Here is a 69,325-nt window from a genome sequence, read left to right as displayed (position 1 = left end):
ATCCTTGGCCCCAGGCTTTCCCCTTGAAGAGGGCTGCTCCAGTGCTCATGCCAAGGCTTATAGAATCATAGAATCATAGAATCATAGAATCATGGAATCATTACAGTTGGAAAAGGTGTCTAAGATCACTTAGTCCACCGGCCAGCCTGTCCCCACCATGCCCACTGACCACATCCCTCAGTGCCGCATCCACACCCACATGGTTCTGGAACACCTCCGGGGATGTCCAGGAGGTGACTGCACCACCTCCCTGGGCAGCCTGTGCCGCTGCAGCACCGCTCTTTCTGAGAATAGAATTCTCTGAATTAGAATTCTTCCTCATATCCAACCTGAACCTCCCCTGAAGCAACCTGAGGCCATTCCCTCTCAACCTATTGCTGTTACCAGGGAACAGAGTGACCTTCACCTCACCACAGCCTGCTTTCAGGTCATTATAAAGAGTGATGAGGTCTCCCCTGAACCTCCTCATCTCCAGACTGAACAACCCCAGTTCCCTCAGCTACTCCCCATCAGACTTGTGCTCCAGACCCCTCACAGCTCCATGGTAAAGGGCCCTCAACGTCCTCCTGCTTCTCCTGAGTGGATCTGGCACAGCAGAAATGGGCTCAAAAAAAGCAGATAGAGGCAGAAAAAAACTCCAGTGCAACAACAATAACACACACACACACATACAAAAAAAAAAGGCCGAGAGGGTGTTATCCAGCAATGCACTCCCAATGTTTAAACAAGGGACTCCCTTGGGCCCATGCCTGATAAGCTGGGTGTCAGGGAAATCTATTCATCTGTTTTCCTTTTTAAACAAAAAGGCCTTCCCATAAGCGCAGTGAGGAGGGAGCCAACAGCTCTTGATGAACAGCCTTGTCTGAAGTGCTCACGCAGGAAGCCTCTCTGTCCTGCTCTTGGGGAGGAAGGAGCCCAGGATGTGAGTGCGGACGGCCCTGCGCACTGCCAGCGGAGGGACAGGAGCAGTGCGCTGGTGCATCAGTAGGGTGTCTGGAGGTGCAGAGCTCTGTTCCCACAGTGGGACATGTGCAGGTGGGCAGGGGGGTGCCTGGGCAGACCATCCCTCCAGCTGGGTGCTGGAGCAGTGAGCAGGTGGATAGAGCAGGGCTTAGAAGGCAGCCAGGCTCTCCCACGCTCTGCTCCCTTTCCCTGGCTGCGTAATCTGGCAGGGGGAGTTACAAGCCTTTTTTTTTCTTTTTTTTTTAATTCTTATTTCTCTTTTGCCAAGAATATAGGGGCAGCTCTTTGAAGTGATGCTCGCCTCTGCCAAGGACAGCAATCCAGGCGTGGGACAGGAGGGGAAAGGAGCAGAGCTGGATGTTCACGAGGATGGGGACGGCCACTGCAGCCCCAGCCAACACCATGTGAGCAGGCAGAAAAACAGAGTGGGGCTGCACCCACCGGGGCAGGGGCAATGGAAAAGTTCAGGTCTCCCATCCCACGTGTAGCCAGTGCCAGAAAGCATCAGGCTAATGGATGCAGCAGGGCGGGGAGGGAAAAATCAGCACTGAAGGCTGCTGGAGATGAGGCCGCCTGCCATGAGCTGGCCTGCAACCAGTAGCAAATGTGGGGCTACTGCACAAGAGAGGAACAAGCCAAGAGCTGGGAGATCCCAGCCCAAGAGGTGACACCAGCCCAGGCTGTGACCCTGCTGATCTGGGTGCAGTCCCACAGCATCTGAGCAGAGACAGAGACAGAGACAGGACCAGAGATGAAGCCCCATCCCTGGAGGTTCAAGGCCAGGTTGGATAGGGCCCTGGGCAGCCTGAGCTGCTGGATTGCGGCTGTGCCCATGGCACAGGGTTGGGGCTGAAGTGGCTTTGAGGTCCCCTTCAACCCAACCATTCTGTGATTCTATGATGCCACATTTCGAAGTGATTCTAAGAGCCCATGTGGGAAAACCAGTCAGTAAGCCTGGTTTTGGGTGCACCTACAGCACAGCTTGGGTTAAATGAGGCTATGAGAGCTAGTCCCAGGTGGGTCTTGTTGAGGCTCACATGGAACAGTAGTACACCAAGGGTCCTGATGACCAGCAGGTTGGGTTCTCACACATTATGGAGACCTGGGCTCAAAGGGTAATTCCTCGGCTGATGGTTGTTGATGAGTCAGGCCCAGGCCCCAACAGGAGATGCGCGGGAGGTCCAAGGTGCATCCTGAGGACAAAGCTACCAGCAGCTTAGAGGATGGAGTCCATCCAGGACAACCCATGAGGGTACCAGGACAGCAGGGGACAAGGTAACACATTGGAACAGGCTGCCCAGGGATGTGGTGGAATCACTGTCCCTGGAGGTTGTCAAGAGCCACGTGGGTGTGACACTGAGGGGCAAGGTTAGTGGGCATGGTGGTTGGACTAGATGGTCTTAGTTGTCTTTTCCAACCTTAATGATTTTATGATTCTGTGGTTGATTCTAAGACCAGTCACAGCATGGCCCAGGCCAGCAGCAGCACCTGAGCTCACCTAGACCTCCTTGTCCATGGGCAGAGCAGTAGGAAGCACGGAGAGTCTGGCTGGGGCCACAGAGTCACACTGCTGCCCTTGGGGTGCCAACAACCATTCACCATCCCCTGGTAGGATATTCCCAGCTCTTCAGGGCGTGGGGCCTGTAAATCTGTCCCTGGTGAGGCACACCATCTGGACAGGATGTGGATTACCTAAGCCAGCCAGAGGGAAAAGAGGCTTCAGAGCCAAGACACACCTGAGCAACACGTAGCCGGGCTGAGCTATCCTCGCCTGGCCTCGTCCCTCCTTCACTTGCTCTCCCTTTCTGGAATGACAGCACAAGATGCTGCCTCCACCTCAGCAACCTATGCCAAGAAGCTTTTATTTTTAAATTCACAAACAATGACCTAGCAGCTGCTCTGAGGGCTTTTTGTGTGTGTGTGTGTTTTTTTTTTTCTTCTTCTTGGTAGCAGAGTGGAAATTATATATATATTTAATTAGCTCATCGAAGCTAAATTTCCCTTCCCACCATTCTTCCTCAAAGGCAGATGTAAAATGACCCCCGACTCTGAGCTCCATTGAGGGGCTGTGACCCCACGCCATCAAACTGAAGTTTCCAGAGAGGCAATTTCTCCCATCCTGCCTCTTTGCTTTGTTTGATTGTGGATGGTTGGAGCCAAGAGTTTAAAATGCCACTTCTGTTGCCTCTCCATTATCTTGGGCAGAGAATAGAAAAATGGAAGAACCTGGACAAAGGAGAAGAGTGTGGCACAGCTGTAACACTCATGTTGCACAACCCCTTGCACCCAGCCTGCACCCCAGGGTCTTTTTTTGCTGGACTCATGCTCCAAGGTGCAACCACACTTCCTTCCCACCGAAAGCCCCACTCAACACCTGGGTTTTGGATATATGCTACTTTGGAGCTGGGAACCATGGGCAGCCCTGCACTGCCCATGGTTGTGGATCCTGAAGTTTGGAAGCCACTCGATCGCTGTCTGAGCCACAATAGAAGGTCAAGTCAGACGTAAAGTCTGGCAAATAGGTCAGACTTATCTCAAGAAAACACAGCTCCAAGAACAACGCAACACCTCTGGCCAACCTGCCTCGTTCTCCTTCCCCTGCCAGGACAGCCCTGCAGCCACAGAAGTTTCAGGAACACCGGTCCCATGAAGCCCACACAGTGACAATAGCTCCTTCCTTCCTCCCCACATCCATCCTTCTACCTCTGCAGCTCTCGTGCACTCTTAGATCCACGTCCAAGGTCTTCCAGCAAGCCCTGGGCAGAAATCCTCTCCTGTCCTCCAGCCATACAGAGCAGCCAAACAGGGGCTTTTGGGGAGGAGGGGTGCACTGGCGCTGCAGGAACAGACACATTTACATCTCTGTCTGTGACCGAGGGTGTGGTTTCGGAATTGGCGTGAGCCGCTTGGAAAAAGCTTCTGGAGAAAGCGGCTCTCCTCCTGCACCCCTCTCCCTCTGGCAAAGCATTCCCTCTGGATGTTTGGGGGGTTTATTCTTTCTTACAGAGGTCGTTTTCAGGTGGATCGGTGTCACCTTGCTGCCCTGTTGGCAAGGAAGCTGGACAGCATGGCCGCGACTGAGGCACCAGCTTCACTGCTAGCTGCTGGTGGCAGAATCTGACAGCAGCCCTGAAACCATCCACACCGAGTCCCCCTCTCTCCCTGCCAGGAAGCTCTATGGGGTGTGTGCATCTCCAGGTCTTCTGCCTCATCTCCAGCCTGTTCCCTGACACAGTTCCTAACTAGGACAAGTCGCTGTTGCAAAGAGCTTTCAGGTTAATGAAACCCTGAGCCAGCTCTCCCTTTCCTCCTCCCTCTACAGGGAAACCATCCCAATGGCAAAACAAATACTAGGGATGTGTTATTGGTTCCAAAGGAAGCCTATTCCCAAGGACACCCATGGGAACCTAGCGGGGAGGGCTGGGGGCAGTGGGTGGTTGGCACGGAGCAGGGACATTGACCCCATGCAGCGCCCTAGGGGATGCACTGGGGGTGATGGGATGTGCATCAGAGTCAGAGCTGCTGGTTCTGGGCTAGCAGGGCATTTTGCAATGCCTTTGTTTCCAGAGACATCTTTTATTTGCCTTTAACACTGATGGAAAATAACCAGTCTGAAGGTTAATGTGTGACTGTGGTGCTGCAGTGGCACAGGCTGCCCAGGGAGGTGGTGGAATCACTGCCCCTGAAGGTGATCCAGATCTGTGAGGATGTGGCACTGAGGGACGTGGTTAGTGGGCATGGTGGGGATGGGCTGATAGTTGTGCTAGGTGATCTGTGCCCTCATTCTGCAGAGATTCTGGCTTTATCAGGAGCCAGTGGCATCACAGTGTTCCCCAGTTCTCCTCCAGCTCTGGGCAGGGAAATAATGATGGGCTCTATGATTCTGCCTGGAGATGGTGCTGGGTAGGAATGCCAGACTGGGGCTGGTGTTTCAGCAAAAATGCAGGCAGGAGAGGGAGCTGGAGGGGGGGGGGGAGGGAGCACGAGTTGCACAGAACAGATCCTTTAGCCCTGTCTGGAACTAGGAAAAATCGCAACAATAGTAATATTCATCATCATCACAGCCCTCAGATATCAATTTCCATCTTGCAGCTTCTGCGTGCGCACTGACTCATTTCTTTTCCCGGGTGAGACAGGGAGGAATTGTTAGCCCATGGCAGACGTGGGGAAGCAGATATCCCCTCCAGAGAGGGGTTCGGTCGATAAATCGGTTCCTGTCCTCTCGTTTCATGTTCAGAAGGCTCGGTGTGATCAGTGTCTGCTGCAAAACCAACCTTGCCACGGTAAGTTGCTTCTAAGCCATCCCAGCACAGCCCAACTCAGCACATCAAAGTACATCTCTCCAAAACTATTTGAGATGATTTCTTCCCTGCGTGGGCACACAGGAAGGCATTCACTATTGCCACGAGCTCCCGAGGTCACGTTCTGGGCTCAGTGCTGCACTCTGGCACACTGCAGTGGGACTAACTCGGCTAAGCTGCGCGTCTAAACGCCGAGCCATCTGCGTGACGCACAAAGCCATCGTGCATGGGGAGATGCCAGGGCCTGAAGCCCTTTTCCCAGGCCAGCCTCCCCCATGGCCAGCTGTGCTGGGGCTGGGCAGGGTCCTCCCTGCAGCCAGGGGACCGCAGCTCCGTGTCATCGCCGGCTTCAATAGCATGCATTGTCCTGGAAAGGTCAGCTGAGCGGGCGGCAGAGAGTGTGAGGCTTCTGCTGGAGCAGCTGGGCATGGGGAAGGGACGAGGGCAGGGGGTGGCCGTGGGGACAACAGGGGACAGGGGTTGGAGGAGGTCTGGGTGGATCCGTGCAGAGTGTGGCTGGTTTCCGCAGAATGGAGCTTTGTGTCAGTGTGGGCAGCACCCAGACCCATGGTGTGGAATCACAGAATCATAGAATCACAGAATGGTTGGGTTGGAAGGGACCTCAAAGCCCACCCAGCCCCCATCCCACAACACAGGCAGAGCTGTCACCTACTGGCTCAGGCTGCCCGGGGCCCCATCCAACCTGGCCTTGAACTTCCAGGGAGGGGGCACCCACAGCTCCCAGAGTAAATGACAAATGCACAGCCTCTCTGGGAATGTCTAACTGAGGGCTCCCTGTGGAGATCTGCTTTTCCTATAACTGGCCACACTCTGTTCTCAAGGTTTTAATGGCTTTAGCACCACCACTACAGGAGCATCACCCAGTCCATCTCTCCTTACACCCCTCAGCCTGGCGAGTCATGTCATGCTTTGCACTGTAGCACCAGGGCCGTCCTGGCAGTCGTCTCCTTTTCCCTCATCCCCTCTCTCTGGAAAATTCACTGGAATTTCAGTAACAAATATTTCTCCATTTTTCACCACTGAATGTCTGTATCACAGCCCCTAGCAGCCCAAGGGTGGGTGTGCAGCTCCACTGCCTTGTGCCTCCCTATAGCCATGGAACCACTTGCAGAGCAGAGCCATTGCCAGCATATTTTCCTAATCTATTCATAGTTCTGTAGGGCTTCAGTCAATGCTCTGGAAGAACTGGGTGATCATCTTGCACGTGAACAGCTGCTAGTCTCTGCAAATTTGCATCCACCCAGTTTTACAGCCTCTGTTAATGTCAAGGTATTTGGTTTTGGGGTTTCTGTAACAAGTATTTTGTTAATTTTCACAAGCTGTTCTCATTATCAGAGAGATCGCCCTGGGACAATCATTCTCCAGGGAGAACAGAATGGAGATAAATTAGGGATGTGTTTAATTGTAATTCAGGTAACATGCCCAGGATGAGCTGCAGGGCAGCTGGGGAAAAAGAAAAGCAAGAGCAGTTTGCCCCTGGGTGCCCACTGAGAGAGCCCCAGCTCATTACGTTATGAGCCATCCTCATTTGGAAGAGATCATAGAGCTGGTTTCTGCCCCAGACCCTGTGGAACCTCACCATGCCCCACACACACCTGCAGGTCAGCAGGAGTCTCCTCTGCTTTGGGATCCTTCTTCCCAAAATGTTGCATCCCAGCCTTCTCCCTGCCCTTCCTCCCCAGCCGAGGAGAAACCAGAGCTGATTTTGCTTTTGTTGCCAGCAAAGTGAGGTCCACCAAAGCTCGTTGCCAATGGCAGGCCCCAGAGAGCAGGCTGGGCCGTGCTGCCTGCACCAAGTTGGCAGAGCCTGCAGAGCCCTGCTTCCCTGGCTGGACCTGCTGGAACCTGCCCCTGCTTTCTGCCAGGCTTCTTGAGGTTGGCACCAGCTCCTCTTCAACGAAAAAATAAGGGGACTTTCCCAGACATCCTGCTGCAGTGGTACCACAATGAGACAGCTCTGAGAGTGAGCTGTTCAGAGCTACCCGTATCCCTCTGCCTTCTCCAGACTTGATGCTGCAAGGAGCTCTGCTGCTGGGGCAAAATTCCTCTATTTGGCATGTTTCTTCTTTAGTCTGCAGTTATGATTTCTGTTCAGTTTTGTTCCAAAATGGAACACGAGCCAGCAGTGTGCCCAGGTGGCCAAGAAGGCCAACAGCATCCTGGCTTGTATCAGAAATAGTGCAGCCAGCAGGAGCAAGAACGTGACCATCCCTCTGTACTTGGCACTATGAGGCTGAGCACTGTGAGTACTGAGTTCAAGTGCTGTGCACGGGTCTGGGCACCTCGCTACCAGGAAGACATGGAGGCCAGGAGTGTGTCCAGAGAAGGGCAGCAGAGATGTGAGGGGTCTGAAGCACGAGTCTGATGGGGAGCAGCTGAGGGAACTGGGGTTGTTCAGTCTGGAGGAATCTCAGCTTATTGCTCTCTACAGCATCTCAGAAGGAAGTTGTAGCAAGGTGGGGGTTAGTCCCTTCTCCCAGGTAACAGTGATAGAATGAGGGGTGATTGCCTCAAGCTGTGCAGGAGGAGGTTCAGGTTGGATATGAGGAAAAATGTCTTCTCAGAAAACGCAGTGCTGCAGTGGCACAGGCTTCCAGGGAGGTGGTGGAATCACTGTCCCCCGGAGGTGTTCGAGAAATATTTAGATGTCGTATTGAGGGACATGTTTTACTGGGTAAATATTGGTGATAGGTAGATGGTTGGACTGGATGATCTTGGAGATCTTTTCCAACCTTGGTGATTCTATGATTCCATAACTCTCAAGACCTGCCAGAGACATTCTGCTGTGGGAGACCTCAGGTATCAAGAGGAGAATCCAGCACCCACAGCCTCCAATGTGTGACAAGAGTTTGGAGATATGTGTGCTTCCTGTTGCTTTCACTCTACAAAAATCTTGTCCCTTAACCCCATGATGAGCAAAACCTTTTTTATTAGTTGCCTTATAAACATTCTGTCAGGGTGTTTTCTGTGCTACAAAGCCATCTGAGGTACCTTTGTGTACATAAGATGCTGGTGGACTTCACTGGGCAATACTGGTGGTAGGTGGATGGTTGAATTAGGTGATCTTAGAAGTCCTTTCCAAACATAATCTGTGATTCTATGACTTGCCATAGGACTTGTTGGAGATCTACACCCTTCCAGAGCAGCAGCAGGAGGCCAGCCAGGATGTACCACCTCATCCAAAGCCAAACTGGATGCTGGTATCTGGGTAACGACCTCAACTCACTGCTGAGCGATCTGTGAGTGCATCCCCAACTCAAGTGAAACAACTCCAGGATGAATAAAAATCCGAGCACTGAGAAAACTGTGGCACTACTGAGCCTTGCAGGCGCTCTGTCTTCTCTGCCAAACCCAACCCAGTTCCTGCGCTAGCACTGAGTTGAGCTGCTTGTCAGTTCTGCGACAAAACAATTTCTTCCCCACTCGGGCTGGCCATCTGTTCACTCTTGGGATTCACACAGTTTCACTTGGTAGCTCTGTAACCCGATGATCAATAGCTTCTCCATTCCTGGCAGCTGGCATGCCGTGTAAAATCATTCCCAAGTTCTCGTCTTACATGAGTGGAGTGGAAGGAGCCTTGCCGTTTCATGATGGTGTTGACCAGTAGTTTCCTCCTGCTGCCACCAGCGTGGAGGATGTGTTTCCAGTATCTCTGCCTCTCCCACAGGTGGCCACATGAACTGTTTAATTACTTCTGCTTCCCCACTGCTGGAGGGACATCTGAACACCTCCACACCTCCTCCACCCGCAGCCAGCAGGTTCCGGTGACTTTGGTCACTGTACTGCTGATAACAACCTTCGTCCTGATTTCTTGGCCTCAATTACATCTGCTGCTCAAGACTGTGGAGAGCCCTGTCACCATCACGTGGCTGGGGCCACTGTGCACCACCGCCTGGGGGACTGGAGTGAAACCCAAGCAGATGGCCTCCATCTCCTGGAGGGACCCCCTGATGGTGAGAAGGGTGCTGGTGGGTGCTCAGGGAGGACCAATGTGTGCAACACCCATACGAAGGTACAATGGGAGATGACGAGAGAGCAGTGAGACCCGACCTCATCGTATCCATGCTGTGCTGGGGACAGGGGTGGAGAGGCTACCTGGGGAACAAGGGAGCATTGAGCCCACCGTATCTCTCTGGGGCACGGGAAGCGGAAAGGCGATAAGAGCCCTCTCGAATGAGGAATTCCTTCTCACTTTCCCCTGTTTGCTTTTCATCGGAGATAACACAAGGCTCAGGCAGCTTACCTGGAGGCCAGTGCAAGAAGGGGCAGCCCCAGCACCCCCAGCAGCACCCACACCTTCTGTGTGCCCTGTGAGGGGAGCAGCCTAGCCACAGCCCCCAATCCTTACCTCCACAGCTGACCCATGTCCCCCCCGGTTGGTCACTGCCAGGAGCTGTAACCCAAGGAGCAGCTCGGAAAAGAGAAATGAGATTATGAACAGTACAGCCAAGACTGATAATGATGGCAGAATGTTTGGGCAGTGTTTCACTATGGGTCTGTCAGAGGGGGAGCTGTCTCTGGCCTGCCTTGGGCATCAGGAAAATCAATATCTACTGACCCTCACAGTCCTCAAGCCACACAGCACGATGATCGTCTGTTCATAGAGTAATGCAACCATAAAATCATTTTGGTTGGAAAAGATCTCTAATATCACGTACTCCAACCTCCAGCCCATCCCCACCATGCCCACAAGCCACGTCCCTCAGTGCCACATCCACATGGTTCTGGAACACCTCCAGGGAAGGTGAATGCACCACCTCCCTGGTGCCACAGAAGCACTACTCCTCCTGGGAAAAAAAATGTTCCTTATATTCAATCTGAACCTCTCCTGGCACAACTTGAGGCCATTGCACCTCATCCTGTTGCAGTTATCTGGCAGAAGAGGCCATCTCTGATCTCATTCAGAAGAGCAGTTCTTCCAAACCATAAGTCCCTTCTGTAACTGCCCGAACCATCTTCAGATGAGGCTGATCTCCAGACTGCCTTCCTAAATACAAAGACAACAACTGACCTCTTCCTCCTCTTTCTTCAGCCATGCATGGCACAGTCTAAATATTCTGGCTTGCCAAGCCCTTCCCCAGGCCATATTACGGTGGTTGTGGTGGCTCCAGGGCCAGCTCCTAGCAGCGTGAAACAGCAAGATACAAGCACCCCATGTGCTTAGTGGCCAGCTTGGGTAACCTCCCTGGGACCTGGGAAGAGAACAGAGAATCCACAAACAGCCAGACCCAGCACAGCTCAGCCTATTGCCAGTTTTCTCATAGCAAGCTCAGCTGCACAGCTCTTGGGAATCCCAGAGCATGACCAGACTTGCTGGTTGCCTCCGTGGCAGATGTGGCTGACAAACATGGAGTGTGAGTTTGGCTGGAGATGGGTTGTGGTGGTGTCCCAGCTCCACGCCTCCCTGTGCTGCCTGTGCCCACTTGCTAACAGCAGGCAGATTGCCCTGGCAATTTGGGAGAAAGGGTGCACAGGTTCTTCAAGGTGGGCACAGACATGGCAGGCTGGGGCCTTGTCCGTAATTGCTTGGTGTGAAGAAGCAAAGGAGAGAAAAACCAAGGAGAAAAGGCCAGTTTGGATGGGGCTCTGTGGCAGCCTGAGCTGGTGGGAGGCAGCCCTGCCCAAGGCACGGGTTGGGACTGGGTGGGCTTTAAGGTCCCTTCCAATCCAACCATTCTGTGATTCTGTGATAAACACGGAGCTAGCATTTTTTCTTTGCTGGAGCCAGGTCTGAGCACAAAACCCTGAAGTGGGATTTGGCTCTGGTTCTAAGAATGGCCCTTTCGAGCTGGGAAAGACTGAACTCAGTCCATTTAGGGAGGGACTTGTGATCACAGCTTCCAGTGAGATGACTCAGAGATTTCCTTGTCCCCTGCAGTCCCCAGCCCATTGTCACTCGGTGATGCATGGTGCCTAGACTGTGGTCCTCTGTGATGCCAGGACTGGGACGCCATGTACCAGGGCACCTGGATAGGGCTGCCGGTGCCTTAGCCATCTCCTCCTCTGAGTGATTCATTCTTGCTGTTTCTCACCACTACTTGCAAAAAGGAAGGCTGAGGGAAGACGGGATGACTCAGGCCTGAAGCCCAGGTGGCCGTCCTAGCCCAGGGACACCTGAGGGCTTCCGGCGTGGCAGGAAAAAGCTAGGAAAAGCAAATATTCCCAGAGGAGCCGTGCGGAATAACCACCGAATAACAAGGGCTTCCCTGCCTCATTGTGCCTCTGCATCTGGGAATCTCATCAAGCCCGTGTGGCAAAATGAGCTCATAGCCAGGGTGGGAAGGCAAACCTGCAGTCTTTGTCTACCCCAAAACTGCCTCCAGCCTTTTGGCTCCTCATGCTGCCGCTGACACTGGGAGGGAGCTGCATTACTGCCACTGCATCACACCGATCTGCTCGTGGTGGGATGGTCCTCGGCAAGCATGCTCTGCCGGCCAAGGAGAGAGCAGATGGAAATAGAGGAGGTAGTGCTCCAGATACGGGAAGCTTGAGAAAGTTGGGGGAAGCTTTTTGGAGGTGTTCAAAGCCAGGTTGGATGGGGCCTTGGGTAACCTGGTCTGGTAGGCTGCAGCCCTGCCCACTGCAGGTGATTGGTGCTGGGTGGGCTTTAAAATCCCCTTCAACCTAAGCCATTCTATGGTTCTATGATTCTAAGCTGGGATTTGGAGAAGTCAGTGAGTCGGAGGTGGAACTGCTGTTAATGAATACTGTATGCAACCTAGCATTGAGATAGATCGTACAGCGAGATTAGAGGTCACGGAAAGTGTATTACGAGCCCTGCATTGCTTTTATTCACTGGAGACTGCTAGAAAAACAAGCAGGAAGGCAGCACAATGGGTTCCTCAGCCACGGACATCTCAGCACACATTGGAAAGACAATGGAGAAAACGATTAACTCCAAGAGTCCTCTATCCTGTCTCCAGTAAGATGCATGCCTTGTTTTGCCTGGCTAGGAACTAGAGATCCAATGGACAATGCCAATTAAAAAAAAAATCTCTTAGAGATTTTTTCAGGGGAAAAAGGGGGTGGGGAGAGGGGAAGGATGACGCAGCTGCCACAGCCTGTGCTAAGCTGGGCCTCCATCAGATCTCAGCTCACAGAGCAAAGTGGGGCTGCACATAGCTTGTCTGGTTACTCTGGGAACCCCTCGGCCCTTGACAAGGTGTGCTTTGTTCTGGGGACATGATCTGAACAACATGGTCCCCCAGGTACAGTAGCTGTGCATCTCTCCCCTTGGTCTGCAGCATCTCCACTCACAACCTCACACACATACACACATCCTTTTTGGATAACTGTTAGCAAGCAACCAACAAGGCTTTACGGAATGTTTTAAAGTTCAGACATTCACTCTTGTCAGTCCAGCGAGCCAAGGGACCCTGGAGAGTGACACCTGCACAAGGTGACCCATGTCCTTCAGCTTGGAACAGTGACTGCAGGACAGAGGATGAAGATGTGTAAGCATGGCTGCCTAGGACCTCTGATCTCCACACTGGCAGAGCTTCGTCGTGCCACCTTGGGACGGCACCACTGTGGCTCACAATTGACTTGAACAGTGCAGTGGTAATGAATGGGCTTGTGCTCTTATGGTCCTTGGTAGATAAGTGAGGGCAAAGGTGATATTCACACTGGTGTCCTGCTCTTTCAGCCCCCCAGAGCCACGCTCCCCATGGCCTCTCCTTGGTCAGCAGTTTCATGCCTCTGCCCCACTCTACTCCCCACTGGGTCACAATCCGCTTGCATCCTGTTTGTGTGCGTTTGGAATCTTTCCATCGCTGGTTCTCCTTTCAGAATGAAGAAGGTGGGTAGGTGGAAACACAGTATGGGTGGAGGAAGGCTAGGAGAAATGTGGGAAGAGGTGCAGGGCAACCCCTCCAGGGGGCACCTGATGGAAGCCACCCCCCACTACTGCTCCCGGAGGAGCCTCAGGAATGTACCGTCACTGCTTGGCTTGGGAGGAGAGGGGATATCCTTAACATCACTTCTTAAGGTATTTTGGCCAAGCATCCGGTCCCCTCTTCCTCTCCCTGAGTTCCTGTCCTCTGGAACGAGTGGTGACCTCAGCTCGCTCACCGGGTTGTTGATTACAGGGATGCAAGACCTCTCCATGGTCCCCTTTGGGCCAGTGGGCTGCTTGGTTCATTTCCTAAGCCTGGAAATAACCTGTTATTTCAGAGGATCCTTTCCAATCCTGAAATCATCCTCCTCAAGGCTGCTGTGTTTTGCTGCTTTGACTCATGCACCCCCTTCCTCCTCCTCCTCCTCCTCCAGCCCCACATTTAACCAGGGATTGGTGAGGTGCTGTGAGGTTGCAACGGTAGCAGTCCCTGGATGAATAGGTCATCCGTGGTGGAAAGCATCCCCACAGACAAAGCGGAAGATGCTGATCAATGGGAACATTCAACTTGCAGAGCATTTATGTCACGCTGGGCTTCATCCCTCCGCATCCAATTCACATCCTCAGACCTTTTGTGTTCTGCATAAACATCTTTTCCAAGCTCTTCTGAAGGGCGTCAGAGGAAGCAATAGTCTACAAAGAGCATGAAGCTTTTGTGTCGTGGTCTTGTCTGTTAGCCCTTTGTGGACACTGACAAGTCCAGCTGCACGGCACTGTAGGAGGCAGGGAGCAAACTGAGATATAGAATCATAGAGTCATTAAGTTGAAAACGACCTCTAAGATCACCCAGTCCAACAGCCAGCCCACCCCCACCATGCCCACTGACCACAGTGGCACATCCACACGGTTCTGGAGCATCTCCAGGGATGGTGACTGCACCACCTCCCTGTGCAGCCTGTGCCACTGCAGCATCAGTCTTTCTGAGAAGAAGTCTTTCCTAACATCCAACCTGAACTGAATTTCCTAATATCCATCCTGGCTGAATATGGTACCGAAGCCAATATGTGTCAGTGACAGATGCAGAGCCGTGGTTTCCCTCTTCCCGAGCCCCTAGTTTTCAAGCTGTGTTCATGTAAAGCAGCACAACCACTCCTCCCCAGAACTGGAAGCCCACACTGCGTGGACCACCACGCATAACAGCTTTGCCTTGGGTCATCAGATGCTCCTGCGTCCACGTGCAGGGACTGAACCTGGTCCACCCGTGAGGAAGAGCAGGTGCAGATAAATTTGGAGCACAAGGAGCCGGAAGAGGACTTGCAGCTTGGCGGAAAGCAGCTGTGGGTGTCAGGGCAGCTCGGAGGAGTGGCACAGTGCAAGGTGGTGGGAGCTGGGGGAGGCTCCAGCGGGGAGCAGGAGAAGGGTATCCGGAGTTGTAAGTGAGGTCAGGTAATGCCTCATATAGCAGTTCCTGCGGTGCTTTGGGAACAGGCAAACAAGGCCTTCCTTCCTCTTGGCTTCCTCCTCCTCACCAGCGCTCCTTTTCAGGAGAGGCTTTCAGCAGGATCACTCCTCTTGCAGCAGTGTCAGCATCCCGTGGTGAGGGACACCTGGCTCAGGCTGCACAGAACCTACGCAAGGAACAGTTGGTGGCAGTGTCCTGGTGTGTCCCAGAGCTCCCAGTACTGGTTTGGGAAGGGTGGGAAAGCACAGGGGAGCGGAGCCACTGTCCCCTTGCAGAGTCATAATGGCACTTGACCAGGTGTAAAGCCTGGTGCTGGACAGCCTGAATGGCAGTGCTATTTTAGGGATGTATTTTTTTCCTCTGCTGGGGCTATTTTTGGAGGCTGTGTGGGTACCAAAAGGACCCGGATACATTGCAGATAAGGGGCCGATGACATTTTGGCGCTCATGCTGCAGCCACAAACACTGCACAAAGGCAGAGCCTGGGAATTGCTGCGCTCCCCAGCAATGGAAGCCCTCCAGCTGCTGGCCTTTAGGGTAGAAGTGCTGTAAGCTTCCCCCAGCGGTGCCACCCCTTAGGTACCTTCACATCCCCATGATCCATGCTGCTCTCCCAGGGCTGGGACGCACAAGAGTGCAGCAGCAGTTTCCTGCACTGGAGCCATGTGGACAGAAGTCCCATTGGATATGGTCTTAGTGCAGGGAATAAGAAGATGTCCTTGTTCTTTGGGATGAGTAGCACCTAGAGAAGAGGACGTGTGCTGGGACACACTGGGGACAGGGCTGGGACAGCCCATGACGCCACGAGGAATATTCTCGCACGCTCCCAATGGCCTTTTGGCTCAACGTTTCCTTTTGTGCCTGCAGGACAGAGGGCCTGTTGTGTGCACAGGAGCACTCTGGGGAGGAGGGACAGAGCTCCGGGATGGCAGTGAGACCCGTGCCCACGCAGCCGTGGTGCTGCAAGGATCCAAGTGCAGAGCTCTGCAGAAATCCCAGTTTGTTTAACCACGGGGAAAGGGCACAACTGCTGTGCCCTCCATGAAGGCAGCGTGTCCATGAGCTCATCCCAGGGGATCGGGGTGGAGGGAAGCCATGGGTTGGCAGTGGGGCTGGCAATAACACAGCCCCTCTGAATCCCTCTCTTTGTTCCCTCAGCGGCTGCAAGGGCTGCTCCTTGCTCTCTCCAGGAGATGATTCTGCTTCCGTCGCAGCCATTTCCTGTGTTTCTCTCTCCTGTAGGGCCAGGCAGCATCAGCACAAAAACAGGATCCAAGCTGCTTGAGAATTGCCTCAATAACAATGACAGAGGAGACAGCACTGGATGGGGTGAACACCACCTCCCTGCTCCTGAACAGCCCTAAGGTATGGATTTAGGGTAGGGAATGAGCAGCCAGAAAGGAGAAATCCAGGAGAAATCCCCCAAGCCTACTGGCAGCTCCATTCATCCCCAAAATGGCAAAGCAAATGCACTGTCCCTCCATGGCTCCAAGCCCACCTGCAGCTAGCAAGGACCAAGCCATGTTCTTCCTTTCTAAGGGAAGGAGCAGCCAAGATAGATGGTGATTCACAGAATCGTAGAATATCTCAAGTTGGAATGGACCCATAAGGGCCATAGAATCACAGAATTATGAATGTTGGAAAAGATCTCTAAGATCACCTGGTCCAATTGTCAGCCCATCCCCACCATGCCCACTGATCATGTCCTCAGTGCCACATCCACACGGTTCTGGAACACCTCCACGGATGGTGACTGCACCACCTCCCTGGGCAGCCTGTGCCAGTGTATTACAGCTCTGTCAGAGAATAAGTGTTTCCTCATATCCAACCTGAACCTCCCCTGGTGCAACATTAAGCCATTCCCTCTCATCCTATTGCTGTTACCTGGGAGAAGAGGCTGACACCCACCTCACCACAACTTCCCTTCAGGTTGTTGTAGAGAACCATAAGGTCTCCACTAAGCCTCCTCTTCTCCAGACTGAACAACCCCAGTTCACTCAGCCGCTCCCCATACGACTTCTGCTCCAGATCTTTCATTGAGTCCAGCTCCCTGGCTCCACAGAAGCCCACCCAAGATCCATGGGCAGATCTCAGTTTGGGATGGAGGGATACAGATGCCCACAGGTACTCTGATGATCCTGGATCTGCTGCTCTGCCCCTCCACCCTGGGCATTCCCAAATGAGAGCTGGAATTTCTTAGCATCCTCAAAAGGTGGACAATCCTCTCCCATGGCCCCAAATCCTCAGCCAGATTTAGCTGTGGATCTGGAGCAGCTCCCATCCATCCCCAGGTACTCTGCACCACTCCCCAGTGTCCTCCAGCTTCTCTCCATGCAAACCAGCTGGTGCACATCTGATATAAGGATAGAAGAGGCCCACACGAGCCTGACTGCCGTTGCCTGCAGCAAGATGGGAAGCACATGCACGGACCAATCTACTGGCAGCTCTGAAGGCAGTGACAGGCTGAGGAGTGGGAGCACAGCTGGGTCCTGGAGAGGACGCGTGCATGGCCTCGCTCTGTCTTGTTGAGTGAGCAACTCCCAGCCCCCTTGCAGGTGTGTGTTCACCCTTAACCGAGTGCTCCCTTTGCCTCCCGCAGCAAAGACTTGCAAGATAAAGCTCTCCTGAGTGATGATCCCCCAGACTTATGGCTTGGAAGATCCACCGGAGATGCTGGTCCTCCTTAGGACCAGGACCAAGTGCTGACCAACCAAGGACCAACCCTGAGAGCCTGAGCTGTAAGCCAAGGGTTACTGTAAATTCGTGGCGGGGGAGGAAAAGTTGACTTTTGGCCAACATAGGAGGTCTCTGACCAACAGAGGCAGGAAATAGCAATGGTGAGCTAATAAATAAATGGTACAACAGCGGCTCTGCCTTACATGGTCTTCGTGGGGAGTTTCCTTTGTTTACCAGGTTGGTTATTTATACCTTGAAGCATGAGAATGATGTCAACCAGCCCTGAGGCTTTCTGTGGGGCTGAGATGTCCTCCAGTATGGGGCTGCCCATGCTTTATCTCCATCCTGTCCCTCTCAGTGGTGTCCCCCCAAAGGGAATGTGGGGATGGGGGTCCCCCAGCTGACAGGGCTTTGCTGCAGCGGGACGGGAAGAGAGAAGGCATTGGGAGTTCAAGGATTGCCGGTGAACTTGAGACAAGCAGAGCTCTTGCCAGTGACACATGCATCAGGTGTTCCAAGACGATAACAAAACCTGCCTGAAGTCATCCATTTAATTAGTAATGGGTTAGGTTAAACATTACTTACCCAGGAGCAGATTTAACCCTTGGTGGAGACGGAAGGGAGGGAGAAAGTTGCCTGCAAGAAGAGGAACTATTCATATTTTTTGTATTCCCAAAGCTGGCATAGGGGAAATGCCCCCTCCCCAAGGCACACCACCAGCAGATGGGATTGGGATTTGAACTCCGTGGCACCCAGGGAGGGCAAAGAGGGCATCCTGAGGAGGAAGAGGAGGTTGGGATAAGATGGTGAAGCAGGAGGATGCTCCTGCTCCACTCCAAGAACAGATCCGCAGAGGTCCAACAGGTAAAGTCTGGGCAGGGAAAGTCTGTACCAGGGCCTGACACCAATAGGGGAGGGAGGTGTGAAGATTTCCATTCTCCCAAAAACATGGGCAGGGCACCACCGGTGGGTGTTTTATCTTCTGCCCTGGGGGCAGGTGGTGACACGATTTCTTCCACATGAGCAACACCACTTCCCCTCGCCCACAGGTTCTGAAAACAGAAACAGGGATAGGAAATGAGGAAATGCCCCATTTTGAGGCAGAGATGGCAGCAACAAGAAATCCCCCACAGCCCTCTGAGAGCCAGGGCACTGATGGGGTGTGGGACCCACAAAGCCAGGAGCAGGGGCTGCAGCAGGGCAGCAGATGCGGCGATTTCATCTGCAAGGAGCGAGGAAATGTCCCGGAGCCGTTTGATCCTATTGTGTGTAGGGAAGCGGCAGTGGGTGTCCAGGCTCTCTGTAACTAAACAAAGATTATAAACACCTCCCTCCAGCAGCATCTCCCAGGCCCGCTGGCTTGTCCATTCCCAATGGAACAAATGGGCTTTGGGCTCCATCCAGAACCAGACAATGGTGGCAGATAAGAGCGATGTGCATCAGTAAAACTGAGGGGGTCTTCTTGTAGCCGAGGCAGGAGGATGCTCAATGACCGCATCCACGCACTCATGTGGCTGCTTGAACTCAGTCCCCACTGCTGCTGGTGCCAAGAAGGAAATTCAAAATAATGGTAATAATAAAAGCTCTTTGAGGTGGTGGATGGGATCAAGCCCCAGCATGGCACTGAGGAACCCTGGGGATCTCATGGTGGCCATCCCAGCCCTGCACCCATGCTTTATGAAAAAGGTGGTGTGGTGGGGGATACATTTAGTCTTCTTCGCTTCATTCCATGGCTGCCACAGCAACACCGCCTGGTTGTCCAGCTTGGTGATGGCTGTGGGGACTTCCCAAAAGCCACGTGGCCTCCTGTAAGTCCTATGCCACCCAGTGAGTTGTGCTGCATCAGGGGCTGGAGGGACAGCGGTGCTGCTGTCTGAAGGTCCCTTTGGGTCCCTTTGGGTTCCGCTGAGTGTGAAGCTAGGGGCTGGGGTCCACTGTGCTCAGGGGCCCTACGAAGCAAACAGCAACTTGAAGAGGCAGTGAGATGGGGAGCAACAGCCTCCAACCTGCCTGCTCTGACCCACAGACATGTGCTGCTGGGCTCAGTGTGCACTGCGTGAACCCATTCTCACCACCCCAGGGCACGTTCATGATCTCCTCTTCCATGTCGAGCACGATTGAAGCTCAGAGCCTGTCACTCAGATCAAAGGCGCGGTGTCAGCTGGGCTGTTTGCGGAGCTAATTGCAAGAGCCAAGACCCCCAGCTTGAACCCACTCCATGCCCCCCGGGCAGCCTCACACACTTCTAACGTCTCTGCTGGAGTGTCACAGCTGCACCTCGTTTCATCTCCAGTGAGGAAAGGCACTGGGAAGAGCTCCGACCCAGATGTGCTGCGGGAAGCTGTGAAAGCGGCCCCCCCCCTGATCCTAACCCCCGTGCTGCCGGCAGCTGGGGAGTGCTGGGGCTTTCAGGTGCCGGGGGTGAAAGTCGGCCTCACTTCCCAGCCATCCAGCTGGGGCCAGGCATGTTCCCACAGTTCTGCTTGCTCCCCAAGGCTCAAGGACAAGCAGGTCTCCCCGAGCATCGTCAGGATGCAGGATCCTCCCTGACCTTCTGACCCACAGATATGGCTGGGGTTGGCAGTGATAGAAAAAGCTCAGAGTGAAGATAAGTGATTAAAATAATAGTATCAGCAATAATAATAATGATAAAGATCTTGGCTCCAGGGAAGAAAAGCCCATCTTTTGTCCCCTGGCTGGGGGACAAATGTGTGGCCTGCTTTGACTTCCAAGCATTTCTATGGGGACTGTCCTTGTCATCCTGGATGGACAGATGGATGGAATGAGGGATGGATGGGTGGAAAGGGATGGAGGGAGGGGTAGATGGAGGAATGGATGTGTGGATGGAGGGGGGGGATGAATGGAGGTCTGTAGAAGCGGGAAGGCTCAGGAGATGAAAGTCACACCTATGTGACAGAAGCACAACTTGGTGCTCCACAGCTTCTCCCATCCATGTGGCCCTGCCATGATCTCAGTTGCTTTGCACCTAAGCCTGGTGTTCTGTACCACGCAGCTTCCAATCATTTCAAGGAGCACTAGGTGACCAATCTCAGTCAAGTGGGGTTTTTTCCCAGTAGGGCACAACTGGACTTGGGGACAAGTGTCATGGACACCCTCTGCCACCACCTTCTGGAGAGGGACGAGCGCCATCTCCTGACGTTGGATGTCCTCCTGTCCCCAAGTTTTCAGGAGGAAAAAGGATTAAAAAAATACTTTTGCAGTATTGTTTTCTTACCCAGTCAGTGTTTTAACAGCAACCACCACTTCAAGCATAAACTAATGAAAGCTTGGCACCAGGTCCCCAGCTGAATGAAAGAGCTCCTCCTGTGAGATGGGCGCTGAGTACCCCTAACACAGATGGCATTTCTTCAGGATTGCTTCTTTTTAATTAGGTGCTAATTTGACTAAAAATGCCCCCATTGTCATTACTGCTTTGAAATAAACTCACCAGCTTCTTAGCTGCCACTGGAGACCCTGCCACAAAGCGCAGTTTGGGAAAACGAGAAGGCCTCTGAGATTTTGGAAGAGGCAGAATTAGCAGCGCATATTTCATCATGGGTTTTCATCCCCAGCAGCTCACTGCTAATCCCAGTCCCCTCCGATACCTCAGGCTGGTCTGATCAAGTAGCAGCAACAGGTACGGCTGGCTAAGAGCTCTGCATACGTACATGCGTGAAATGATCAACTCACAGCCAACCAAAAAGAGCAAGGCTCTCTAAGGGAAACCTCCATCTTCAGAGCTGCTCACAAAGCTGTCACCTTGAGATGGCTGCTGGTTGGAAATCCCACTTTCCTGCACTGGAGAATTACTAATTTAGGATTTCATTCTACCTGCCTGCCAATTTGAGGGGACTTATGAAAAAAATGAAGTTAAAATTGGTCGCTGAGACCTCTCTTGTTACACTTGGCTGAAAGCAGCCAACAGGTTCATGTGTTAAGCGAGGCTGACAGCGAGCCAGCCAGATTGTGCAGTCATGGAGTCTGGTTTCTAGGGAAACAAGGTAAATGTTTTTCCTCCTCCTGGCCACCTTTTAACTCTTAGAAGGTTCTTACGCATCACGGTGAAAAGTATTTTCTACATCCATCCTTTTCCATTCCTATCAAAGCAAATAGCATTGCTCTGGATATATCTCAGTGCAGATCCACGTGCCAATTCATTTGGTGTGTAAATCTGGAGGGTTATTGCCTTAATCACAGTCTCCTCTCCAATTATGGGCAGCAAAGGCTACACCAGCACAGTTATCTAAATTTACATGAGCCTTCAGTCAGGCTATGGCCCAAAGCACGAGTGATCTCACTATTGTGGCTGGAGGCACCCAGGCGCTCAGGGCTGTGCTGCCTTTCTTGGTATAACACCACAGCTCCCATAAACGCAACGCTTGTCAGGACTCCTGCTATAAAGAGCTGAGTCTGTGCACAAGAGCTGCATCTCCAATCCTACACCAAGGAAACCCAGCTGGGAACAGCAGCCAAACTGCCCCCCTCCCCCCAAGATCAGAGGAATATTTTCAGCCAGCCGGTAACGCAACACCAGCAGCACACACAGCACTCCCTCCTTGGCATTAGACTGAGGGATCATGGTGAAAATATCGCCCTCCTCTCCTCCCAGGCAGGCCCATTTCCCATCACCAAGAAGCTTGAGAGTACTACTCAAGTTCCATTTGTCACTTGGAAGTGCCAGCCACCCACTGCAGGCACTTATGCAAAATTCAGTGCTGTACCAACTACCTAAAACAGTCCCATTAATTTTAACAGCAGTTCAATGCAAAGGAGCCCTAGCTGCCACGCAGAGGATCGGTGTTTGCAGCTCCCAAGGTTTTCTACATTACTTCTCACAACCACATAGAGCCCTGCTCTGCACCAAAATCTTCTCTGGGTGAGGAGAGCAATGGCAGTTCCTTACTCATTACAGGAATCCTGTTAGAACTGGGGTATTGGTGACTGGGAGGTTTTTGTTTAGTTGATCCCATGCATAAGACCTGCAGCCAGAGTGCCTGACTTGATGCAGCTATATGTAAACCAAGAAACAAAGTTAGATTCTTTAAAATCTTTATTTTTTGATCTGGCAGCACACAGGCTGCAGAACACAAGACAACTCTACAGATTAAGCTGCCTCCTCTTTTGCAATACGATCTTTCTTGAGTGGTCCCTGGAAGAGAAAAAAGAAGAAATGTTAACAGTCTATTCCACTGATAACCACAACCAATTAACTTTTTGCAGTTTCATTAATTTCTTTTTTTAAATAAACTCTTCTCTGCTTACTACAAATAAAATGCCTCAATGATGCCACATGCTGGAAGCAAAAAGCTTCAGCAGAAAGCCAAACTTGACAGGCTGCATCAAATTAGACTCCAAATTTAAGTAAGAAACGTTGGTGCCACCTAGTGGGGAAGCACCTGGGCATCTACCAAGCTGCTAACCAGCACACTGCCCTTGCAAAGGACTGACACTGAAGCAGCACAGGGACCACAGCTCCACTTCCTCGCGTGCCACATGGCAAATACCACCCACAGTCCACTGCAAACACTACCACCAGGAGCTGCTTTAAGCCAAAGGCAGTGCCACCACAAAAAGATGTGTGCAACACCGAGAGACTTGCCAGCTTTAGAAAATATCCTTACCATGAAAGACTTCTTTTCCTCAGCTGTCTGGAAGCGGCCGTGACCAAATTTGGAGGTTGTGTCAATGAATTTCAGGTCAATCTTCTCCAGGGCCCGACGCTTGGTCTGCACAAGCAGGGACTACAAGAGAGATGCCAGGTGAGTCCAGCAGCAGCACCCTTTCAACCTCCTCATCATCACTTAAGTCACTCTGACTTCCTATTTCAGTTGCTATTACACAAGGAGCATTTGCTAACAAGCCAACTCATAGTTTGTACAGCAGTGATCAGCCCCCACCAGCCAAGAATCTAGGAATCCCCACAGCAGCAAGCAAAGATACTTGAACCAGAGGCAATGCAGCTGACAGAAGCTGTTCCAACCCTACTCACCTTGCGCAGGGTTAGGACCCTCTTCTTGGTCCCAACAACGCAGCCTTTCAGCATGATGAAATCATTGGTCACCTCACCATAGTGGACGAAGCCACCCTGGATAGGGAGAAAACAGCGCACGCCGTGAAGTGAGATCAGCCATTACATGTGCCCACAGCCTGAGGATCCTGCACCAATTCTGGAACTTGGCCATTCTTTCACTCACTGAGAACCCCTTTTTCTGTTGTCTTTCACTGTAGAAGTTTCTCGCTACAGCAGTTTACCTGCTGCTATATGAATTCTGCTAGGAACACTGGCAATGTTGAGGCTGACAAAAAAACCTGCTTTCATGGCTGAATTACTCCTTATTTACATGTGTCATTCCTAGCATCCTTTAATACAGTTGCCAATTATTAAACGCAGTAAGCAAAAGTTACGCAAGTCAATACTGAGAATGACTCAGCAGCACCACCACCCACAACAGCTGAGTTTTTTTCCTCAAGTGCTCTTCATTCAATCGTTTCACATCTTGTACCACACCCAATTGCCTCAGAAGACAGCAACTCTTTCCACACAGCTGTTACAACTCACCAGAGGGTTAATGCTCTTGTCAGACAAGTCATAATCAGTCGACGCATTGTTTTTGATCAGCTTTCCATCCTTGATTTGGTAACCCTGGCCAATCTTGTAGATTTTCTTGTTGATTTCGGTCCGATGGTGATACCCTTTCTGACCAGCACGGGCCACAGAGAAAGCCACACGAGCAGGATGCCACGCACCAATACAGGCCACCTTGCGCAGACCCCTGTGAGTCTTGCGAGGCAGCTTCTTGGTGTGCCAACGGCTGGTAACACCTGGAACAAGAAACCCAAGCAGTGTTTATGTTTCTTGTCAAGCTGTGACGACTTCAGTTTTCAAACCGAGCTCAGAAGACCTTTTGAGCACTGTCCCTGAGCAACAGAAGGGAAGCCTAGACATAGCACTCCAGGAATTGCTCTTCTTGAAGCACACTGCCCTAAAGTTGTGCGTGTTCCCTCCCTGGCTGTCCCTAGGAAGTGTTCTCAGAAGGAAGGCAGCATGGAATGACTCCTCACGGATGTCAGGCGCTGTGCCCAGCGCTTATTCCATGGTTTCATCACCGAACTGTGACAGCAATACCTGCTCAGCTCTTGGCCCACTCAGCTGTGAGAACCAAAGGCCAGGATTTTATTAAAACACGCGCTCTGACTCCACAGAGCTTCCATGTAATTACCTTTATATCCCTTGCCCTTGGTGACTCCAATGACATCTATCATCTCATCCTGGCCAAAGACACTTGACACAGGGACCTGCTGTTCCAGTTTCTCCCGAGCCCAATCCACTTTCTCAGCAACAGTGCCACCATTCACCTGGATCTCCATCAGGTGAGACTTCTTCTGTCTCAGGGGAAGCAGACGCATCTGGAAAACAAAGGATGACATTCAGTTTCTGTTCCTCCAGATTGATCTTGTATCAACTATTCCAGTACCATTCCAGTCTGGCCTGATCTTTTTTTTTTTTGTAACTGAACAGCAGCCACATTTATAGTCCATATTTAGAAGAGAGGGATTGATAGGACTACTAACAGCAGCTTCAATGCTGTCTTTGGTGTCTAATATTGGAAACCAGTTTATTAAAATCAGCCAAGTTGTAATTAGACATCTTACTGTGCTTATAGCTAACTCATAGATTTAATTACACCTTAAGAAAGCCTGACACAACACTCAACAGCCAGACAGACACCAGCACCATTCAAAACACCTCCTCCACTGGCTCCCCACAGAAGCCACTGAAAGCCTGAGTAACTCCAACCCCTGCAGAACAGCTTCAAACTCCACGACCGCACAAAGTTAAGTATCTGGTCTATTTCCATCTGTTGCTGAATTGAGAGCCAGGCATCAACAAGGACCGAGTCCAAGCAGTGCTCATTACAGTTCAGCCTCTTTTGAGCACAGCTGTAGAAGACTGTCTGTGGTTCCCCTCAAGGCTACTCATGCACACTGTGAGTGTACACTTAATACAGAATGAAGACCATTGGGATTCAATGCTTAACAGTTATCATTACACTGCGGGGTGGGTAGAAATCTCACTGCTGAGACTGACCAGGCTTTATTCTTGCCATCTCAGTTGTTCCTACTGTGTACCTGAACTCTGGAAACTTACCTGAGTGTGAGCCATGACTCTAATAACCTGGCAGTATTTCTTCATGCTATTGAAATCCTTCTCCAACTGCTTTTTGCCCTCGTCATCTTGCCATTTCTTGCAGTACTTGGTGAAGGCCTTCTTCTTGGATTTGTGCCTTCAGGAGCAGAGCAGAGACAAGGTTTGGCTAAGCCCTTCATCGATCCCGCAGGGAAAGGGGACGAGCGGAAGGAGCTGCCACCTTAGCCAGTTGTGGCTCATTGCCAGCTTCTAAGCAGTCTTTTCCACTGGCAAGCGGAGCCTGGAGCTCATCAGACAAAGGCAAGATTGCCAAAGCTGAGCGGAGCTGCCATGAATCCCAAAGCACATTAATATTCACAGTACAGAAGACAAAAGACTGTAGAGAGATGTCGAACAATAACAGAAAAACAGATCTTTAAAGCAATTGTGTCAGATGACTGCTATCTGCTACACAACACTGCAGTTTCCCCCCGTAAGCCTGAGCCATGCCTGACAGTAAGGTCATCACTGTAACACCCGTGAGACAATCGGCGCACTACTCTGACATTTTCCCTGCCTGCAAAGTTCATAAACAAGCTGTGAGCTCTAGACACGCTGGAGCCACTCTCAGGCAAATTGTGCATACTTGAAATCACAGCAACAGTGCCCGGAACAGTAATCAAAAGTAACATTCATCCTCCCCTTTCCTGAGAAAACAGGGCTACAGTCAGGACTCGACATTCAACAACAAACGCCAAAGGCGATTTCCTTATGTCCGCCCGTCGAAGTATCATCACATGTAGCCTATTAAGGAGAGCTCAGGCCAAAACTAGGATTGTCAGCCCGTGTCACCAATAGCACTAATGCTAAGCTGTCACCTTCCCAGAAACCCCGCTCTGGCACGCCATATTATTACACTGGCTCACACTAAGGCCAAATGCCACCAGTGGAAAAGCTGAATCAAGAAGCTACACTGCAGTAATTTGCAACCTAGAAAAAAAATAGGTCAACGAGTGAAAGTCCTGCTCTCTTACCAGTTCTTGTAAAAGCGACGCTTACACTCATCGCTGATGTGCTCAGCAAAGATGGTCTTGAAGCTGCGGAGACCACGAGGAGTCTGCACATAGCCCACAATGCCCACAATGACCATGGGAGGAGTCTCTACTATAGTGACTGCCTCAACCACCTCCTTCTTGTTCACCTCTGCAGTGAGACAGAAATATGGGTTAACACCAGCAGCAGCAGCTCTTCCTCACTCTCAGACAGTTTCAAGCGTAAAGGAGACAAATTCCTTTCACAAAGGTATGATGCAGGTGATTTAATTAGACCTGTCCATCAAGAAAAATCCTTAAATAGCACATTAGAGTACAGCTAAACTAAAACATGAGGCTCCTGTGCAAGTTGTCGTGCATGTCAGAAAGAGGACCACTAACAAGACAACTAGTGCCAGATCTTGCTGCTAGATATCATTCATGAAGTAGGAATGGTTTGGGATGCTTTCTTTATACCTCACCCCACTCAGCAGAATCACCTACTGAACAAGGTGCGAAGCTAAGGCAGGATTAAAATTCACAGCTACCTATGAGAAGTAGGTTATCTTTTGCCATTCATAAGGGAAGAGTCATACGTACTGGACCCAGGTCTGTCGACTTCACGGACAATGTGAGTCATCCCAGCTTTGTACCCCAAAAAGGCAGTGAGATGGACAGGCTTGCTGGGATCATCTTTGGGAAAGCTCTTCACCTTGCCCCTGTGCCTGCTGCTGCGCTTACGGGGCAGGAAGCCCAGGGACCCATGCCTGGGAGCTGAGAATTTGCGGTGAGACTAAAAAGAGAAAATAAATATATTATGCTTACTTCAGAGATTCACTAATATCCAATATGCAAACAGTAATAATGAAAAGGCTTTAAAAAATGCACCAGCACAGAAGTTGCATTAAGAAGCATATCAGTCTCCAAAAGGGCTTTCTGCTGGGATTGAGAACCTCGTGGCAAGGCCCAGAATGTAGTTCTGACTCTTAAGTAAGACTAAAGGCTGCCAGCACAATACCACTGCATGGGAGCAACACTCCTCACCATGCAATTCGATCCCACAGCTGAAAGAGGGATCGTTATGCAGTTATGCGGGCACTCGGCTCCTCTCCACAGCCACGCCATTCAAGCAGGAGCCAACATCGGCACTCCTGACCTTGGAGCACACCGCGGCCTCGCTATCATGGCAAGCAGCCCATACTGCCGGCAGTTCCTCGGAAAAACACCCCAGCCCCTTCTGAAAGAGGCACGCAAACCTCACCAGTGACCACGAGCTCGCAGCTGCTCTACCACCTCGACAGAAATCCCACACTCGCGGGCACCAGGCCCGCCCGCGATCCCACGCTAAGGCCTCGCTCACCCACGGTGACAGAGCCCCAAAATGAGTTCCGCATCACCTCCCGCAGGGGCGGTGAGGCAGCTGGACGAGGGCCTGGCAGCCACTGGGGCAGGGATGGCAGCGATACCAGAGGGATTGCAAGGCCGGGCCCAGCCACCGCCAGGACGCGCACCCACCATTTTGTCCCCGCGCCGGGCCGGAAGGAGCGAGGAGCTGCGCGCACGCTGTATTTATAACCGCCCCCCCCCCCAGGTGACGCAACACGCCGTCAGCAAGATCTCGCGAGAGCAAGGGGGAGCGCAGAGCTACGGGAGGGGAGCGGGGTCAGAATGGTGGCGAAGGCGCAGCAGGCTCGCACTGGGATAGCGAGCGCCATCTTGTCCCGGAGAAAGCATTGACATTTCTTAGGTGCTCACCTCGTCTTCTTCACCCGCTGCTGCTACGCACCTATGTCTGCGTCCCTCTTTCCACGTCGACCTGCTTTTTCCAGGCGCCAGTAAGGCTTGGCAGGGTGAAGGAAAAACAAGGAGAAGGTGTCCTTGCCAAATAAATATCGGGAATATCCTCCCAAATAAAATTTGGGAAGAAAAAAGGAAGGACAGGAGGTCCCTGCAAAGTAAATTAAAGAAAAAGCTGAGAAGAAGAATTTCAGTCACAAGGATCTGGTTAAAAAAACTTACACACAGTGGATGCTCCCTATGGGTTCTCGTTATTCAAATGAAGAGAGCTGAAGACTCTATTCTGTCTCTTTTTTGATAAAGATGATTGAGCAAGCTGATTGCAGCAGAAATTTTCCTAACAGAAGCGTAGCAGCCTCTCACATGCAGATGTGGCCTTCATATGCATCCACAGAATCATGGAGGTTGGAAAACACCTTTAAGATCACCTGGTCCAACCGCCAGCCCATCCTCACCATGCCCACTGACCATGTCCTCAGTGCCACATTCATACAGCTCTGGAACACCTCCAGGGACGGTGACCCCACCATGAATGCACAGCTCACCTCTCCCATAGCAGTGTCCTGGAAAAAGAATGGCACTGGCACGGCCTACTGCTCCTTTGCTTGCATGTTGGGTGGTATCAGGAGCAGGAAGCAGCCAGACTGTTGTGAGCTTTTCAGCCTGTGGAGCTGCAAGTTGCACCAGGAGAGGCTCATATTGGATATTAGGAAAGATTTCCTCTCTGAAAGAGTGGAGCTGCAGTGGCACAGGCTGCCCAGGGAGGTGGTGCAGTCACCATCCCTGGAGGTGTTCCAGAGCCATGTGGATGTGGCACCGAGGGACGTGGTCAGAGGACGTCAGGGGGGTGGGCCAGGTGATCTTAGAGGTCTTTTCCACCCTCAATGATTTTATGAAATGCGGGAGAATATGAGGCAGGGAGCAGCAGGAGCTTTGCTAGCATTAGTTTGTAACTTGCCCACCAGCATCCATGAGAACGGAAAGCCCAAGGCAGAGGCGGGTTGTGCTTCTGGAAGCTTTATGCAAAGCTACCCACGGTTGTCACAGCATAACAAAGTTTGCTGAGCCAGCTTGGAAATATGAATTAGCTGAATTTTATGAATTAGTTTTGGATATGTTTAGTTTTCTTCCACAGCAGTGAATTTACAGGGCAGCCAATGAAGAGTGCCTTAGGTAAAAGCGTTGAAGCAAATAAGTCTTTCCTGGAATGAAGCTTCTGTAACAGAACCATGAAAAAAAAAAAAATTAAATACCTTGCTGAATTTATTGAAAACGTGTGTATACACATACAGACAATGTTATATTTTCATTAAAAAAAAAAAGAGAAGTATATAGTAAAACACCTGCAACTTCTTGAATGAATCTCCTAATAATCTGTAACTCAAACAGTGCTTGACAAATCTTCATCACACTTTAAAAAAAAAAGATGTTAGGCAATGTGAAGAAACAGAGGAACAACAAAGAAATGGAAACACGATATTTAAAAATTCATAAGATAAAATAGGTTTTCCTGCTAACATTGGCACCCGTTTTGCTTATTTGCATATCTTAAAACACCAAGGGAGATCAAATAAATTCCTTCTCGCAGGGATACATTCTCAAGCAGATAGTGTGTTCTCCAGGAACTGTGTCCCACTGTGTATTTCCATGGCGCACGGTACAACGCAGCTCCAAATTCAATTAGGGCCTCTCTGTGCTACTGCTGAATTAGTAATAGACAACATCAACAACGTAAGTGCTAAAGTTATGCCTCAGAAGAGGAACTAAAAATAAGGCTTACTGTGGGACCTGTCTGGAGATCTTATCATTCATACTGTACACACATTATTTCTCTTGCTCCATGTACTGCTGATGCTGGCTCTGCTGTTCCACAGAAACATCAGCACAGGGGTGAAACACAGATGAAACCTGAACAGGAAGGGAGATGGAGGATGGAAGCTAAATTATTCACTTTCCCTCTGTGGGCACCAGGAAATCGGATAGGACCAGGCTGCTGAAACTCAGACTTCCCTAGACCTGAAACGGTGTGAGTGCCATTGCAGGATTTGACACATGACTCTGGCTGAAATATGACCTGAAGTGGCTCTGATCCTTGGTGTGGGGTTGTAGGCTTGTCATCTTTAATCCCAAGTGCTACCTGGACAGTAAAAGCACAAGGAACCAGTCACTGCTTGCAATAACAATGGTCAGTGTGTGGCTGTCATGTTTTTTACGTGGTTGAGACACAAGACACCTACCCTGTGGATGGAAAACAAAGGGAGTAGGGAGCTCCAGGGCAGGTGACAAAAACAGCTTGATTGAGGTCCCAAAGCTTGTAATTCTGGGGCTGGGTGGCTGAGACATGAGGAGTGTCCTGCAGGGAGATCACTGGGGCAGCATCCTGTAGGCTGGTGGTGTCCCCTGGGCCAGCCACTTGCTCCCTGCACACACCTCTTGCCAAAGCCACCTGTATTCCCACTGCTGGGATGCTGATGGCAGCAGAAGGGCTGCACATTATGGTTATCCCGAGTTACTGCAAACATTAATTAAAGAGTTGAAGCAAACACCGACCTATAGAGCCAGATCCTGCTCTGAGAGCTAAAGACAAAGCACAGCTGGGTCACGTTGCAGGGCTGGCTCATAGGTTCTGCCAAAAACACAAGCCCATGCTTGGAGCAAGCTGAGCACGTTCCCCATGGAACTGGTTGTGTTCAGGCATGACCTGGAGGTGACAGGCCCAGAAGCGGTCCGACCTGTCATGCTGCTTCATCAGCCTTTGAGCTCAGTTTCTCAGAAGAGCTGGAGGTGTGGTTGGCCCAGTGGAGATGTGGTGCAGAGTTTTGTCTTCACACAATGAAGGGCCACCCCATACCTGCCACCATTTTGTAGGGATGCTTCATTATCTAGGGGGGGGCTATAAGAGGGGGACAGAATCTGTAGCAGGGTCTGTTGGGATGGGACAAGGGGAAATGGTTTCGAATTAAAAGAGCAGAGATTTAGATTGGATAAAAGGAAAAAGGTGTTTATGTTAAGATGGTGAGGCACTGGCACAGGTTGCCCAGAGAGGTGCAGATGTCCCATCCATAGAGAATTTCAAGGTCAGGCTCGAGGGTCTCTGAGCACCCTGATCGAGCTGTGGGTGTCCTGTTCATTGCAGGGGAGTTGGAGCAGATGGCTTTTAAGGGTCCCTTCTATCTCAAACCATCCTATGATTCTCTATGACGGAGAGGAGAGCGCGGGCACCTCGCTGACAGCTGTGACATCTCCCAGATGCCCCCCAACAGCCCAAGCCTCTTCCCACTCCCCTCAGAGGTGGCTGACGATTGGGGACACCCCCAAAAGCGTCCCAAACCCTAATGCTAACTGCCTAAGAGCGCATCACCGCGGGAAACGCGGGCCCACGCGGGCTGGAGCGGCGGGAGGCGAGGTGGGATCTGCTCTGTAAGCTCTCCGCTTCAGAGCTCCGCGCGCGGCCGCAAGACAGGAGGGAGGTGGGGGGGAGTGCGCGCTCGCGTGCGGCGCGGCCCCGCGGCGGGAGCGCGCGGCTCGCCTCCTCCGCCGCCGTGCTGCCAGGCGCGGCGCTGCCCGGCTCGGCACGGCACAGCACGGCCCCGCCGAGCCCCCCGCGCAGCACCACACCGCGGGCCCCGCCATGGACGGGGGCGCCTTCGGAGCGGGGAAAGCCGGCGGCGCCTTCGATCCGCAGGCCTTCCTCCGGCAGCCGCACACGTTGCTGCGGCTGCTCTCCTGGGTGAGGCCGCGGCACGGAGCGGGGGGGAGTGGGACGGGGGTGCGGGGCGCAGCGGCGGGGCCCTCTGCTCCCCCCGCGCATGCATGTGCGTGTGTGTGTGCGGTTATATAATACAGATTATCGTGTTGCTTTGAATGTTATATATGCTGTAATACGTATTGCTTGTCATCCGTGCGTGCACGCATAGCTCTCCGCATGTATTGGAGAGGCATATCCGCGCACACGCACGTCTCCATAGGGATCCGTCTCCATCCATAGACATGTATCTGCATGCCCGCGTCTGCCTTCAGGTGTGCTGATCTCCGTACGTAGCTCCATTCATATGCATACAGCCCCATAGATGCACAGCCATAGGTACGCAGATGTGCAGGGACATAGGGCCACACATGGGGCCGTGCGGGGTGAGAGCGCTCTACTGCAGCCCTGGGGAGCAATGGGGCGAGCCGGGATGGGCTCTCCGTCCATCTCCATCTGCTTGGGGGATCTATGTGTTCTTCCGCCTGGCTGGGGGGTTTATGGGATGCGGGGTACCAGCAGGCTGGAGGTGATGCCTTGGGGTATACAGAGTGGCAGAGGTGAGCTTGAGGGAGTCTGTGCTCCCTCCTCTTCCTTTCCCCTCTCAGTCTGCTGCTCTTCCTAATGCGTTCCCCCATCCTATGGCTGCCGGCCCCACGCGTCTCCGTACGAAGGTCATTGGGATTAAGGCAGCGAGCTGCGGCAGGAGCCGGCGCGGGAGAGATTGAGGTCTGGGTCAGGAGCGGAGGAGGGAGGAGGAGAGAGGGCACGAGTGTGCTGGCACCCACGGGGCAAAATAAATGAAATAAAATGAAATAAGCACCGAAGCGGGAACGGAGAATTGAAGCTGGGTATGGGGCTGCTGTCTGTCCCTCAGGGTTCTGCGACGTGTGGGTGGCTGTAAAGCCCTGGGATGGCTGAGGATGTCATTAATGCAGGTGTCTATCCATCTGTCCGTATGTCTGGATTCACTGACATCAGGCTTGGGGCTGAGATGGGGTGCACAGCCCCATCCCTTTGCCTGCCCAAGTATGATGGACGGAGTGTGACCTACAAAGGCTCTCCCGCTTCTAATCTCTGTGGCAGAATTTCCTCTCTCTTTCTCTCTCTCTCTCTCACCCTCTCTGCCTTTCTTTTTTTTTTTTTTTTTCCTTCATGACTTCATTTGAGCACTGCGGGGTTCTGGCTTCTCAAAGGTGAGACAGAGAGAGAGCAGGTTATCTGTATTTTTATTAGGCACCTGCTCTGCTCCAGAGTATCTCTGTGCTCCCTGAGCCCACAGCAAGGAGAACGTTCTGGGGACCAGCATCTCCCCATAACGTTCCCCTATGGCTGCTGTTCTGACCTTGGCAGAGGACAGGATGGGGCTCACAAGCCCTGCACAATACTGAGGAGGTCACATCCATTGTGGGTCAGCCAAGACCTGGCAAGGTGGTCCTGAGTGGCACATCTGCCTTTTCTCTCCCCAGCCATGGATTCCTCCGCCTACTTTTCCTGGCCAGGGAGCCACAAGCTGCCTCCCATGTATTTAGTCCTGAATTTGTCTTTGAGTCTTGAGACCATGAAGGGTTCTAATGGGTGTTGAAGTCCTGTCTCAAGTTGTGACTAGCACCAGAACCGTTATAGAATCATAGAATCATTGAGGTTATTTCTAACCTCTAAGATGTCTTAGTCCAGACATTAGCCCATCCTCACCTTGCCCACTAACCAGTGTCACATGGTTCTTGAGCACCTCCAGGGCCCTTCCATGAATTGGTGTAATTTCACTCAAAAAATACAAGTTCATGGTTGTTTTGCCCTTCTCACTCCCTGTGGGAGGGAGTTCAAATGCTCAAGGCTGGAGGCTCCATGTAGCCACTTTCATGTGATGAGCTTTAACAAGGAGCAGAACATCCCATGGTTGCTTCCCAAGGAAGTGACCTTGTGCTTGGGTCATGCCCTGTAGCAAACTTGGTTGCGACATCGAGGTGTGGATGAGTGTAGGGCGTTGTACCAACAGGTGGCCATGCTGGCTTTTGCCAGCAGTGGAGGGCCATGGGGTCAGGAGCAGATGAGCTGGCAGAGGAGGAAGGGACGGGGTATATTTGGAAAGGAGGATGCTAAGCTGTGGCAAAGGCTAGCAATTCTGGAGAGCCCATCCAGCGAGCTCAGATTACTTAGATGCTCTGGAGGCTTTTTTAAGGCATTACTCCCCATACTGCCTCTTTGCTTATGGCTGACTTTGTCCAAAATAGTACCTGCTAAGCAAAATTTTCCACTCGTGATTTGCTCAGAGCTGGCCAACAGAGCAGCTCGACACCAACGGAAGGATGCAACGCTCAGGCTTTGAACATAGCACCAACTCCATAAATAAGTAAAGTGTGAACTGAAACGCTGTCCTAGCATTGGAGCAGATGAGTCTGGGGCCAACTGCAGTCCCCACCTTATTCCTGCCCTTACTATGTGCACCTTGGATGGCTTTGGCTGCCATGGCCACTGTGTGCTGGTAGGACTCATGGTGAGATGAGGATTTTGGGAATAGGGCACCAGGCTGTGCCAGCAGAAGGGTAGTGGATGTGTGCAGCCAGTTTGGGGCTGAGTATGGCATGTAGTGCTTTTCCCAGCACAACACTGCCAGGAAGGATCTTGGAGCCAAAGCAAATGGCTGTGGTTGCTCTGAAATAAAAGTGAATCCTTCCAGAGGGTCCTGAGGGCCAGACCCTGATGGAGAAAAGTGTGCTATGTGGTCCCAGCATGTTGGAGGAGAGGTGACGGTGGTCAGCAGAAGGGTTAATGGTGAACAAAACCTGCCTGGCAGGGAAAGCCTTGCTCTGATCCCAGGGCAGGAATTAGGGATGTGGAGCTGCTCCCCCCAGCATCACCTGCTCCAGCTCAGCCGAGAGGCGGGTGCCACATGGCTGCTGGCCAGGACTGCCTCCAGGAGCTGAGAAAAGAAGGGGGGATTCACAGGGGTGGGCAGTGCTCTGGGATCAGGGCTTACCAGAATGCTGGGAGTTAAACAGAGGCCTTCTGCTTTCAGGCTGCTGCTCCCACGTGCACCCAAAGCCGCGTGTGTTTTTCTTCAAAATGAGCTAAATTCAAGCAGATTTAACGATGGGGATGATAATAATAATCCACGTCTATACAGGCCTCTCTGATGCTTTCCAGAAGCTGTGTTTGCGGGTGAATGAGTGCAGATGAAAACCCCATCATCTCCTCAGTTTGCTCTCTTCCTCATCCTCGTGTTTTTAAATAGATTTATTCTTGCTCGTTGCTGCCAGATCAGCATGGGAGAGGTCATCGCTTTGTTCTGCCTGAGGTGGATTGGATTTGAAGTCCCACGGGTGATGTTATGTCACTGAACTGTTTCCTCTCCCTAATGGAATAAAGCAGGGGAGGAAGCAGCAGGGCTCATGGCTGGAGGACACCCTAACTCAATAGCCTTGTCCCTGCTCAGGCTGTCATAGGTCTTTTGGGGAAGAAACTGTGGCAAATTCCTGGGAGGAGGTGCTGGAAAATCCCCGCAGGGTGCCGGGGCACATCACATGATGCCTGGGGATGGGGATGGGCGCATTGCACAGACCTCACATGATGCTCAGCAGGTTCTGCCTAGCCAGAGCAGATCCGACAGGATTTAAACAAGGCTTTGTATGGTGGGATGCAGTTCATTTTTTGGTTCCTCTGTCTGTGTCAGCTGTACAAGGTGCCTGGCTCTGGGCTTCCCTGGATGCTACCAGGCACTTGCAGTGGAAAATGAGGGTGCTGTAGTCCAACAGATAATGAGGAATGGCAGTGCACAGGGGAAGGAGGGTGGCTGGCATTTCTTTTTAAGTGATGCAGATGTGCTGATGACAGAAACATAAACGCTTTATTCTTGCAGGCTTGTGGTGCTTTGTTTATAATCCAGGCAGGCATTCACACTGCACCTGCTGCCTGGATTATCTTGGCACATGCACAACTTGTGCAACCTAGGAAATATTGAGTATTTAATTGGTCTGAAATGCCTTGCAAAGACAGTGAGCTTCCACCCACCACCTGTGCCAAAGACACAGCTGGGGTTAAGCGTGCAGTAAAACTTCTGGATTCAGTCCCCAGGGGAGTGGCACCAAGGTAAGGAGACATCTTGCCAAGCTTCTCTTCCCAATCTGTGGAATGGCCTTAAGGTAATGGTCTCAAATTGTGCCAGGAGAGGTTCAGGTTGGATGTTAGGAAAAGCTTCTTCTCAGAAGGAGTGGTGCTGCAGTGGCACAGGCTGCCCATGGAGGTGATGCAGTCACCGTCCCTGGAGGTGTTCCAGAACTGTGGATGTGGCACTGAGGACATGGGCATGGTGGGGATGGGCTGGCAGTTGGACCAGGTGATCCTAGAGGTCTTTTCCAACCAGTCCCTTCAGTCTCATGCATGCAGCTGATTCATCAGGAAGTGTTGACATGGACAGCTGTGAAGGAGCAAGTGCAAAAAAGAATCATTCTGCTGCTTTTGCTCAGGGAGAGCACTCCCAGGTCAGCAGCAAACCTGAAGATGAGAGATGTGTGTCAAGGCAGAGTCAGAGTAAACAGAAGTGTCTCTGGGGAGTAAGAGGTTCACTCAACCAAAAATGGACAAGCAGAGACTCAATGCAGCTTGTTGCAAAGGTTGGCCTGACTCGGACAATTGACATTTCACCATTTTTGAGCCCTGAACTGAAAGTGAACACCGGACTGTGTCTCTTTGGAATTTGTTCTCATCTTCCAAAGAGAAGGTATGCTTTCTGCCTAGTGCTGCAGAAAACCAGGCACCCACTTTGTAGCCCCAGTACCAGGAGGCTTACGCCTTAGTTGGTCATAGCATCATAAAAAATCATGAAGGCTGGAAAAATCACCAAGGTCATCTAATCCTACCATAGTCATGTGAGCCCTGGGAGCACCTGGATCTCATCTCCAGGAGATGGCCCTGCTGTAAGTCAGAGGAACACAGCAACTACTGCAAGTGATGCCAGGCAGATCAGCCAGCCCTGCTGGCAGTTAAGGTGTGCAAGGTTTCCCAATGAAAGACCATGTGTGCAATTGTCAGCAATTTTGCTGCCTTTCTCAACCATTCAGACCAAAATTTTGAAGACAAAACTTTGCTTCAGGAAGAAATAATTTTTACTGGCTTTTGTTTTTCATGGCGATTTGAGTAAAGGAACAGTTTTCATTTTCAAATAGAAGAAGGAGGAGGGCAAATCAGTCATTTTATTTCCTAGCATAAAAATCTCTTTCAAAGAAACCATGTGGTCCCAATGGTTAGGAGCAGGATCCCCATCTATGTCATATTGCTGTTAAAAACACACCCAGGGTCAGCAATCCAAATGGGACTGAATGATGAGCCTTTGGGTGAAAAAAAACAACACTGGAATCAGTAGATACATGTTCAAGCTTGGCAGCTGCATTGTGGCCAGTTGAGAGCTGTCAGGGCTAGTGAATGGGGTTCCTCTGGTTCTTGGAATCATAGAATCATGGAATTATTGAGGTTGGAAAAGGCCTCTAAGATCACCCGGTCCAACCACCAGCCCATCCCACCATGCCCACTGACCACGTCCCTCAGTGCCACATCCACACAGCTCTGAAAGACCTCCAGGGATGGTGACTGCACCACCTCCATGGGCAGCCTGTGCCTCTGCAGCACTGCTCTTTCAGAGAAGAAATCCCTCCTAATGTCCAACCTGAACCTCCTCTGGCACAATTTGAAGCCATTCTCTCTAGCTCTGTTGCTGTTCCCTGGGAACAGAGGCCAACCCCACCTCACTGCAGCCTCTTTCAGGTCACTGTAGAGAGTGATGAGGTCTCAAGCTTCCTCCAGACTGAACAACCCCAGTTCCCTCAGCTGCTCCCTGTCAGACTCGTGTTTCAGACCCCTCACAGCTCTGCTGCCCTTCTCTGGACACACTCTAGGGCCTCCATGTCTTTCTGGTAGTGAGAGGCCCAAAACTGAACACAGCACTTGAGGTGCAGCCTCACCAGTGCTGAGTACAGGGATGCCACTGGCCAAACAGCAGAGATCTGGGCTATGGGCCGGAGACATCCACCCCACCGGTGGGAAATCATTGAGTCATAGAACTGTTTGGGTTGGAAGGGACCTTAAAAGTTAAATCCACTCCCTGCCCTGAGCAGGTCTGCCCCCTACAAGATCAGGCTTTCCAGAGCCCCATCTAACCTGGGCTTGAGCACTTCTAGAAATGGGATATTCACAGCTTCTCTAGGCAGCCTGAGACTGTGTATGGGCTTGGTGTTTATCAACACTTAATTTTCCCTGCACTCACCAAGCTGCTGCTTTGCTTTTTGGGTTGTCTTGAGACCTAAAGATCTCAAGACACCTTGCGAAGAGAAACTTGTGCATGCTGCCTTCATCTCTCTCCTTCCTTCCTTTTCTCTTCCTTCCTTTCTTTTCCTTACTTCTTCCTCCTGCTGCGTGAGATGGCTGGCCACGCAGCAGGAGGAAAGGCTAATTCGATGAGCAAAGATTAAACTGGCAGGTGTGGATTATGGCATCTCTGCCTCATCCTTAATTCTACCTGATAGAACATAATGCGCTGCTGCAGTGTTGTTGGTGGGTAGGGAAGACTCCTGGTGCTTCTGCAAAATCTGTGGGGAAGGTTAGAATGTGTCATGGGCTGGGCTGAAGCAGGGCAATGGGGAGAGGGGGGCTTATGTGCAAGGAGATGGGGAGAGCAGGAGCCTATGGGTCAGCAGGAAGAGCTGGGGCTGTGGGAAGGCGAAGAAGGAAAGGAGCACAGTAGCCAGATGGATAAAATTGGAGCATAAATGTGTAGTGAGACAAGGAATTCCTAGAAGGGAAAGGAGTGGGTGGGAAAATAAGTGCAGACTAAGCGGATTTCTGCTGCTGGGAGCCCTTGCACGCAGGCACCCGCACCCAAGCTGTATCTGCATTTACACTGTGCATCGCCTCACTGCGTGTCTGCGGGAAGCCGCCCTTCCTCCAGGCTGAGGCTGCTTCATGTTGGTTTGGATCAAATGGATGAACAGACTCCATCTAGATGTGCCCTATTTTAAGCTAGTCCTCTGAAATCAAATAAAACCACCTGTGCTAAACTGCCACAGTTGAGGAGAGGCAGCGGGATGGGGGCTCATCCAAGTTCCGTGGAGCTCATCCAGAGCAACCTGCGCTGATGTCCCCCTGCCTGTCCCCCAGGTGTTCTCCATCGTGGTGTTTGGCTCCATTGTCAATGAGGGGTATGTGAACCGCCTGGACGAATCAGAGGAGCACTGCATTTTCAACCGCAACCGCAACGCCTGCAACTATGGCATTACCGTGGGTGTCCTCGCCTTCCTCAGCTGCCTTCTCTACCTGGCTCTGGATGCCTACTTCCCACAGATCAGCAGCGTCAAGGACCGCAAGAAGGCAGTGCTCTCAGATATCGGCGTCTCAGGTGTGCTTCCCAAATGGCTTTCTCTGCCCTTTCCCTGCTGTCTTGCTGCTGATGGTGGGCTGCTGCCAGATCCCTGGCGTTCCCCATCCTGATAGCTGTGCAGGATCTTCTCCAGCCCTGAAGGTTAGATCAATTTACCTAGATCCCTACATCCGCAGTGGTGTGATGGAACCACAAGTGGAGCAAGAGCACAGCATCTGAATTTGTCAAGGACTTCTGTCTTCCAAGATGGTTCATGTTTAGCCTAGCAGTCCCACATGCAGCCAACAGGGCAGAAAAGGAGAGGGACCCAGCGCAGCTTGATATGATACCTCAGTGAACCTGCAAGCTCATTTGGGCTTAGAAAGCCCTCATGACCAACACATGGCCCAGTTTGCAGCATGATGATGGGTTGCTTGGGGTTGTAGTTTGCAGATCAGTGTGATGTGTTTATGTTCTGCTCACACGCAACTTCTTGATCTCTGTCCCCTGAAGCATTTTGGGCATTCCTCTGGTTTGTTGGCTTCTGCTTTCTGACTAACCAGTGGCAAGCTTCAAAAGAAGAAGACAACCCAATGAACGAGGGAGGAGACGCAGCCCGAGCAGCCATCACATTCTCATTCTTCTCCATTTTCACCTGGGTGAGTAAAGCAACCACAATGTCAGTTTGAGGCTCTTCTGCAATTGTACTGGGGGGAATGGGAGGTAACAAGATAAGTGATTCCTTCTGGAAATGACATGGCCTTGGGGAAGGAAATGGAGGAGCAGAGGCAGTTAGGAGGGAAGCCTAATGTGGTGTTTTCGGGCTGCACGGCTCCTTTATACCACTTTCTCCTCCTCTAAAGAACAGGGGAAGAAAATGCATTGGAAAAAGCTGCTTGGCTGAAATAAAGACAAGGAGATCACTCACCAGTTACAGTCACGGGCAGAACAGGCTCAGCATATGAAGATTAATAGCATTTGTTGTCTACTAATAATAGATTGTAGCAGTGAGAACTAAAAGTGAACTAAAAATACCTTCCTCCCCATCTAACCCACCTACCTCCTCCTCCTCAAGCAGCACAGAGGGTGGGGATGGGAGCTGTGGTCAGTCTATACCACTGTCATCTCCATGGTCATTCCATGCCCCTGCTGCACATGGGCCTTCCCCTGGAATACCATCCTTTCCAGACTGACCCCACGTGGGCTTCCCACGGGCTGCAGCTTTCCAAGCATTGCTCCAACATGGCTCTGTAGTATGAGGCCCATCCTTCAGGAGTTGCTCCAGCATAGGTCCCCACGGGCAGCAGCTCCATTGCACTTTCCTGTCCATGAAAGGATTTTGAACAGCACTTGTAGGTCACTGAGGCTAAGCAGAGAAGGGAGCTGCAGGCTAGGGGCTCACATGAAATGTCCTCAGTGGCCACAAGAGGCTGCAGTCACATCTCTCCCATCTCTAGGGATGCAGTCTGCACCTGTGACTGCAGTAGTTGGGCACTGCACCGAGGTGGGTGGCAGTAGACACAAGGGACAGCAGTGTGACCCCCACCTTGAGAGCCAAAGACAAGCAGCAGCATTCCTCAAGCTCCAGCAGAAGGCATGTTGGGAACCAAGCCTTGTGCAAGGACCCTTTTGGAGAGGGGTGTTTGCAGCACTTGCAGGGTCCTCCTGGACACATGAGCTGCGTGTGCTTGAAGGCATCCTCTTCCCTGGATCTTTGTGTTTGTTTTTCAGTTTCATTCAAATGCTCTGTTCTGATCTTTCTCACTGATCCTCCTCCCACCCCTCTCTCTCCTCACAGGGCTTCCTTGCCTTTCTGGCTGTCCGACGGCTTAGAGACATTACTTTTCAGGAAGAATACAACACACTATTCCCCAACTCCCCATCCTTGCTGCCTTAATGCCCCTCAGTGACGAGGAGCCTGGGGACAAGGGCTGCAGACGGAGGAAGCTGTTGAGCACTTGGCTCCATCTGTGTGTTCCTCCTTGGCCCCTTCTCTCCCTCAGTCTAACTAATGCTGCGTAACACTCGTGCCTTTCTTTTAATGACTGTTCATGTCTCAGCCAGAAGATGCCTTCTGCCCCCCATTGCTGTGTCTTCTCTATTCCTGCCAGCCCTCATTCCCCAAACCCTGCCCCCACGGGCAGCTCATAGCCTGCCAGACCACTCACCTCTGCAGGGGATGCCCTGAGAAGACTGCTGGAGTCCAAGTGCCCACGTGCCCCTGCTAACAGCCCCATCCCATATCCCTCCTCTTCTCCCTGCCAAGGGATCGGTGCTTTCTGTGGGATTGTCTCCATATGGGCTTCACACACTAACCTGTAACCATGACTAACCTCCCTTTTGTTTATTTCTCTCTCTCGGCACGCTCCCCTTTCTCTCTTTCCCGTCCCCTCTCTGCCTCCCATCTCTCTCCATCCTCCTGAAGGTTGGCCAGGCGTTCCTGGCGTATCAGCGCTTCCGGCTGGGTGCCGACTCGGCCCTCTTCTCCCAGGACTACATGGACCCCAGCCAGGACTCCGGCATGCCTTACGCTCCCTACACGAACGAGGAGGATGCGACGGATGCGGTGGGGACGTACCAGCAGCCCCCTGCAGCAGATGCTTTTGACACCGAGACACAGGGGTACCAAACGCAGAACTACTGAGCCGCCGATGCCCCTTCCCCTTCCCCTTCCCCTTCTGCTCTCTTTCCCACTGCCGGCAGCGAGCCGAGGCACAAGCCAGACACGTGCGTAGTGGCACAGGAGGTGGCTCTCAGCTATGCTCCAGCCTTCTGGGTCATCTGTTTTTATTTATTGTTTTTAACAAAAAGAAAAAATGCTCCCCATCGCCTCTTCCCCTTCCTCCCCCCAGAACTACCCGGCACCAAACTGTTCCAAAATCTGGCACCGAGCGAGGCTTCCCCCTTCCCCCATCTGTGTCTTCCTTGGAAGAGAGAAGGAAAGAGGAGCTACAGCAGAGGTGGAAGGAAAGAATTGACAGGAAGCAGGATATTCATAGGCGAGGTGGTGCTGCTACATGCTGCAGTGCTGCTCTCTGCTGCAGGAGCATCTGAATTGGCTCAGGGAGGGGAGGGTGGAAGGGCAGGCTGAGCTGGCATGCAGACATGCGAGGATAGAGGGAGGGATGGGGAGAGAGAGTACTCTTCACTGTGAGTCAGGGGATGCTTTGTTTGGAGAAGTTTTGGTGAGACAGAATGGGATAGGAAAGAGGAATATTTGCGGGTACAATCAAAATCCAGTGTTTTTCACAGGTTTTGCTGTAGATGAACGCAAGAGGGCTTGAGAGAGCAGAACAGGGAGGCAGTACCATGAGGGCCACTCCTCCATGCAGAGGTGTTTTCACTGCTTGGGTACTGCCACATCCCCCTCCCTTCCTCTGGCCAAACGTGCACATGGGAACAGAGCAGGAACCCCAAAAAGAAATGCAGCTGTTGTGTCCAGGCATCACATTGGGGTGCAGTGAGTGGTGGAGAGTCCAAAGGTGGTCTTCACCTCCCACTCAGTTGGGAAGGTCAGCAAAAATGGGAGAATTCCCTCCATTTCCACCCTCCAATTGTTTGGGGCCACAGTGGGTTCTGAACACTGGTCCTGCTTTACTTTAAGTTACCTTAGTGCTCCTGCAGCATCTGACATGTCTTTAAAGCCTCACCTAGGTGGCAGTAGTGTATCTCAGATAGAGCTCGTATTGACATTACTCCATACTTCTCACAATTTTGCTTCAAGAAACAGCTCTGGAAGCACAGTATTTATTCCAGGATAGAATTAATGTCAGTGCCTGGAAGTAAGGGATTGAGCAGTAGCTAGCTGGACCACTTCAGCACAGACATCTTTCAGAGCACAAGCAGTGGGCTATGTCTTGAGGAGCTCGTTCCCCTGGGTTGCCACTATGGTCCATGTGGCACTGGCCCAAGAAGCAGAGATCAAGAACAGATCCATCGCCTGCATCCACCGGTACTTTCCCCAAGCATTCAGCCTATTCCCTGTAGCATCTTTAGGAGCCAGGAGGACAGGATGCAGGTCTGGCAATGCAGACACCTCATCTGGAGGACACAGTCCTCTTTCATCCAGGTCACCAGTCCTCCTCCTAGCACTGCTCCTTTACAGCTGCCTCACATCAATGGAGAAAGAGTAGACAACATAGACAACACAGAGGTGCGGGTTGCAAGGGGAAGGAAGGACAGCTCTCCATTGCATGCAGGCATAGTTTCTGCCTGCTCCACACCTTTCTCTGTGGCTCTGAGCAAAAGCAATACTGTACATAGGAGGGATATTTTTCAGAGGGAAGCCCCTCAGGCTTTTTTTTCGATGGGATCAGCCTAATATTTAGGCTTGGGAAGGGGTTACTTTATTGAGAGATTCAGTGTGGGGGAAGCTCCTTCCAATCCACCTCTCTCACCGGGGGGAGAGAAAGGAAAGAATGGTGAGATGGAGGAGACAAACTAGTTGTACTTACCCAGAGTCATCTGTGTCATCCTCCATGCTTTCATTTTGGATGTGTGGGTTGGGTACCAAGAGGAGGATGCTATAAATAACAAGCTCTCAGCATGAAGATTTGCTGGGCTGCTGGGAATTGCCCATCACCTGTCCCATCTCATTGAGGTGAGGGTCCAGGCACATGAGAAGTACAGGCCATGAATGCAGGGGAGGGGGGTTTACCTGGGGTCTCTTTGATGGTGTAGCACGGAACAATCATCAGTGCCCCTTCCCCCAGCGGAGCTACACCGATGGCTAAACATCATGTGGGGGTGATCATGACAAAGCTTTTCTTTATCCTTTGCTTGCTTCCCTCATGTAAGCAGCTGGTGGGCTTCAGTGGCTTTGAGGTTGGACAAGCCTCCTCCTCAGCCAGCCCTTCAGTGGGACATGAGCCAGGTAGCTTCACACTGGGCTATTGCCCATCTTTGTCTCTTTCTTCCTTGCTTTGTGTTATGGCAGAGGCATTGGTATGGCAGGGGACTCTGTAACAATAGATGCTTGGGCACCTTCTTGTCTTTGCTCATGGGAGAAGGTGTACTCTTCTTGGCTTGACTTCCTTTGAGCCTTTGCAAGGGAGGGTTGGTGGTGGCAAACTTGAGGGTGGTACTCATCTGATTAGCACACTGCCTTTGAAAATGCAGTTTCAGTGGCATATGGCTGGCTCTGAGGAGATGGACCTATCTGAGGGGTTGGTTATCATATCTTGGGAACTTCTGATAAGGGGCTGCTGGTAATCATATGAAGGCCTGGGCACCTGGCTGGAACACGTCCCTTTTAGATCCTAAATGAGTGTGAGATCAGTCCCACTCTAGGGATTAGGAGATCAGAGGGAAGGCTGCATAAGCAAAACGATAAGAAGGCTTTCTTCCCTGCAGTGCCATTTGTCCGGATTACAGAGGATTACGCATCCCCTGTTGGGAGCAATGGCCCCTTGATGTCTTATCTTGCCGAGTCCCCAAATAAGGTACTTTTATGATAGCAGGGACTGCAAAGGTCAAAGGGGTAATGAAGCCTTGCCCCACCTCTACCGGTGGCTTCAGCATCCTGACATGCCCCCCATCCCTGCTCACCTACGTCCCTGCTACCTTGTTCATCACCTCATTACACACTACTCATTACCCGTCCCCTCTGTATTAGTCCTGGCAGTCCCTTCAGGGCAGGAGGGCAGTGTGTCTCCACACATTCAGGAGCACTCAGGAGGACCCAGGAAGGCAGTGTAGTGGGACAGTCTCCATTGGAGCGTTGACTCTGATCTCCAGAACAGGTACAAGGCAGGGAACCCAGCGAGGCAGCAAGTATGCATGTATCCTCATGCAGCAAGTCCAAACCATCCATCCAGACACCTCCCTGCTGCCCTTGTGGCATCCATCACACCATCTGGGCTGCCCTGCCCCTTCCCCTGACACATTACTGCCTGTGTATAGTATATATTATATATATATATGTATTTTAAAAGATGTATAATATAAAGCTATACATATATACGTATATACGATGACTCACGGATGGCCTGCCACATACAGGATCCCCTGAGTGGTCTTGTCTAAGCCTGAGTGTACCTTCACCCCTCCTCCCCTCGTCCCAGTCTGTCCTCAAATTCAACTACAGCAAACCCCGCCACCTCGGCACGTGTTTACAATATCCTATATATTTGTGGTTAACAAAGTGAAGGTGGTAACTACTGGTGTCTCAATAAAGTTACAACATTCAAAATAATGGAACGATATGAAAAATTGGTCTTGATTTTCTTGGCAATTGGATGGCTTTTCTAGCCCCAGAGGGTCTTGGGAGGCCTTCCTGCAGCTGGGACACAAGCCTGGGCACCTCAAGGAACAGGACTGCCCATGCCAACACTTCTTCCATTTGAACCCAGGATACACGGTCCTCCAGGTTTAGTGAAAATCGGCAGTATCAGTGCAGAGAGACCTAAATAGCTGCCCTTATTGAGAGAGACACTTGAGGAGGTGCTAAGAGTGGCTTGTTCTGCTTGGCTTGTTTGAAATCACACCTACCATCAAGTGTCCCTTATCAGGAGGAAAACATGAGAAGGAGCTTGAAGTACTGTATTAGGGGTTATTGTGAAACAGCTATAGTTATAGAAGGTATGGATGGGGGACATGAAAGAATACAGAATAAACATCACAATTTTCACACCCAGGGAAGAAGATCTGTTTATTACTTTGATGTGTCTTCTATTTATCTCTGTGTGACCACTGCTTGGGTGTCTAGCATAGCACACATTTTCAAAACATAATCAACTACTGGGAAACAAGAACTCTCAAGACACTGCTGACTGGGTTTAGTAATAGCTCAACACTGAAAAGGATATCATTGCAATTTCCTCTGTGACCAAAATAAAATTCAAACTATTATGTTTCACCAGTGCTTAGATAGAGCCTCCTTCTCATCCCCTTTTAATGCACCTATCACCTGAGTACCCAGATATCTAATGTGCCTACCCTTGTGTAGCCTGAGGACAGTAAGCACAGGCACGTGATGATCTACTGGCAGCATCCAGTCTTCCAGACTGTCTCCCCTCTTGGGTACACAGCTGAGACATACACCCTGTAGCTGCACCTAAGTGTACACCTAAATGTATTGATATACCCAGCCAACTCTTTCTTTGGACAAAGACCCTTCTTTCCCACCATCCTACTTTCGGGGGTGAAAGTGTTCTAGACAATACTAGAGATGCCATGCCCCCAGAAAGGCAAATGTCTTGACAAGAAGAGTTAACAACTCATGAGACCAAATGTTGCCAAAACCAAGCTTAAAGCTCTGCACAGAATCTCTTTTGCAGTGACAGCTCTTCCTCTCTATTGGGGGAGTCTCTGAGTGCCTACAACGGCACCATGATGGGGCTGCACCATGCTCCCTGCTCTCCACAGCACACTGGTCAATACTGTTTGTTCATCTTTTATCTGCTAGCCCAGCAGAGTGACTGGTGGAATGCTTCTTCCCTTTCTGCAGAGAAAACATTTGTAAAAACAGGAAGGCAGTAGTACGGCTTGGCACTAGAAATACTGTGCATATAATCCCTGTCATTGGGAACAGAAAAGCATGAGAAACAATAAGTACAAAGAGACAGAGAGAGAGAGGGAGGGATGAGAAATATGGGAGTTTAATGAGGGATAGGGAGCTAGAAATCTGGTACTCACTGAATCATGCCATTTGTTCATTGGTGCATGGATGAGGTTCAGTGACCAATATTCTGTATCGGTCTGTATCGGAGCTTGGGGAGATTTTTGCTGCATGAAAATATAGCATAGTAATTTCTGAGAAGATTTACTGAAGGTATAAAACATAAATAAAACAACAACAACAAAAAAAACAAGCTCCATCAATACAGCAGCAGAAACTGTTGCACTATTCCATTTTGTGAGTGCTGCATAAAGCTGTTGATCTCTGCAAGCAGGTATTCATGAGGCAGCATGAGAGCTTCAGCAGCACTTTCCATCGGAAGATTGCAAAAGATTGGACAGATATGCATTTAGCATTGCAAGCAGCCTTCTTGGGCAAATCCTACTGTTCTCATTTTGCAGACTAAGTAGTTAAGGGCCTTGTTCAAGGTTAGGGTGGAGGCTCAGTGACAGTGCCACAGGAACATCCTGAAGCTGACACAAATAATTTCACCAAGACAAAATGTTTTGTATCAGCTCTGCGTTCCAGCCCAAACACAGAGGAGAAAATAAAACAGGATGACAATGGTCAGTGACCATGAGTTGCAGCCAGACATTTAAATTAGGAACAGGACAAACATGCAGACTCCACTCTTGTTAGTCTCAGAACACGCTTAACAAGAGCACAGCAGTAACTCTTAACTCCCCAGTCCTGCAATGTGATACACATGGGCGGTCACTGAGCACACTGGAAGCCTTGCTGATATCAGTGGTGCTCTGTGCAAGGACAGGGGCTGCCTGAGCTCACCAAAGTGCATGACTGCAACCTTGAATGTCATTAAATAAGCATAAGCTTTTGCTGCAATGCTGAAAAAGTGACATTGTGTTTTAAAGCAGATGAACTTGCCTGTTGTGTTTGAGCAGTGCAGACAAAGCTGTTCTACACGGATTTCAGCAGCATAAGGAATTCTTGACCCTGTAAGAAAACAGATCTCTATTAGAACAAAAACCATCCACTCCACTTTTAATTTTAATGCAGATTTGAACACCCTTCCTGGAATTATTTCTACCGACTCACAGTTTTACCCACAGGAATATTTTAAATGTCATTGTTGAAACCAAGCTTAGACATAAAGCTAAACATGTAGAAACCTGTGTGTAGACTGAGGTTGTAAATCTAGCATTTGATTCCGTATTTCAACAGTATAATCTTTAAAAATAATTTTTAAAAAAGCCTGCATACCTAAGGCTGCCAGAATGGCTGAATTTCTGTCAGTCTTGTGTGAAAGGAAAGAGTGGGAAATTTTTGTAGATTCGGAAGACAGAGAAGCACCAAAACAATAAACAAAGGATTTAGAGGAAAAGGAGCTGGAATCCTCGGACAGGATCCCCTGCAGCAAAACCCATCATTCCATATAATGAGGTTAATTAATGAGCAATTACTTCTGAAGTACATCTGAATCTAATATGTTTGAAACAAATATGTCATTAAAAGAGTATCAAATGACTGCTGGAAGTCAAGAACACTCAGTACCCATGCTCTCATCATGACTGCTTTGCTACACACATCTCTCACACTGGAGCCCCTTCCTTCAGCCTGGGTTCACAGGGAGAATTGTGCTCTTCCCTGTCTGCCCGTCATCACACTGTGCAAGACATGCCACTCACACAAACTGCAGGGTTCTTCTGCTGACTTACAGTGTAAGAAAATGCTGGGAACGATTCTTGAGCACTGGCACAGGCTGTCGTGAGAGGTTATGGAGTTCTACTTTGAGGTATTCAAAAGCCACCTGGATGTGGGCCTGGGCATCCTGCTCTGGATGTCACTTATAAGCCAGATGAACCCAGAGCTCCCTTCCAACCCAAACCATTCCACAGTTCTTTGACAAAGTTCAAGTGACGACTGGCTTGAAGGCACATTCACAGTGCCCTGGCCTATGTCGTAGTCCACAGGAGGGCTGGAAAAACCTTGGGCTACTTCAGTGGGAGATGAACAGGCTGCCCAGGGAGGTGGTGCAGTCACCGTCCCTGGAGGTGTTCCAGAGCCGTGTGGATGTGGCACTGAGGGACGTGGTCAGTGGGCATGGTGGGGATGGGCTGGAGGTTGGACCAGGTGATCCTAGAGGTCTTTTCCAACTTCAATGATTCTGTGATTCTATTCTATGATTCTACAGACTCCAGGCTGATACATATGGAGGAGGCTTGTGATGTCTAGGTACTGGCAGCACAGCTGAGAGCTGGCCACTTGGGCTGACTTACAGAATCATAACATAGAATCATGGTGCTACGAACCAATCTCAACACAGGGCCACTGCTCTCAGCTCACAGGATTTCATAGGATCCCTCAAGTCTCTGCCACACTTCCCTACTTGTGGTGGCCAAAGGGTGCTCCTTCCTCTCAGAAGCCTCAAGACAAGTCACAGAAACACCTCAATTCCCTCTAAAATAGCTGTGGGGAGAAGGAAATTGTAAAATCTTTTTCTCTGGTGGACCCAAAGATCCACGCAGTGCCCTCCAGAGCCAAAACACCGCAAACTACAGCAGGGCAGGCACCGCGCCTTGAAGGACACCAGCCACGCACCGCATCACCCCAATCACGCGCAGGGGCGGGGCCAACCCAGCCACCCGGGCGCGCTCCCGAGCCCGCCACCTCCCCATTGGGCGGGGTGACGGAAGGGGGCGTGGCCAAACCGCGCGTGTGGGCGGGGCAACCGCCGGATGCGGCCCGTTGGCTGCAAGCGCTGCTCTCTGCGTGAGGGGAAAGAGGGCGGAGTCGTGTAGAGCGGCCGCTCTGCCCGGCAGATTTGTCTGCTCTGGAGGGAGGAGGGCGCTGCTGCTGCAAGATGGCGGCGCAGAGGAGGAGTCTGCTGCAGAGTGTGAGTGGCACCGTCCCCCCTCTCCCCGTTCGCGCATCTCCTTCTGTGTGTGCGAGGAGGGACCCGCACCTCCTCCTCATCCTCCTGTCCGGGAAGGGGGAGGTGCTCGCCTTGAGGGGAGGTGGGTGTCCTCTGCTGCGGGCTGCCCCGGGGCCGGCCCGCAGCCCTGTGTGGGGCTTTGGGGCCCTGCCTGAGGGGTGAGGGTCAGCCGTTGTGGGCCTGCCCATATGGGCACAGGGGCCCTCCGTCGGTGTTGGCAGTCCCGAATCCCCGTTTTCTGAGCGGGTGTCCTCCAGGTGCGAGGGTCCCGTCTGTCGAACTCGCCATTAGTGTTGTGCCGTGTGTCAGGCTCGGGTGCGAGTGTCAGTTCTGGTTTTTTGTTAGAAAGAGCCGGAGGTTCAGCCAGAGCTCAGTTTCAGAGGGAAAGCAAGGGGTAAGTGATGCAGCTCTGCAGCAGGGAACGTGAAGTTCTCTGGTATGTGCTGCCCTGGTAGCAGAGAGGGTGGGAATGAACCTGTAGCTCATCCTGAAGCAGCATTCTCACCTCAGGGTTTACGTGGCCTCTTTGTGTCTCTCAGGAACAGCAGCCCAGCTGGACAGATGACCTGCCGTCCTGCCATCTCTCTGGGGTGGGCTCAGCTCCAAACCGTTCCTACAGTGCAGATGGCAAGGGTACAGAGGGTCACCCCTTGGAAGATAACTGGTTGAAGTTCAGGTAGGTTGATTGTGCCTGGGTCACAGTCTCCTTTACCTGCCTCTGTCTGCAGGTGATATTTAGTTTTTCACAGAGGTCTCAGAGCATACAAGATTCTGGAGAAACTTGTTATGTGTGTTTTTATGTCATAGACATCTGTGAATTCTTTTGCCTTCTCTGATAGGAGTGAGAACAACTGCTACCTCTATGGTGTCTTCAATGGCTATGATGGCAACCGAGTCACCAACTTTGTGGGCCAGAGGCTGTCTGCAGAATTGCTGCTGGGCCAGCTGCACGCAGATCACAGTGATGCTGATGTGCGCCGTGTTCTGCTGCAGGTAAAGCAGCTTTGACTGGGAACAGCTTCTTCTCACTTTTTGCCACTGGGGAGCAGCGTCTGGTTTCTGAAGGGATTGAAACATCTGCCAGTGGTTGTGATTGCACTTATCCTGAGCAGCTGCAGTGCTGCTTGTTTTACTTCCATCTCTCACCCATCTGTCTCCCTGGCTGTCAGTGTGCTGCTGACAGCTCTCCAGGAATTTGCAGCCAGCCTTCACTGGATGTGTAGGAGCAAGTCAGCCTGAGAAGGAGATGACAATGAGTGAAAGGGAGAAATTAAGGCGTGGGGGGATGCATGTGCAAGTTCACTCTCTTGAGTGATGGATGAGTATTTTTTCAGTTAACATACAAAATCAAATAGGTCTCTGACATTGCTGGGTTTGTAACTTGTGTGTTTTGTCTCCTGTTTTGAGTGCTAGCAGATTGCTTTCACAAGCTATTAACAAGAATAATTGCACTAAAATAATTACATTTCAGTATGATGTGTGATCTTCTGATATCTATATGAACTGTAATCAGCTGCTCTTATGAACTAGTCTTCGGAGGTGGGGATGGGTAGTTTCAAAGTTCTCTAAGTACAGGATAAGAGCTCAGTTTTTCTTATGGTCTTTTTTAGGCTTTTGATGTGGTAGAAAGAAGTTTCTTGGAGTCTATTGATGATGCTTTGGCAGAGAAGGCCAGCCTGCAGTCCCAGCTGCCAGAGGTAATGTAGCCTTAAGAACTGGGCTACTGGTCAGTGTTGTCCAAAGGAGGTTGTAACTGAAATCTGTGTCTGTGTAGTTCTCGTCTGGGAGCCAGTATGAAATGAAGCAAGTGCCATGGTCTGTTCTGCAGAGTTCAGTTCCCACTGGTACTACTACCAGAGCTATCATTGCTTTTTTTTAGTAAAGAACTGAAGGTGCTGTGGGAAGGTGCTCAGCCCTGTACTTACGGCTCTTCCAGGACGAAGACATATGATGTGGATGGTAGGCAAGGCCTCAAATTTGCATGGTACATGGGCAGGTGTGAATTCTGGTCTTCAGGTGAATTGGAGTGTCATCTCCAGAGTCTTATCAAACCCATGTAGTTTGTTGGGATTGAACAAATAATTGTATGACTTGCACATCTTGGCCTCAAGGCAAGACTATCAAAATGAGGCCTCTCTCTCTATACAAATGTTGATTCTAGCTGTGGTTTCAGTGTTGTTGACTAAGTGTTTAAACCTGCTCCATAATCTTGGATTCCAGGGTGTTCCTCACCACCAGCTGCCTCCTCAATACCAGAAGATCGTGGAGAGATTGAAGGTTGTAGAGCAGGAGATCTCTGGAGGAGCCATGGCCATCGTGGCTGTTGTTCTCAACAATAAGCTCTATATTGCCAATGTTGGTGAGTTTTTCTTTGTTAGCATCCCAGTTCAGGTGTTTGTGAGGGTGGCTGCTGTACTAGGAAGTTCTAGGAAGCAGAAGCAATTTGAATGTTGGGGACAGTTTCCCTGGTCAAGGAGTGATTTGCTTGTTACTTGTAGGATGGACAAATCAGTCCAAGTCATTATCTCTGCAGATACTGGCTGATGCAATGTTTAATGACCAAAGAAGAGGGGAAAATGGGTTGAGAGGTAGTGGAGGTTCACTGGGAAGAACTGTCTTGTGAGGTACTGGCTGAAGGCTGAGTGAAGAGCTGCCTAACAGGCCTAGTATGCTGTAAGCAAGTCTACTTCTAGGAGATCATGAAGAGAGAGTACATGAGCTTTTCTCTTCTTTTCTGTCCTTATTCCCCTCTCCTGTTCCTTTTCCATTTGGATATGTTCTTCCCCTTAACGGCAGAGCTATCTGGTGCCTCATCTCACTACTCCTGCTGCAGGTACCAATCGTGCACTATTGTGTAAGTCCACAGTGGATGGGCTGCAGGTGACTCAGCTAAATGTGGACCATACTACAGAGAATGAGGATGAACTTTTTCGCTTCTCTCAGCTGGGTGAGTGTTCAATTTCATGTTCCTACCTGAGGGTGTCTCACGCCCCAGTCTACCTGGGGCACCAGGAATGACTTAAGCCCCTGGAAACAATAAGTGACAACAGAAAGAAGTTCTCTGTGGGCTGTGGTTTCAAATAACGAGTTCTTTTTCTGCATACCTAGCCACTCAAACTACAGAGTGTTCAGATTGCTGAACCAACAGAAAACGGTCCTTTTCTTCTTCCTTTTTTGTTCGTTTTGAGAGTTAGTTTTGTGTCCCGCTGCCATGCTGTCATTGATTTGCCCTGCAGCTGTGTGATTGCTGGAGTGGATAGGAAGGCAGGAACAGAGACATGCAGCCAGAGGGCAGAAGCGGGGTGGGCAGAGTGTGACTGCCCCTTTGGAGGCAAACCAGGGTTAGTCTGGGTTAAGTTCTGCATGATGCCACACCCCGAGGATGGTGGGTTTTGATTTGCCTGTGTACAAGCTGCTGCAAAACAGCAAGTACACTTCAGACAGGGGCAGACCAAACTCTGGCATTTAGTGCTCTTACATCAGTAACTATTGAACTGTGCCTATACTGACATCGTGCTTCAGGCAATTTCCCTTTTCCTTTACAATGTTTGACATGGTGTTTTTTCTTTCGTTGTCTGGAACTAGGCCAGGCCACTTGTGTGGCTGTTAACACCAAACTCTTCATATGGACATACTTGTATTCTGTGCCTTTGTTCTGGTATATATAATTTGGCATTCTTCATTAGGTTCACCTGATCAATGTTCTTATCTGGGGAGGCTGTCAGTGTGATAACTTTTTTTTGCTGCTAGGTCTTATTTTATTCCTTTCTCTTTCATTTTTTGTTTCTTATTCCTGCAGTAGTGTTGTGTGCTATGAAACAGAGGACTGACCACAGGAATCCAGGGAAAAAGAGGCTTTGACTGCCTTTCTACTGCCTAAAACACTAGGTTCAATTTAGCTGTGGTCTATAGTGGGACAGGACTCTCTGCTAGGTATGCTGACCTTCTTCATCTCGTGCAGCAGTGGTTCTCCTACTGGCAATGCTAATGGAGGGAAGAGCCTGTGGAGCAAGCTAGTGTGTACAGGCTGTTCTGGGGACCTGCCTGAGGTTGTTGTAAGCCCAAGTTGAAGCACAGTGCTAAGAAGTCACAGGGCTGGTGTTTGTCATGATACATCTTTCACCTGTCCTGGGGAAAGGGAGAGAGAGAGAGGTCTTACACCTGCTTGGCTCTTCACCCTGCTCATTTCAGCTTGTTCAGTGTTCCTGGACCATCACTGTGATTTAGGCACGAGCTCTCTGGTGTGCTCCTTGTGTTTGTGTCTGTCGTTAGCTTGTATCCCCCTGTCAGGAGCTGGCAAATGAGCCAGGCCATGTTGATGAGTCAGCTTTGGTCTGCAGCAGATGGCAAGAGTTGTATCTTACTGCTGGGGTAGGTGTGGAGCCATCTGTGTGGTGAGGCTTGGTTTGACTCAGGGGAGAGTTTCAGTTGGACCTCTGCCTTCACCTTGTACTGAGGACAGTCATCCCTAGATAAAAATCTCAAAATAACACTTTCCTGCCTGTTAGCTCTGCATCTAACCAGGATGGGGGGGATTGCCAGAACAGACCAGGTAAGTGACTCATCTGCTCTGAGTCCTGCCTCAAAGAATAGCCCCTTGCAGATGGTCTCTGTTAGGACCTTCTTCAAGATAAGATCCCTCCCTAGCATCTGACAGGTTTGAGTTATCCTCTTAAACTTAAACTAAATACCTGCTTGCTCACTGTCCTTGTTTTAGGAGTAGCCAGCACCAATCTGAGCACTTGAATAAATTCAGTGCCTCTTGTTGATTTCCTAAGTTAGCATATTACTGAAATTGTCATATGGAATTTAGGAACAGGGATCAATAGTCGTTGGAAGAAGCAGCAGAATCCTTCACGTATATTTTCCCTCTTCTTGCTTTCCTCCTCCCATCACATGGTCCAGAGCTGACAGGCACAGATGTTCCACTGCCTTTTCAGTGAATGCCTGTGCTCCCAGGCCAGCTGCCACCGGTGGCTTTGGACCAAGACGTGGACTTTGTCCCAGGGCCAGCCATTGCGTTCAGAGTGGGAGTGTTGAGCTGTGTGCATCTTGCTCCTTCTCCCTCACTCCCAGATGACAGCTAATGAGAACGTGTCCTTTGGAAACGGAGCAAACTGCTCTTTCTTTCCTTCCTGTGAGGAAGGATGATTCGTTGGCTTCTTATTTTGTCCTACTGTAGCTGGGTTTTTTTCAGCTGTGGATATTGTGTTTCTCCTTCCTGATAGTGCAACTGTGGTAAGTCCTTCAAGTTTCCCATACTCTCTTACATTTTGTTTTTCAATCTGGCAGGCTTGGATGCAGGGAAGATAAAACAAGTGGGAACTATCCGTGGGCAGGAAAGCACTCGGCGCATTGGAGACTACAAAGTCAAATATGGCTATACTGATATTGAACTCCTCAGGTCAGGAAAACTCAATTTTGTGGTTTTAATCTTTTAATCCTTTTTTTTTTTTTTTTTTTTTTTGTGACCCTTTCTTCTCACTCACTATGACACCACTGGTTATTAAAAACACTGTCTCTTTCCAGTGCTGCTAAATCTAAGCCTATCATAGCAGAGCCTGAAATCCACGGAGGGCACTCACTGGATGGAGTGACTGGCTTCTTGGTGCTTATGTCTGAAGGGCTCTACAAAGCTCTGGAAGCAGCTCACGGGCCTGGGCAGGCCAACCAGGTGAGTGCTTACATGGGAGTTGTTCTCTCAGCTACTGACTTATTTCAGGGGTGTTGGCTGCTCTCATATGGGCCATCCTTCACATCTGTCGCGCGAGTGCTACCTGAACTGGATGCCCGTGCCACCCCATTCCAGTTAGTAACAATGTGGGAGCTGGTTTGCCAAGCCAGTTCAGCCAGGTGCCTTCCCCTCCTTTTAGGAGGAGCCTGTTAAAGAGGATGGGATGATTCTAGGTGCAAAGCACGTATCAGCAAGTGAGACTGGCAAGAACCATAGCTAGATAAATTGCGGTAAAGCTTAGGTCACGTGGCTGGAAAAGGTTTCTTCTAGAATCTCTTAAACATTGTTCCGTTTATTTCCTCCTCTGCTTAGGAAATTGCAGCCATGATAGCCACAGAGTTTGCCAAGCAGACGTCACTGGATGCTGTGGCCCAAGCTGTAGTGGACCGGGTGAAACGGATCCACTGTGACACTTTTGCCAGTGGTGGGGAACGGTCCAAGTTCTGTCCCCGCCATGAAGACATGACCCTGCTTGTGAGAAATTTTGGCTATCCCTTGGGTGAGATGAGTCAGCCCACGCTAACACCAACACAAGGTATGCTGCAGAGAGAAGGAAATGGAGTAGAGGGTGGAAGATAAGAGCCCTTGATCTGGCATTGACCTCATGTTGGGAGAGTAGATACTTCAGTGTAGAGGGAATTTTGTTATTAGGGGGATTATTGGCTTCTGAGACCTGGAGTCCTTAACAACTTGATGATGCATTACTGCATCTAAGAAAGGAAACTTAATATAAATTCTTTCCTTGGGATCTTTGACCATTCCTTTGACCTTTCTTTGATGCTCTGCACCCCTTGTCACTCATGTCTCACCTGCACATAGAATTGTTTTCTTCCTTCTCAGGGGGCCGTGTCTACCCAGTCTCCGTGCCATATTCCAGCTCCCAAAGCACGAGCAAAACGAGTGTCACGCTGTCTCTTGTCATGCCTTCCCAAGGCCAGATGGTCAACGGTGCCCACAGCAGCTCAACTCTGGATGAAGCCACCCCCACCCTCACTAAGTAAATATGCTGCTCTCTTGATATCCTGCAGTCCCCTGCAGCTCACGCTGTGTGAAGTGGTTGAAAGGCAAAGGCACACCTGTCACTCATTCCCTTATCTGCAGCATGGCCCTTCTGACTGCAGTATTGACAGCCAGCATAAGTTGTTAGCTGGAAAGTGATATGTGAGGAGTGGGAATGAGCAAAGCAAGCGGCTCTGAAGCCAGCTCTGGGAACATGCCTTGTGAGAAGCATCTGCTGCTGTCACCAGAGGACACTCTGGCAGTCCAAAGCAGCTCTTTGGATGTTGGATGCTGTGCATGGAGGGAGAGTGGGTGCCCTTTGTTTTAATGTTGAACAGAGGCTGCTGAAGAGGTTGTGCTGCATGGGTCAGCTTGCTCAGGGGAGAGAAGTTAGGGTAAAAGAACAGATAAAGGTTAGACTTGGATCCCATGTGAATCTACTGTGCAGGATCCTACTGGTGGCTCTGATTTGAGTTCAGCCTTTGGCACAGGGTGGAGTGTGTACATTCTGCAAAGCGAAGAAGCTCTATGCTTATTGTGTTCTGGTAGCTCCAGAAACAATGAGGCTGACAAACCAGAGCTGCTTTGGCTGTAGTGTGGGTCACGCAAGAATAGCTTTTCTGCTGCCAGACTCTTTCTGTAAAGCTCATACTGTATGGGTATGAGGAAGCCAGCAGAGTGTATCCCTCTTTTTTTATTTTTCTTTTCTTTGCTACCTCTCCTTTGTTTCTCAGATGTCTGGTTGTACTTAAAGCTGTCCAGTTAAAGGTGAGGCAGGTATCTTTGGCAGTCATCAGTAGCGTGCTGTTCTCAACACACCTAATGCTGTGACAGAGCAAGGATCTGTAACTTCTTTTACCTGGTAGCTTAATCCTTAAAGAAGCTGGCACTTGTTCTGGTGCCTCGTGCAAGGTTGTGGATGTGGAAAAATAAAGCTGCTTTTGTTCTCTCTCTCTCTCTCCCCAGCCAAAGCCCCACTGTGACTCTCCAGTCCACTAACACTCACACACAGAGTAGCAGCTCAAGTTCAGATGGGGGTCTGTTCCGCTCCCGCCCTTCCCACTCGCTCCAGCCAGATGAAGACGGGCGCGTGGAGCCCTATGTGGACTTTGCAGAGTTTTACCGGCTTTGGAACATGGACCATGGTGAGCAGGGAGCACTGACTGTGTCCTAATGTGGAAATGGGCCTCCTCCACCCACCAGGTGCTCGGCTGTGTGAGAAAAGACTGAGGAGGGAGCAAGAGCACTCCAGCTCAATTCTGTGTTCTGCCAAGAGTTAACTCCTATCCAGGATGTGCTGAACACTGGGCTGGGGAGCATCTGCTGTGCTCTTGTCGTACGTGTTGCCTGTGCAATGCACCTAATCCTGACTGACCTCTTTCCCTTGGAAGCCCGGTGAACAAGGGAAGGGGTCTTGAATGCAACCCTCGCTGCAGGTTTTCATAAATAAAGTTGCAGAGAGGGCTCTCTCCTGGATAATGCAAGAGTAGAGGCCTGTACAAAGGCTGTGTGTGCGTGTGTAGGTGTACGTGTGTGCCTGCGTGTGTGCGCGCTGTCAAAATGTTTCCACAATTCATAATGCTGTGATTCCAGTGTTCAACTCCATAGAAGATACCTCTATTTTGCAGAATAAATAACTTATAGCTACACTCATTGGCACCTGTGTGGCTTGTTCTCTTCTTTAAATCAAAAGGATGTGAGTTTGACAGCTCTTCCCACTGGAAACCTTCAGCTTCCAGCAATGCAACTTGCAGCAAGCAGGTTTCAGTTGTAGAAGCGTCCTGAGCCTCTGCGTGTGGATTCAGATCCTCTGTAGCCTTTGCCCTATGCTTACTGGCAAAACTTTGGCACCGGTACTAAAACATAAATCCAGATTTTGTAGAGGGTGGAGTGCAATGCATTTTTCTTAACAGGCTTTTGTTAACGTCCAGAAGGAAGTTAGGTGTTGATGAACTTAAAGCTGTAGCTGTGTTGCAGTGCAGTTGTGTTACAGATGCTGGAGTTCATCCTCGTGTCAAAGCAGAAGTGGGCAGCAAAGGAGAGAAGGTGTGCAGCTGAGCATTAGCCTGGAGGAGCTGGGGAAGGTGTCAGAATCGCAGCAACTTTCCCCTTCAGTTCAGGCTTCTGACAGCAGGCGGCAAGCGTGCCTCTTTCCTGCCTGCTGCAGGCTTCCTGCTGCAGCCTGCCTTGCTGGGGAAAGGTGTAGGCAATGCGGCGAAGCCTTTGGCGTGACTAAGGGAAGAAGGGAAGGAGCAGAGCATTGCTGCAGTGGAAGCCAGCATGCAGCGAACTCTGGTGTGTGCAGGTTCGAGGCACTTGTGGCATGCTGGCTTTGGAAGGGTGGAGGGAAATTTCTCCCTCCCCATAAATCAAACAGCACGGAGTGCCCCGAGGCAAGATCAGAGTTTACTGAGAACTATGTGGGCAGGGTCGAAGCCGTGAGAAGTGCTTGCTTCCTGGGAAGGTACAGGAGGAATCCCTTGCACATCCGTGCCTGGCTCTCTGCCATTGCCTTCCCAGGCCCTGCCCACGTCCTGCAGGCTTCCCTGGGAGCAGAGCAGGGCTACTGGGCTGCCCGCAGATGCTCTGTTTCTCCGCCACTGACATCGCCCAGTCCAGCCACCAACCCATCCCCTCCATACCCATAACCATATCCTCAGTGCCACGTCCACACAGTTCTGGGACGCCTCCAGGGATGCTGATTCCACCGCCTCCCTGGGCAGCCTGTGCTGCTGCACCATCATTCTTCCTGAAAAGTTTTTCCTATTTTCCAACCCGAAAAGGATGGTGCCATCCTTATGCAGACTAAAATGGAGTTGAAGATATTTTATCCTGTTTTGTGTTCCCCAACCTGACATGGAGTTCGAGAGCTGTATAAACAAGTCTTTCTTGCTTACTGCCCTATCTCATCCATCTATGGTATTTGCTAACTTATACTGAGAACACTTCAAATGGGAAATATTCCAGCATGCAGATGCTCCAGACCAAGTTTAAGAATTGCCAAACGCCCTATGTAGAGCAGCTCACACAAAACAAACTTTTCCTTTGACATAGATCCTGGTTCTCTAGGTACAAAAAATTGAAGTAAGTAGAAGCATACAGAGCCTTATGGCCACTGCAAGAAGAGGAAAATAGGTTTTCTGTTCATGCAATATACCATGGCTTAGGAGCCCAGGTCACAGAAATAGTGTGTACGGGGGAAAGCGGCTCAGAAGCAGATGTCAGGATTTAATGTTATCCTTAGGGAGCTGTGCAACAACAGTGGAAAAAACCCCTCTCAAGCCAATGGGGTCTGTTTGTTCCTTCACAGACATTGTGAAGAAGGGCGTTAGAGGAACCCAGCACAGCTCATTGCTGGAGGAACTCTCTCCAGCGAAGAGCATCTCCGGCATCCTGAAATGTCAGCGCTGCTAATGCGAGTTGTAAATAAACCACTGGGGATGGGTTAGGTATTTTAAATCCTACAGCTCTCTCTGTAAGCATAGGAATGCTGTTTGGAGTATTCTGGCTAAAATTCAAGACGAGTGCTTATATTCTGCCAACTCCAATCCCCTCCCGGAGTTTCAAGTGGATGCGATATTTATCTCCGCTTCCCGTCTTAACCATTGTGTGTTGTTGCTGGAGGTTGCTAAACAACTGCCGTCTCATCGGTGGCTGTATAAAGCCATCCCCATGCACATCCGAACCGTAAAGCTGTTTGGAGTCCTTGCATAAGAACCCCAAGGTACATGTAAGCTGTTAATATTTATTATGCGGAGCTGCGAACGCGACTGAAGGTGGAGGGATTAGAGCAACTGAGTTCAGGCTGCTGAGCAGAATGGAAGAGAAAGCAGATTGCCCGGGAGAAATCAGCACGGGAAGCGCAAAGGATCCGGCATGCAGGATTAGCCGTCAGCAGAGCGTGGAAAGCAAAGGGCTGGGCAGCCCTCAGAGAGCAACGGGGCAGGCGGGGCGGGTGCAGCATCTCTACTCCCTGCTTTCCTCACCTGCTGCAGCAGCCCACACCAGGATTTGGGCGTAGCAAGAAGCGGCTTGGACATGGTGTTTGCAGGGTTGGAGAAGATGACTTGGGCTTCTGGTCCCATCCTCCTCTCCTGTTTTGACTCTCCTAACCTGCTTTCTGTCTTGTCTCCCAAGAACAGCATGACCTAGAAACTCGGCATTTCTTCTGAGCAGAGCTTTTCTGAGCCTTGCAAAAACTGCGTGGTGGTGGGGATCAGCACCAGCCCCTTTCTGCAGAGCAAATCAGCTGCTTTGCTTTCAGCCGTGAGAGCCAGGGGGCCCCAAGCATGCTGCAGGGGAAGTGCACCCTGCTGGGTAGGATGATCTGGAGCCATCAAGCACCTTCCAATTGTTGGGCAGCAAACAGCCATCAAAGCTGGGACAAGAGGTAGTGGCCTCAAGTTGCACCAGGGGAGGTTCAGGTTGGACACTAGGAAAAACTCAGAAAGAGCAGTGCTGCAGTGCCACAGGCTGCCCGCGGAGGTGGGAGAGTCACCATCCCTGGAGGTGTTCCAGAACAGTGTGGATGTGGCACTGACGGACATGGTTAGTGGGCATGGTGGGGATGGACTGGTGGTTGGACCAGGTGATTATTAGAAGTCTTTTCCAACCATAATGATTCTCTGAAGGCACCTGGGGTTGTCACTGTGGCTGGTTCCCAGCCATCCAACACCAGGATTCTAGAAGTGGCCAGACATTTCTCAACACACAGCATGAAGCTACAGCTGGAGCTGGTGGTGTTGGCCAATTCAGGACTGCTTTCAAAGCAGCGGGATCAAAGCCGAGCTGTTAGTGGTTTCATGCATCAGTAGCTTGGAAAGTCCCTCACTCCAGCCAACAGCAGCTGGCCGCAGAAACAAAGCAGGTAACGGCTCTCCATCATGCTCTTCTCCTATCCTCTTCAATGCTGAAATTCTCTTCTGTGCTTGGAGAAATGACAGAAAACAGGCAAATCTATCAGTGCTCAGGTGTTGGAACAGGCTGCCCACGAAAGTAATGGAGTCACCACCCCTGGAGATGTTCCAGAGCCATGTGGATGTGGCACTGAGGGACATGGTCAGTGGGCATGATGGAAATGGGCTGGAGGTTGGACAAGGTGGTCAACCCTGTGCATGGCAGAGGATTGGAACTGGATAATCTCTAAGCTTCCTTCTGACCTAAGCCATTCTGAGATTCTATGACTTAGAAGCCTTTTCAGACCATCATGATTTCATGATTCTGTGATCTACTGAGAGCCCCTCAATCCCCTGAAATTCTGGTGCCAGATCTGCACTCCCTCATGGCTCCTGGTGTTAGCTCTCAGCTGCTGCAGAGTGAGATCTCCAAAATAGCTACATAAGGGACTGCTCAGAGATCTGAAGCTTGAAACAACAACAGGAAAAAAAAAAAAAAAGCTGCATGGGAAATGGAAAAGGTGAGGAGAAAAAAAACAACGGGCAGTCAATAAAAGCTTTCAGGGAAGAGATAAGAGCAACAAAACAGAGAATGTCTTACTGCTAGCTAAAGGTGTGATGGGAATGAAAAGAGCTTCTGCAAATGTCTGGAGGGGAAAAGAAATTAGAAGAGAAGTGTATCCATTAGTAAATGAGTGTGCGAGTGTATTATTCATGGCTGCAAATATCTGAGCTGCAAAAGTGTGACATTTTTATTTCGATCTGCCTTTAGTGGTGAATTTAAGGATTTGGGATAGCGAGGATGTAATTAAGGACTAATAGAGCAGCTTTCGGCTGCACCCGTGCTGCAAACGAGGATGGCAGCAGACTCCCTGCTGGGACCTGGGTGAGGCTGCTGCCTGCCTGCAGCTCCAGTTAGAGATGAGCAGAGCAAAGCACAGTGCAATATTCAGCAGTTTTGCTCAAACGTTACCCGCTGGTGCCCTTCACTGGGGGACATCAGCAGCTCTTGCAGCCATCAAGGGACCCTCATTGTCACCCTTACGGAGCTCAACCTGCAGCTGGTTGCTGACATTGCCTGCTAATTGCTGTGCTTGGCACCTCCCCTTGGCATCTGGTGGGCAGGTGGCCAAGAGCGCGAGCAAGTGCGCAGTGCTGGGAGATGCGCTGTCGTGCTAATGGCCCTACACCGAGCTGTAAGGAGGCTGGGGACCTGCAGCTCTCCAAGCAGGTGGAGCGGCGTGCTTTCCTCTAATTAGAGCCACTTCTCTACCCAGGCAGCACGTGGGGCTGCAGTTCCAGCAGAAGGAAGCGTTACCCAGCTCTGTGTCTGATGAGGAAGGCAAATGGTGTGGCCTCATTGGAGCACATCAAGGGATGAGAAGAGGGTATGCTGTGACAATCTGTGTTTTGAGGTGGCTGGTGCATGCGTGGCAGGTCGATGGGATATTTCAGCAGAGAGAATAACTATTTCAGCATCTCTGAATAAAAGTTGCTGGAGAGCCAACCTGCCATGATAAGTGGCTGAGTGTTATCTACGGTGTGGAGCCTAAGAAAGTGCCGGGGGATGAAGTACCTAGCCAGACCTTGACATCCTGACTGAGGAGCTCAGTGTGTTTGGTGTCATCCTGCACACTGCTGAGGGTCCTGCTGTCACTGATGAAGATATTAAAGAGCACCCATGTGGGACACCTTCAGCAGACACCTGGAGACCAGAGGGGAAGGTCTGTCTTTGGGGTAGGTGGGTGAAGGAAGGAGGCAGCCATAAGTCCTCACCACCACCCCCGCAGGTCTCACTGATTCTGTTAAGCCCCGATACTTACTCACTGATCCACGAGGCCTTGATTACAGATTGGCTGGGATGACATTTGTTTTAGATTACACCCAGCGAAGATCTCGTGCCTGCGAACAGGCTGTGCTATGTATCACTCCCAGGTGTTCAAACACTATGAATCAGATCCCTTAATATTCTCATCTCTGGTTTAAAATAAAGAGAAAACAACGCCGGCTCCTTTCCGTTTGCGTTCCATTCCTTCCATTTGCAGTCCTGGAGGTGCCTCGGGGGCCTCTCCAGGCGTCTCCCCGCAGCCCCCAAGGCCTGAAGCAACCTGAAAAGCAGCATGGGTAGCACGGGGGGGGCTGCACATTGCCTCCCCGCTCATGCTGACGTGTGAGGCCATTCCATCAGGCCCCGGCTTGTTCCGTCCTTGAGGCATCCGTGGTATTTCAGACCCACGCTCGTCCCCACTGAAGCAGCAGCCACCAAAACCCTTTTCTAACCAGAGCCCCGCCGCCTCCCTTCACCCACAAGGATCGCTCGCCACAGGAAAAACAGGTTTGAATGAGAAGAGAAAAAAAAAAAAAAAGGAAAATAAAAGAAAATAAAAGAGCACTCAGAAAGGAAATAGTTCTGCAAATTAAGACCCGAAGAATCCCAGAGGTATTTGATGCTTGAGTGGCTGAATAAGAAGCCAGGCGAAGTGTTTGTAGCCACTTATTTATTTAAACTGGCACGGGGATGGTGCTCAAATGTGCGCCTGCAGCTGTGCACCAGACCTCCTAGAGGTCCTACATATCTGGTCTGGGTGGGAGCTCTCCCACATACCCCATCTGACGTCCCACCAGCCCCTCTCCTGCCCCTCAGGCACCACAGCACAGAGCTGTCCAGTGCTTGGAAGCAGCAGGAAATGGGGATCAGTTTGGTGGATCCATGTAGGATCTCAGCAGCAGGAAATGGGGATCAGTTTGGTGGATCCATGTAGGATCTCAGCAGCAGGAAATGGGGATCAGTTGCATGAAGTTTGGTGGGTCCGTATTGGATCAGAGCACCTCACTTTTGGCAGCCAGCTCAAGATGCAACGCAGCCTATTGGGATTGACCACTGAGCAATAATGGGAAGCAATAATTTTCTCTCCCTGGGCACTGAGCTGGGCTGCCTTTCGTAGGTTTGTAGCTTCAAGGTGGAAGTGAAGGTGAGCTAAAGCCCAGCCTGGCTTTGTTTAACCAGTTACACTCCTCTCTCTTCTGACATTATGCACTGTTTTCCAGACCAGCATCAGGCATTTTGTGCGGACACATTCCCAATGGCCTTCCAGACAAAGAGCTGTGATAAAAACTCAACCTGTCCTGTTGTAGGGCACTTCTTGCCCACCCTGCCGTGAGCAGAGCATAGAGTTTATTTGAGATATTTACAGCGGCGCCTGTGTTGCACGGCTCACCGAATGAAAAGGAAAACCCCACAATTAAAATGCAGCTAAAGAAAACACGCGAAACCCGAGATGTGGAACAAATCCCAGCTTGAATCATCTGGCTCCAAGACCTGCGTGGAGCCCATTGAGCTCGAGCTAATATCTATTCACAACATGCAAGGAGCAAAGACAAATAGGAATGGCTGGAAGCTAAAGTTCTATCTGGAGACAACAGCAGCCCCTCTTCTGCTCCAGCACACGTTGGGACACAGGAGGCTCCTTTTTGCTGCCTTTTTGCACTCTTGGGCATGTATAACTGCTGAAGCCTCTTTGCAAGGCTCTGCTCCCACCAGTTCCTGGCTGCCTGGCCACTACTGTGGGGGATGATTTTGGGGCACTCACTGGTACCTGCCTCCAGCCAGAATCAGAGCTGTGAGGCTGTCTGACATCGATATCTTGTCTCTGCAGTGTTATCAGGGCCTTATCAACACACGCAGCTGGCGCCGATTACAATGAAATTGGTTTTGAGTCTGTTTTCTTTCCAGTTCCCCATCTGGACATGCTGTATCACTCACAGGGGCCAGGGAAATTGATACGACCCTAGTGGATATGTTCGCTCCAGAGTGCTTTAACTCAAAAATCTCCACAGGCCCTCAGGGGAAGGAGCTGCTGTCACCCTGCAGGTGGCACTGGAGCTCAGGCAGGAGGGGATGGATGGGACAAAGGCCAGTGAGATGATGATGTGGTGGCAGAGCCGCCAGCCTGAGTGCACACGTGGGTTTTCCCCTTGTGGGGCTGGCTGTCATACTCAGAAAAGGCTATTGGGAGTAAGAGCGCCCAGTGACATCAGGACTTGCAGTGTTTGGTGCTCGTGGTGAGTTGATGGTTGAACTGATGGTTGGATTAATGGGTTGATGGTGGAACTGTTGGGTTGACGGTTGGATTCATGGGGTGATAACAGTTGGACTGATGGTTGAACTGATGGGCTCACAGTTGGATTGATGGGGTGACGGTTGATGGGTTGGATCATGGTTGGACTAGATGATCTTAGTGGTCTTTCCAAACTTAATGACTGTATGATTCTATGTTCTGTGAGTGCTTTATGAAACCCCACTTCTGTCTTTAACATCGCCAATAGGAAAAGAATATTAAACCAAGCCAAAACAAAACAAAAATGCATTTCAGCAAACAGCCCAGGGAGCAGGGCTGCCCTCAGTGAGAGCAAACAATCCTTATCTGGCAGAGTTTTATGTTACTTCACAGCAGAGTTAAACGGCATTTGTTTGTTTCCCCCGTGCATGAAGCATTGTTTCTGGGTGGGTCCTGCTAGTTCTGGTCCCTGAGCATTCTATCAGGGGTTTATTCATCTCATTTTCTTTCTGTACCCTGATTGCTAGCGACGGTGGTTGCCAGCGACTGTTGTTTTTTCAGATCCGAGGAAGAGAGAAATACCCTTGTCCTACCCCACTTTCTTGGTGACCAGCAATAGAAATGTCACTTTGTTGTTTTCCACCCTGCCACCAGCAGCTCAATACGAATAAGGGCATCAGATTTCAGGAGTGCCCTGCTCAAAGGAGCACTTTGTTTGCAGAATCAGGCTGGAAAGGGCGTTATAAGGGCTGGAATCCCAAAGGGCGAAATGAGGCGACCTCTCTGAGACATTATGCAGTGAAAGTTGGGTCATTATTAGGGCTCTGTGGGTCAGTGGGAAGGAGTCAACCGAGCGTTAGGCTCTTTGCATGTGTGGAGCCCAAGAGCCACCCTTATCAGCAATGGCCCCATGGTAGAAAATGCTTGTGTAACAGTGATGGGGAGGAAAGCGCTTGTAATTCCTCTTTGCAAGGTGATGGGCGCTAGGCATTGCTGTAAAAGGCCAACCCTAGAAGCGAAGAGGCAGGCCCCGTCCCCTTGCCCAAGGGGAAGAAACCAGGGCCACCTAAACCAGAAATGGTTCTGCTTGAAAGCTTTGCACCTGGCGAGGTTGTAGCATGGGGCTGGGGAAGGCAGAAATGTTTGTGGGGCTGAACGCATTGCCAAGGAGTCCACGCATGATGGACTGCTGTCAGTGTTGGGTAGCCAATGAGCTGAGCCAGGGTTGGCAGTGCTTCATCTTGCTCATCTCATCAGAATTCATTTGCATACAGAGGTTTGGGTTTTAGACCATTTAAGGTGAACTCATTGCCTTCTTCCCCCAGGAGCAGCCCTTGGGGGTTAGGGAAAAAAAACTTGCTTTGTGAGTGTGGGACAAACATTCCCTGTCTTATTCACGACCATGCTTGCTGGATATCCCAGCTCTCTTCCCAGCCCTGAGTATCGTGCCTGGAGTTCAGCACCCCAATCTCCAGTGGAGCATCCTCTGCTTTCCCTTCCTCTTCCCACTTATAGACGAGTGCATCCCAGCGGTGATGTGGGAAGATCTGCCATTCCCTGCAGCATGGTTGGAGTTGGCCAGTGGATTCACACCATGCCGTGGGTGGCTGATAGACAGGCAGATAGACAACGTGATGGTGAGAGTTTCATTTCTGCAGAAACATGGCTAAAAATGACTCCTCATCCCAAGGCAGCTTGTCCAGCATGTCTCAGACTGAAGTATGCAAAGCAGAGAGAAAACGCTACTGAACAGCAATGGTTATGATGCTAATTTGGGAGCCACAGTCAAATTTCACCCCTACCACAGACTCTCTGTTTGGCCTCCAGCAAATCACATAATTTTTTTTAATCCTCAGTTGCTTTTATGTAAAATAGAGCTAAAGGTTTGGGGGTTTTACCTTTGGGAGAGGGTACGGTGGCTATGTAAATTAAAAACCAGGAGGCGTTTGGATGCTACATCTGAGCCTCAGTCTGCTGCCATCAAAGTACATAAGACCATGAAAAAATAATGAAGGAAAAAACAAAGATTTTTCTGCTCTCTGGGTCCACAAACCCAGAGCCACAGGGGTTTGGAAGCTAGGTCCCACTTGGGAGCAGGGTACCAGCATTGTTCTCTTCCCATCAGTGCCAGCCTCCCCTTCTGTGATGGGTGTTCGCTGGCTGTGGGAAAGGAATGGGAGACTGCTGCCCATCCCTAATGGGCTTTGTACTCCCAGAGCTGAAATCACCCTTGCAAGCAAAACTAGCATCATCCCTTGCCATCACTCAAAGCTGTCATGGATCTGATGGAAATTCAGCTGCCCATCCAAGCCCAGCTCTTAGTTGGGCTGTCCTCAGGAGCATCCTCCAGTGGATGGGAGATGTCATGTGGGGATGGAGATGGTGTCACCTCGGAGGTGTGCTCTCAGCGATGTGCTGCTCCTCAAGGACTTGGTTAGCGTGGCATTGAGTTCTGCCACAAAATCACCTTTCTTCTACAGCAAGAACTTTACTTATTGTACCATTTCCTTCCTCCTCCAGCCTCATTCCTTTCTCTCAGCACTTCTGCAGAGCTACTGAGTCTTACAGAACCCGGCTCACCCCCCAGTGCTTTCAGTCATCCTCCAGCTGAGTTTGTAGAGGGGAAAGTTCTCCTTCACTTGTGCTCTTTGCCTCCAGGACCATCTCAACATTGGCCTTAGCACTGGGACAGCCCTTTGGCAAGGAAGATTTTGGTGCTGGCTGAACAGTTTAGGCCTTTTCTTCCTCATGCCCTTCGACTGCTGTTATCCATATGGATGCTGAGTGTTGAGCCCTGTAGGTGAGGAACCTCTTGGGTTGTCTTAGTACTTGGTTGCCACCAGATGCCTCTTTCTGTTAAGCGTTAAAGTGGAATGGTTTTATTGGAAGAGTGGTGCTGCAGTGGCGCAGGCTGCCCACAGAGGTGGTGGAGTCACTGTCCCTGAAGGTGTTCCAGAACCGTGTGGATGTGGCACTGAGGGACGTGGTCAGTGGGCATGGTGGGGATGGGCTGAAGGTTGGACTTGATGATCAACTCTGCTTGTAGCAGGTGTGTTGGGATTAGATGATCTTTAAGATCCCTTCCAACATAAGCCTTTCTATGATTCGATGATCTTGGAGGTCTTTTCCAACCTTGGCGATTCCATAATTCTCTGATCCTTTGTAGATCCTCAATGAGTTCCCATAAGAATGGTGTGAGGGCCACCTGTACTGGCGCACAGCATGGCTCAGTCATCAGATCATGGTGGGTTGGAGGGGCACTGGCACCAATACTTTGTTTTGAACACGCTGTTGTTCTAAATTCCCAGCAACTCACAAGGAAGGGTGTTTTCTAGTGTTGCTTCCTTTTGACCTCTATAGCTCTCGGCTGCAAGGGGTGCGATCCCACGCCCATGTTTTGCTGTATTTGCAGCCAGGTTTGTTCGGGCTCTGCCTGGCTTTGCTTCCCTCTCCCCAAACCGGCCTTGAATGAGGAAGAACGCAGGGAAAAGTTGAACTGAGTAAAGGCAGCTTTTGCGGTCGGGGCGCGGGATGGAGAGTCAGCAGACGCAAAGCTCTATTTCTGGCACCGCAGCCAAACTTCCTGCACGTCGCCGGGCGCATCTCACCATAACGGCGGTGCAGGGATGCTGCGGGGGGGAGCAGGGCACCGCAGGTCCGCCCCGCTGCCCTCCCACAGCCCATCGGCGGAGCTCCGCGCTGCTTTGTGCGGGAGGCGAGGGGCGGCGGGCGGCGGCACCCCGGGGGGGGGGGGGGCGGGCGCGCCGGGGGAGGAGACAGGCGGGGAGGGCGGCACAAAAGGGGCTGCCGCAGCTCTGCCCGC

At 50.8% G+C, this 69,325-nt stretch overlaps 3 protein-coding genes and 1 non-coding gene across 5 annotated transcripts; 2 read left to right on the top strand and 2 right to left on the bottom strand.

Annotated features, from left to right (window-relative positions):
- Positions 1-22,288: 22,288 nt before the first annotated feature.
- RPL3 (ribosomal protein L3) lies at positions 22,289-27,971 on the bottom strand. Its single transcript, XM_042838029.1, has 9 exons — positions 27,931-27,971; positions 27,016-27,208; positions 26,419-26,587; positions 25,406-25,541; positions 24,477-24,663; positions 23,816-24,078; positions 23,246-23,341; positions 22,878-22,997; positions 22,289-22,405 (listed from the first exon to the last, which is right to left on the bottom strand). The coding sequence occupies exons 1-9, from the start codon at positions 27,931-27,933 to the stop codon at positions 22,361-22,363; spliced, it is 1,212 nt and encodes a 403-aa protein (XP_042693963.1). The 5' UTR covers positions 27,934-27,971; the 3' UTR covers positions 22,289-22,360.
- LOC122170881 lies at positions 24,279-24,371 on the bottom strand. The gene has a single exon (XR_006171875.1). It is a non-coding gene; the product is annotated as a small nucleolar RNA U83B (small nucleolar RNA).
- A 3,872-nt stretch (positions 27,972-31,843) lies between the features above and the next one.
- SYNGR1 (synaptogyrin 1) lies at positions 31,844-45,498 on the top strand. Of its 2 annotated transcripts, none has more exons than XM_042837861.1 (4): positions 31,844-31,942; positions 39,107-39,344; positions 39,819-39,964; positions 41,731-45,498. In XM_042837861.1, exons 1-4 carry the CDS (start codon positions 31,844-31,846, stop codon positions 41,947-41,949), a joined length of 702 nt encoding a protein of 233 aa, XP_042693795.1. In that variant the 3' UTR covers positions 41,950-45,498. The 2 variants fall into 2 exon arrangements, with proteins under 2 accessions (XP_042693795.1, XP_042693796.1); XM_042837862.1 differs by having other exon boundaries at positions 41,104-41,823.
- A 4,156-nt stretch (positions 45,499-49,654) lies between these two features.
- TAB1 (TGF-beta activated kinase 1 (MAP3K7) binding protein 1) lies at positions 49,655-58,198 on the top strand. Its single transcript, XM_042837860.1, has 11 exons — positions 49,655-49,777; positions 50,356-50,492; positions 50,656-50,809; positions 51,427-51,513; positions 52,037-52,175; positions 52,650-52,763; positions 55,109-55,220; positions 55,346-55,490; positions 55,863-56,085; positions 56,391-56,547; positions 57,516-58,198. The coding sequence occupies exons 1-11, from the start codon at positions 49,745-49,747 to the stop codon at positions 57,721-57,723; spliced, it is 1,509 nt and encodes a 502-aa protein (XP_042693794.1). The 5' UTR covers positions 49,655-49,744; the 3' UTR covers positions 57,724-58,198.
- Positions 58,199-69,325: the final 11,127 nt, after the last annotated feature.

This window comes from Centrocercus urophasianus, unplaced genomic scaffold (genome assembly GCF_019232065.1).
Source record: "Centrocercus urophasianus isolate 14NV4802_14NV808 unplaced genomic scaffold, USGS_Curo_1.0 seq_73, whole genome shotgun sequence".
Taxonomy (NCBI): domain Eukaryota; kingdom Metazoa; phylum Chordata; class Aves; order Galliformes; family Phasianidae; genus Centrocercus; species Centrocercus urophasianus.
This window is presented reverse-complemented; position numbering and strand designations above follow the sequence as displayed.

Coding starts and splice junctions, on each gene's coding strand:
- RPL3 (XM_042838029.1), bottom strand. Junction 24,079..24,476: donor CAAGGGCAAGGGATATAAAG/GTAATTACATGG, acceptor TTCTTGTTCCAG/GTGTTACCAGCCGTTGGCAC. Junction 22,998..23,245: donor GGGTCCTAACCCTGCGCAAG/GTGAGTAGGGTT, acceptor TCTCTCTTGTAG/TCCCTGCTTGTGCAGACCAA.
- SYNGR1 (XM_042837861.1), top strand. CDS start 31,844: ATGGACGGGGGCGCCTTCGGAGCGGGGAAAGCCGGCGGCGCCTTCGAT. Junction 31,943..39,106: donor TGCTGCGGCTGCTCTCCTGG/GTGAGGCCGCGG, acceptor CCTGTCCCCCAG/GTGTTCTCCATCGTGGTGTT. Junction 39,965..41,730: donor TCTTCTCCATTTTCACCTGG/GTGAGTAAAGCA, acceptor ATCCTCCTGAAG/GTTGGCCAGGCGTTCCTGGC.
- TAB1 (XM_042837860.1), top strand. CDS start 49,745: ATGGCGGCGCAGAGGAGGAGTCTGCTGCAGAGT. Junction 50,493..50,655: donor GATAACTGGTTGAAGTTCAG/GTAGGTTGATTG, acceptor CTTCTCTGATAG/GAGTGAGAACAACTGCTACC. Junction 52,764..55,108: donor TTTTCGCTTCTCTCAGCTGG/GTGAGTGTTCAA, acceptor TCAATCTGGCAG/GCTTGGATGCAGGGAAGATA.